This window comes from Salvia splendens, chromosome 10 (genome assembly GCF_004379255.2).
Source record: "Salvia splendens isolate huo1 chromosome 10, SspV2, whole genome shotgun sequence".
Lineage (NCBI taxonomy): Eukaryota > Viridiplantae > Streptophyta > Magnoliopsida > Lamiales > Lamiaceae > Salvia > Salvia splendens.
In genome coordinates, this window is record NC_056041.1 from 11,772,673 (window position 1) to 11,833,620 (window position 60,948).

The 60,948-nt window shown below is 36.7% G+C and overlaps 7 protein-coding genes and 1 pseudogene across 13 annotated transcripts; 4 read left to right on the forward strand and 4 right to left on the reverse strand.

The window, feature by feature from the left end:
• Positions 1-11,149: 11,149 nt before the first annotated feature.
• LOC121752469 (ATP synthase subunit gamma, mitochondrial-like) lies at positions 11,150-16,236 on the forward strand. Of its 3 annotated transcripts, none has more exons than XM_042147559.1 (9): positions 11,150-11,355; positions 12,541-12,584; positions 12,693-12,845; positions 14,641-14,754; positions 14,838-14,965; positions 15,132-15,254; positions 15,354-15,473; positions 15,590-15,711; positions 15,890-16,236. In XM_042147559.1, exons 1-9 carry the CDS (start codon positions 11,255-11,257, stop codon positions 15,957-15,959), a joined length of 975 nt encoding a protein of 324 aa, XP_042003493.1. In that variant the 5' UTR covers positions 11,150-11,254; the 3' UTR covers positions 15,960-16,236. The 3 variants fall into 3 exon arrangements, with proteins under 3 accessions (XP_042003493.1, XP_042003495.1, XP_042003494.1); XM_042147561.1 differs by lacking the exon at positions 11,150-11,355 and adding an exon at positions 11,421-11,527 and having other exon boundaries at positions 12,674-12,845; XM_042147560.1 differs by lacking the exon at positions 11,150-11,355 and adding an exon at positions 11,422-11,527.
• A 682-nt stretch (positions 16,237-16,918) lies between these two features.
• On the forward strand, positions 16,919-16,993 carry LOC121753456 (annotated as a pseudogene).
• Positions 16,994-19,810: 2,817 nt separating this feature from the next.
• On the forward strand, positions 19,811-34,696 carry LOC121751280 (stromal processing peptidase, chloroplastic-like). 5 transcript variants are annotated; one of them, XM_042145996.1, is made up of 25 exons: positions 19,811-20,173; positions 21,051-21,239; positions 21,844-22,085; positions 22,808-23,006; positions 23,452-23,499; positions 23,664-23,771; positions 23,892-24,080; positions 24,191-24,490; positions 25,144-25,245; positions 25,940-26,074; positions 26,374-26,598; positions 26,842-27,045; positions 27,225-27,395; positions 28,842-28,991; positions 29,335-29,472; positions 29,858-30,085; positions 30,232-30,384; positions 30,583-30,706; positions 31,675-31,792; positions 32,864-32,984; positions 33,062-33,142; positions 33,501-33,602; positions 33,814-33,964; positions 34,069-34,188; positions 34,337-34,696. In XM_042145996.1, the coding sequence occupies exons 1-24, from the start codon at positions 19,982-19,984 to the stop codon at positions 34,158-34,160; spliced, it is 3,762 nt and encodes a 1,253-aa protein (XP_042001930.1). In that variant the 5' UTR covers positions 19,811-19,981; the 3' UTR covers positions 34,161-34,188; positions 34,337-34,696. The 5 variants fall into 5 exon arrangements, 1 of the variants encoding a protein (XP_042001930.1); XR_006040046.1 differs by lacking the exons at positions 34,069-34,188; positions 34,337-34,696 and adding an exon at positions 33,249-33,370 and having other exon boundaries at positions 33,814-33,853; XR_006040047.1 differs by lacking the exons at positions 34,069-34,188; positions 34,337-34,696 and adding an exon at positions 33,249-33,404 and having other exon boundaries at positions 33,814-33,829.
• A 351-nt stretch (positions 34,697-35,047) lies between these two features.
• Positions 35,048-36,114, forward strand: LOC121751281 (acyl carrier protein 1, chloroplastic-like). The gene is made up of 4 exons (XM_042145997.1): positions 35,048-35,202; positions 35,424-35,522; positions 35,593-35,715; positions 35,833-36,114. Exons 1-4 carry the CDS (start codon positions 35,143-35,145, stop codon positions 35,956-35,958), a joined length of 408 nt encoding a protein of 135 aa, XP_042001931.1. The 5' UTR covers positions 35,048-35,142; the 3' UTR covers positions 35,959-36,114.
• Positions 36,115-36,442: 328 nt separating this feature from the next.
• LOC121750581 lies at positions 36,443-38,694 on the reverse strand. Its single transcript, XM_042145139.1, has 5 exons — positions 38,140-38,694; positions 37,480-37,805; positions 37,245-37,400; positions 36,927-37,169; positions 36,443-36,827 (listed from the first exon to the last, which is right to left on the reverse strand). The coding sequence occupies exons 1-5, from the start codon at positions 38,594-38,596 to the stop codon at positions 36,699-36,701; spliced, it is 1,311 nt and encodes a 436-aa protein (XP_042001073.1). The 5' UTR covers positions 38,597-38,694; the 3' UTR covers positions 36,443-36,698.
• A 965-nt stretch (positions 38,695-39,659) lies between these two features.
• Positions 39,660-44,794, reverse strand: LOC121750673 (ATP-dependent Clp protease ATP-binding subunit ClpA homolog CD4B, chloroplastic-like). Its single transcript, XM_042145253.1, has 10 exons — positions 44,563-44,794; positions 43,464-44,046; positions 43,126-43,241; positions 42,924-43,046; positions 42,656-42,841; positions 42,140-42,355; positions 41,718-41,935; positions 41,454-41,529; positions 41,274-41,363; positions 39,660-41,146 (listed from the first exon to the last, which is right to left on the reverse strand). The coding sequence occupies exons 2-10, from the start codon at positions 44,029-44,031 to the stop codon at positions 39,962-39,964; spliced, it is 2,778 nt and encodes a 925-aa protein (XP_042001187.1). The 5' UTR covers positions 44,032-44,046; positions 44,563-44,794; the 3' UTR covers positions 39,660-39,961.
• A 1,729-nt stretch (positions 44,795-46,523) lies between these two features.
• LOC121750675 (auxin response factor 2B-like) lies at positions 46,524-50,146 on the reverse strand. The gene is made up of 12 exons (XM_042145255.1): positions 49,768-50,146; positions 49,563-49,681; positions 49,160-49,255; positions 48,987-49,043; positions 48,730-48,885; positions 48,555-48,639; positions 48,305-48,395; positions 48,069-48,233; positions 47,679-47,798; positions 47,519-47,594; positions 47,240-47,411; positions 46,524-47,135 (listed from the first exon to the last, which is right to left on the reverse strand). The coding sequence occupies exons 1-12, from the start codon at positions 49,856-49,858 to the stop codon at positions 46,597-46,599; spliced, it is 1,767 nt and encodes a 588-aa protein (XP_042001189.1). The 5' UTR covers positions 49,859-50,146; the 3' UTR covers positions 46,524-46,596.
• A 1,947-nt stretch (positions 50,147-52,093) lies between these two features.
• LOC121750674 (auxin response factor 2B-like) lies at positions 52,094-57,338 on the reverse strand. The gene is made up of 15 exons (XM_042145254.1): positions 56,954-57,338; positions 56,749-56,867; positions 56,346-56,441; positions 56,173-56,229; positions 55,916-56,071; positions 55,741-55,825; positions 55,491-55,581; positions 55,255-55,419; positions 54,865-54,984; positions 54,705-54,780; positions 54,426-54,597; positions 53,381-54,321; positions 53,108-53,298; positions 52,799-52,979; positions 52,094-52,538 (listed from the first exon to the last, which is right to left on the reverse strand). The coding sequence occupies exons 1-14, from the start codon at positions 57,042-57,044 to the stop codon at positions 52,814-52,816; spliced, it is 2,526 nt and encodes an 841-aa protein (XP_042001188.1). The 5' UTR covers positions 57,045-57,338; the 3' UTR covers positions 52,094-52,538; positions 52,799-52,813.
• Positions 57,339-60,948: the final 3,610 nt, after the last annotated feature.

Sequence of the window (60,948 nt, forward strand, 5' to 3'; positions counted from 1 at the left end):
GAATCACTCAAAAAATTGTTACTAGTTCCGATTTTGTTCGTCTTTATATTATTCTTTAAGAAATTATTTCATTTACTTTAATACCTCAATGCCGATAGGCGATACAAAAGTGTTTTACTATAGGAAGAAGAAGAAAGGTAAGTGAAATTTTGTGATAAAACACCATTTACTATCCTAGATCTTGAATGTTATTTTAAAAAATCATATATTCATTTTATGTGATTATAAAATTAGCACATTCCTAAACCTAATTGTTGGTTAGAGCCGAAATAATCATTGCAGAGAGAATCCGTGTAACAGGCACATATATCATCTGCACTCTTATTTAGAATAATAGAGCAGAGTCAACTAATTTGCACAAACAACCAATATTTTGTAACTAGGGGAATCAAATTAAGAATACTTTGACTATAACTGGGTTTTGATTATGAAACCACGATTCCACCACTACTATTTTTTTTTTCTAATTTCACACCAAAGCTTGAATATTTTCTTTAAATCATGATCTATAGTCGGTTGTGTTTCAAATTATTATGTACAGATTATATTGTTCATACTTGGTTTGTTAAGTACTTCACGCAATTAACAGAAATAATTGTTTGCTATAATGATTGGGTGATCTAATTAATTATTATGCTTCTTAATTTATTTGTTATAGTATATATTGTTATAGAGATTTACTCAAACATGAACAACTGAATATACTGAAAGGCGTGAACAACACTTTCATATCAAATCAATTTGGTGGTTCTATCAATATTTGATCGGATACAAGGTTTAGAAGTTCCGTATGTTGATTCTGGGATACCTCTTTGAACCGAAAAAGATCAATAAGAAGATGCCTGAAATTAAAACATCGCGTCTCTTCACGAAGCATTGCGTCTCTTCCATTTCTTAACTGATGTTAACAGTTTTTTAAGGAGTTTCGAAAATTGCAAATCACTCATTCGACTATCAAAAATTATATTTCCGGATGAATTTTCTACATGGCAACTTTAATGGACCCCAGCCAGGGGCTTTGCCCCTTGGACCCCGCAACTCAGGGGCGCTGCCCCGAACCCCGTCTAATCATAATGAATTCAAACAAGTGTGTACTCCACACTTCCAAACTTATATGATGTCTCATTATGATAATATTGATCAATCAAGTTAATCCAATTACACTAAAATAACCAATATATAATATTGGAGGATTTTCAGTGGGTGACTAGGTCATTACGAGACGCCTAATATCATCCTGATTCCTGCATGTGAATAAAATAAATAAAAAAGAAGTTAGATCTGTGAATTATTGCAACAAAATAGAATCCCGAGACTTTGGTAAAGCTCGCATATAGAAAAATAAGATTGTGTATTGCTTTAAACTTTGTAATCTTGTCTACATAAAGAGAAAGACAGGTACATGTGCATCACTTGCAAATTAACAGAAAACAAACCACATGCCAATCTATTTCTCAACTTTGCACCTGAATTTTATTGTAGTATATACATAGTTTGGTCAATAGAATCAATACACTATGTTTTCTAGTTTTTAGTATATTGAAATATACTGCATTATGTGATCCACGTCTAAAAAGTATTGTGGAGTACTATTTTTTTTCAATTATACAAAAAATCTCATACCGCTGAGGTGGTGAGGAAGAGTCCAAAACAAGAAGCAAAATAATGAAACGACAACAAAAACACCAACAAATCTCATGCAAGGCTAACAAAAACATAAGGTCCAAAGCTTACAACTAGGCTAATCAAAACATACTGAAGAAAATAAACAACTCGCATCACTAAAGAAGAGTCGTCCACCAACCAAAAATCATAAGAACGACAAGCAGATAATAAAAGCAGAGCAAGATCGGACAAGAGGAAAGACATCACCAGTTCAGCATCAACCAAAACAAGAGTCGGTAGGAGATGGGATCAACTTGCTCCTCATATTTATTGTACTCATTGTCGCTAAACTTGGTTTCAACCCTCTCAATCTCTGATGGCACTCCAATTCTCTAAGATTTGTTTGGAGAGTAAGGGAAGTGTGGGTATCATGTCATCCTCGAATCCAAGTACCAAGAGTACTCAAACTCCCAATTAATTACTCCATATCTAAATGGAACTCCCAATTAATCTGATTATAAACTTCATATAATATGGAGTACATCAATTTACAATCAGTTTTCATTAATTGATCAATATATTCTGAATGGAGGGAACGTCGAGAAATATTACATTTTGACGCATTGCATTTCCATGCAAACGTAATATAGTAGTGAAATGTTGTTTAACTATAGATGACAAAAAAAATTAACCACTGAAGTTTTGTAAAATACTATATAGGCCATATTCCATCCGATATAGGGAAGTGTGTCATGTTAAATAAATATACTTTTAATAATAAAATTAAAACACGCATGCTAATTGCGTGTGTTTAGCACTATAAAAGTCCCTACATCTAGATCCAATTATAAATGAAAAATGTTCGCAAAGTGTCGTTTTGGAATAATTAAGGGACCATTTTACAATTATAACATTTCAATTTTATAGTACTAATAAAATAATTAAATTTGAGTAGACCAAGTAGAACTAGTTGTTGGTTGGGGGTTAAAATTCAAAGTCAGGCCACGCGCGTGGGACTCGGTGCAACGGATGCTTTTGAAAACGTTTTTATTAGTAATTTTTTTGGGACCGTGGCTACGTCGCGTTTGCCACTCATTTCTTTATTTCTAGTATCTTGAATTATCTCACTTTCCGATTTTTTTGTTTTTCTTCTCTTTTGGCATTTATTCCAAAATGGATGATTAGAGATTAGAATAATTCCTTTGCCACAGAAAGGTTTAGAATATTACCCACTTCCGCAACAAATTGTTTACTAAAATTCGTTTGTTTGATAGTGATATAACACTTGGTGTGTAAGGTGGTTGATGCTTTTACCTTATAAGTAATCGATTGCTTAATTTGTTATATGCGGATTATATCAATTGGTGAAAGTATGGTTATTTAATCTAATAATAAATCAAAATATAAATTCATTATTATGTAGGGCTTGAATTTTGAAAAAACAATGTAGTGAGTATCCGTTACTTTTTTCTCCCTTTTGCGATTAAATACACAATACGACATGTATATCGGTATATATAATAAACAAAACATTAGGTAATATTGATACCAATACATGAACTCAAAGAGTTAAAGTGATCACGAATTAGAATATATATTTTCCAATGGTAGAAAATGATGTTGCTATGATCTGGATCACATAATAATGTGATATTATTCGAGATTTGACAATTTTAGAGGTGTTTGCTTATTTCCCTTATTTATTTTTTCTCGTGGATATGAAATTAAAGGACTATATGTATGCTTTTGTATCAAGAATATGCTATTTTTTAAACCGTGCATATATATTCTAGGATATAGATAATGATATACAGCTACAAGTCGTGTCTTCTTATTCAGACGTTTAACAGATCACTAATAATCATATTAAGGTAATTTAATGGTTTAAATGTAAGGCCATCCACAATGGCGTGTCCTAAAGCCCGCCCTATGCACCGCCACGTCAGCATTTTATTCTCATGCCCTTCCACCTGCAGTGGGGCACCCTAAGCATTTTACTATTGTTTTGTTATTTAATTTAAATGTTTTCAAATATATAAATACAAACTTATTAAAAAAACACAACGATTAACTAAAAGAACGGCAAAAAAATCATTGATTAAAAAAAAGAACGGAATCCATTTTATAGCGTAATTTGAGAGTTGAAATGTGAATCGAAAAGTTACAAATGAGAAGTGAAGCCATAGGTATATATATATAACAAAATTTTTGAATTTTAAAATTAAAAAAAAACTAAAACGCGTTGCATCGTCCGCGACATCGTCCGCGTCGTCCACAGTGGGCGGACGATGACGTGGACGATGTCCTATCGTCCACGCTTCGTCCGCGGACTAAGCGTCGGGCGCGGACGACGCATCGTCCGTCGTCCGCGGTGCCACAGTGGCAGACGATAGCGCGTCCGATGCATCAGACGCGCTATCGTCTACCCCATCGTGGATGGCCTAACAAAATCCCAATGGTTTTGAGCTAGTTCTAAGTCTCTTAAACTAGCAGAACACAACACAGTGCTTGCAAACAATGAATCTACTAATCTTTTATGATAATCATACTCCTAATTTTGTGCATTTTACTTCGTTGGTCACATCCGTGAGAGTATTACAAAGATTTTGAAATGTCATGTATAAATTTGTTTTATTTAACTAGTAGTACAACATTATTGCAAAAAATGGACAAATATTATGAATATACATTTTGTACTTATTTAGTCTCTCGCCTTAAAAGGGGGTTATATTGTCTAATTAATTGAGGACAACGGATAATTAAGTCATTGATTCACATTAAATTGTCACCAATTAGTAACATACAGAGACGTCTACGTAAGATGCAATAGGATTCTTCCAAATCGTTTAATATCTATATTATTTATTTATTACTTCTAAAATACTACTCCATAAATTAGGACGAGATTACGTTGACAAACTTTCATCATATTATCTACAACATATCGTTAAAAAATTATAGTTTATTTCGTTTGATCCAATACTATTTATCGACACGGATAGACATGTGCCTTAATAGTTATTTTGACAAACACATAATGATAACAATAAATTGAACCGTTTTATCCAAATATATGTAACAAAACCATTAAAATATGAGAAATGTTTATGGTTAAATTTATTTCAGAATACAAGAAATATACGTTTCTAATCACTTTGGACTAAGCGATATGTTTTTTAAATATTTGTATATAATATTTTTTTAGTTATACTTAAAGTATGAAATGTCATGGTATTTTCTCTCAAACTAGATTTTTGTTTGAATCTGATATATATCTCATTTTGTATTCCGACCATATATTCGTTACATATTCTAATTAAGTATTAATATATAGTAGGCTTTGTAACTTTTTGGCCATGTTTGATTGCAAGGATTCTGTCTAGGAAAGTAATCTAATTCCTTAAATTTAAAATTTCTATGTTTGTTTTGATTTTTAATCAAACTAGGAAAGTAATCAGAATCCCGAGAACAAGGAAAGTTAGTACAACTTTATAGGATTATGAATCCTAACTTTTCTTTGGTATTCTTTTTCCTAGTTTTAGAATTCTTAAATCTTTAATGCAATATATTATTATTATTTCAATGTTTTAAAAATAATTTAAAATTATAAATCATACTTTATTTCAATATAATAAATAACTATAATTAAAATTATCATAATTATAACTATGTTATTATAATATTTATATATAATTGTTATTATCATAATAATAATTAATAATTTATTAAATAATTAAAAGATAATTATATAATATAAATTATATAATAATAAATATTAATTATTATTTTATAAATTACTAATTAATCAATAAAATCGTAGAGATATTTTAAAAATTATAAAATTTATTTATTTATAATATCCGTAAATACTATAATAATAATAGTATCTATTATTGTAATATTTCATGTAACTATAATTATAATTGTGTTAATATATATTGTAATGGATGATCCATATTTAAACTATCCACCGTAATAATAAATATAATTATATACTTATTATTATTTGTAATTAATAATTGATTCAAAAATTTATTATTATTCTTCTTTATAAATAAAATAGTTACAAGTATATTTTTAGTATGATGTTTAAATCAGATATAAATTTAAAATCTTGATATTTTCTAAATGCAAGAAAGTAAAGTTATTGGGAATCATATTTCGGAGATTCATTTTCCCAGGAATCATTTTCCTTGTCAACTTTACTTTCCTGCCAATCAAACATGGCCTTGGTGACATTCGTGGAAAATTTTACACTACGCACTACTTCAGTCTGACAGCTGAAATATAATACGTAACGTTTTTTTTTGTAGTATAGTGATATTTGTTTATCGCAAAGTACAAAAAACTTTGAAAATTATAAGAGAGACTTTACACAATTATTAAGATTATCACTTAAGACTTTAACCATTATGATATGAATCTAACACGTCACATTTTAAATCAATTTAATTAAAATGACTCGATAACAGCTCATCCGATTCAATTTTAAATTTGCTTGCCATAAATACTGCATTGAGTTTAGCCTCTACCCTCACTATAGTGTATACCAATTCACCAAAACTAGTTTCCTATCTTTTTTATTACTATTATTATGAGTTGAATGACAATTATGAGAAAACATCCAAAAATCTAAATGTTAAATGAAGAAAAAGCAATCCTGTAATGTGTTAAACTTAGCCAATTATTTTCATAATAAGTAAAACATGAAGTGCTTTTCTTAGAGGAAAGGACATAAAAAAAACTTCCTAATTTAAAGTTGTTAGAGCATCCAAATCGGCGAGCTGCAGGCACCGATGTCCGCCGCTGCGCTCTTGCTGTTGGCACGGTGCTGCTCGATGCATCGAGCATGTCCGTGCCAGCGAGCAGCATACGTGGCAGGCGGTGATTGGCCAACGGCATAGCCGTTGGCAATTTGATTTTTTAAAATCGGATTTTAATTAAAAAATCTAATTAAAAATAAAAAAATATTTTCCCACTTCCCAAAAAGTTATATCAACCACTTTTAATTTATTTTCAATTTTCCCCCAAAAATACACATTTTCATCTATAAATACCCCCACTCTCACACCCAAAAATTCACACCACACAACACAATTCTCATCTACATCCTCTCATTTCCATTCTCAATTCTCAATCTTTCTTCCACTCCTACAACATAACAATGTCCGGCCACGGCGATCACCGCCTCCGGCTCCCATGGTTGGAACCCCGAGTGGTTCGGTTCACAACCATTTCCTAGTCCGGAAACGGAATATTCGGCCCCTTCTCAAACCCAAGGTTCGGAAGTTCCGGGTGGCTACCGGCTTTACCCGATCGACGACCAAGATGCCCCCGAAGGGCAATACGGGTGGACACCCGAGCCTAGAGCGAGGTCGAGCGGCCCCTCCCAAACTCCAACTCCTCTTACTCGCGGTGTCCGCACACCGTACACTCCGGCGGAGATGTAGCAATTGTTCAAAGCGTTATTGTCAATCTCCGAAGATCCGGAGGTTGGCACGAACCAATCCGACGATCATTATTGGTGGCGCATCTGTCGTCGGTACAAAGAAAACCGGCCGGCTGGAACAATCGAGCGCAACGAGAGTATGGTTCGCAACGCCATATACAGAGGCAAAGAAGAAATCCAAAAGTTCCAGGGGTATTACCTCCAGGAAGAGCGGTCGGCGAGGAGCGGCCGGAGCGAGGTTGACATTAGGGGTGGGTCGGTACGGTATACCATACCGACCGTGCCATACCGCATACATACCGGAAAGTACGGTATGACAAATTCAATACCGGTACCATACCGAAACACGGTACAGTACACCGTAAAAAAACCGAAAAGAAATATTTAAAATAACAATTCAAGTGTTCAACTATTTAAAAAAGCCCAAAATAAAAAACTTCATCACAATCAAATCTTGTTCATAGCATTCAAATTAATAAAACTTCAACATTCAAATCTAAAACAATTTATGAAGTCATGATCAACAACATTATCTTCATTTCTTACAACCACGTTGTCTTCATTTCTCAAAATTCCACAAAAAATCGTTGAAGATGACCCTGCATTTGATAACCTTTATTAATAGTCGAGCATAATCACAATACACAAACAACCAAACCAAAAGAAATGTATGGAGTGTAACATCCATATATCAAAACACCTAATTATTGCAACGTAAACTTGCTCCTGCAGTTATAACTCAACGGTTAATTCATATTTTCACAGATTTAAAATGCTTTTTAATTTTAAGTCTGATATTTAAATGTCAAAACAATTTATTAAAATGTCAACACAAATATGTGTTGAAATTTTAATGTAATCGTATTGACATTTTTAAGAAAATGTGGCATTTAAACGCACTCTTGTGGCTATGTGGGGTTAATGTGATTGAAAAAGTATAATCCAAAGTAAGAGAATGTCGAATATTCTTTTGTTTATCATTTCACAACTTTTATTTCGCATAATGAAATAAATATGAAGAAATTAAAATGACCCGTGCATCACACGGGAGTGACACTAGTTAGTAATTTAAATTGGACATTTATTTCTCTTTAAGAATTAAGAATGACTGATCAGTATCATATTTATTCATCATTCAATTTAAGTAGTATATAAAATAAGATAGCATACAATGAATTAAACACTAATTAAACGATTTGATTCATTTTCAGCTGCACATATTTTTAATTGACATTTTATGAAGTGGGACGAAGAATAAAACAAAAATTTTAATTACTTTGTATATTTGGAATATGACATTACACAAAGAATCATATACTAAATGGTGTGAGTTAATACAAATTCTTTCAAATGTGCTCTGTTGAAACATATTCCCGATATCGTATTTCCAATCTTCTTTCGGTGTTATGTGCTATTGTGTTTATTATTTTTGATAGGATGAGTTGATAAAAAAATAATTCAGGTTAATTTTGAATTTGTTTGAATAAATTATCATTTGAATGTTTAATTTTATTGTATTAATTGATGTATTAATTTTTTTAATGTAATATATATAAATGTAATATATATATTACAACACATTTAATATTAATATATATATAATAATCTATCGGTATACCGGGTATACCGGTATACCGCAGTATAGAAAAATTGATACCGTTACCGTACCGAAACACTGCGGTACGGTATCATACCGTACCGGAAACTGCGGTATACCGAAAAATCGGTATTGTCGGTATTTTTTCGGTACGGTAAGTCCGGCATTACGGTATTTCGGTATAATTTCCCACCCCTAGTTGACATCATCAGTTCCGCCTAGTCGACCTACCAATCCATGAATTACAAGCCGTTCAAATACCTCAACATTTGGCAGGAGACGCGGTCGCATCTGATGTATAGGGGAGGCGTAACATCCTCCTCTAGCGGCTCCTCCAAACGGTCAAGGTCGGTATCCCTATCCGACGCCGGCTCCGAAGACGTGGCTAGCCAACTTGCCGGAGCTAACTTGAGTAGCCCCGCCGCCGGCCCGAGCGGTTCCCAACGCCGATCGCAAGGAAGGAAGAAGGCGGCGGCCAACCCCCGTCGCGCCGCGACTCCATCCGCCCCCGATCCCGCTCCCGCTCCCTATGTGCCACCTCAACCCCCCACCAACTCGTTGTGGGGGGCGGGGGTTTGGCCCAACTCAATTTGGCCGGTAAGTCTAATAATATGACCCCCGAGCAACTTCGATCGCATGTAGCGATGATACGGGGTCTCCAAAGAACGTTGGGGGTATTGCCTCATGATGACTAGTCTTCCCCGGATGTAATTTTTACTCTTAAATTGTGTAATTTTTATTTTTTAGTAGTTTAATTATGTAATTTTTATTTTTTAGGATTTTAATTATGTAATTTTTATTTTTTAGGATTTTAATTATGTAATTTTTAGTTTTATTGTAATTTGTAATATTATTTCGGGTATTTTTAATGAATTTTAATTTTGTGGAAATGTTTTTATTTAAATTGAATAATAGAATGATGAGACCCTTGTGCTCGTCCTTGCGGAAGAGCACGGATGTGGGTGTTGTGCTCTTGACTAAGAGCACGCAGAAAAAGTGGGGCCGGACCCACATCCGTGCTCCGTGGCAACAACACGCATGTGGATGCTCTTATTCCTTTTGAAATACTTGAAAGGGGTAATAATTGAGATTGTGACATCAAATTATATGATGGGCTATTTGGCATCAAATTCTTTGTCCACTGTCCTATACTATACCACTTGGAATTATTAGGATTGACTTGGGAGTCTTCGCTAAATATTTTCTTAGTCTTTATTAATTTATTGAGAATATAATTAATTAATTATTCTTTAAAATTTAATTATTGAAATGTTAAAATGAATTAGAATCGTAGAACTTTTGAGATGCTAGGAGGAAATTGGACACAAGCATAATACTTATGCTTTATCTCTATGTACAATTTTATTCTTTCTAAGGAAATTTGAACATATGCATATATTCGAAACAAATAGTATTTTGTAATTGAGATCTATTATGAATCACTATTAGTATTGGACTATTGTCTAACACATCACGATATAATGCCTCTTAATGAAGAAACCTATGTGTTTGACTGAACACGTTAGCAAAGAGGTATCAGTGTATCACACGTACCAATGTTGAATCATGCTGTCTACTGAGACCACGATACACCCTAACTAGATCTCACCAATGTCCTTCAAGTCAAAATCGTGTGCACATTTACTCTGCTAAAAATGGTTGTGTTTAGACCTCCAAATTCACATCTTAAATATTTGGCTTTGGAAATTGATGATTTAGAGTGATTCATAGTATGATCGTTCTTACAACTTATAAATTCAACGGACTCTATCTTCATCAAGGTCAAGAGTCAAGTGTAGGCCAATGAATTATGAAGCCCATATTTTGAGAGCCCAATTAAATTAATCCACACATAACACCTTACACATTCGATGGGTCCGTTTTGTCATATCCCATTGATTTTCATTACCAGTTCGACAGCTCTATTTCTTTTTATCATCAACATGGGTGTTGAATTTTTCACAAAGTGTGAGTTGACGAAGGTTAGCTCCCATGTCCCATTACAAGTGAGGCGTTTCTTTTTGGCAGTTGTTTTGCGAAGATAATAATAAATAGTTAAAATGAAGAGAAAATAAAGTACGAGAGAAAATAGTATAGAAGAAAGTTGTATATACATTATTATCTTACTTACTTTACTTTATCTCTACTCTAACTATTTATTATTATTTTTGTAAAACAACGTTCGATTTGGAGAGCCTCACTACTTCCTCCTTTTTCCCCTTACTTTATTAAGGTATATAAAATTTTGTTTGATCCTTAATTCTCTACTTTTAAATAATAGATGGTATTTATTAAAACTCAGTGCAACAATAGATAATACGGAGTATGTATTATTTCAAACTAATTATCCATCCCATATTCACATGCGACGGCCGATTATTACTGTATATGACAATATTTTAACTATAAAAATTAAATTAAATATTAGTATTAGATAAATTATAGTACTAAATTATTTAAAGATTCCCTTAATTAGCATTTTGCGTCCGGAGTCAAACGACGTCGTGCAAGATAGAACTAGTCATTATCAGTCTTCACCTCTTCCATTTTCAACAGAAACCCTAGAGCTCGCATTTCTCCGATCTAATTTTGAAGAGTTACAAATGGCGATGGCTGCTTTGAGACGCGAGGGCAGGCGGATCGCCGCCCCTATCATTTCTCCCCATCCTATCAATCCCCTCCGCTCGTCTATCGTTCCTTCGGAGTACGATGCGATCTGTTTTGCTTTCACTTTTTCTTCTGTATGTGGTGGTGTTGTTGTCGATGATAATAAATATGCACGCGCGCGCGTTTGGTTGATTCCGTTTTAGCATCAGTTTTGGCTGTAGCTTCATTTGGATTTGTGCCATTCCTCGCCGTTTCAAACAATGTTAGGGGTATAGGATTTGTTCTTTATCGCGTTATTAAGTGTGAATTTGTGTTAATTTTACTGTTATGTTTGTAAAGCAGAAGACTTGGTGTCAATGCGGCACCTTTGCAGCTAATGTACAACATGTTGGTTTTACAAATCACTCAATGCGGCATCTCTTGCAGCTTAATTGCCTCCCTTCATTGTGTCTGATTGCTAGTGTTTTACGAAGCTCGTAGTTGCATTAGCTTATCTTTTGTCATCTCTGGTTTGTGTTTGTAGTTATGGGTAGTGGACATATAATCTTTTTTCCTGTTTTGGCGGGTTACAAAGTTGTGAAATGTGCAGATTTAATTGGGTTCCTCACGTTTGTCCCTTTGGCCTCGTCTATTGTGTTGGACCAGTGGCGTGTCATGTGTGTCTAAGATGAAAATCATTCTCTTGATGTTATTTATAACTTTGACTGAAGCATATCTTATATTCTAAATAATCAGTCACGACTCAAATATATCTATGTGTATTCAAATCTTCTTGATGTTACTTGTTAGCCCGAGAAACATTACATCTAAGGATATTTTTGAAAAATGTTTAGTTAAAAGCAAAAGGTATCATGCTTAAAATATGGGATATGTTGTTTCTGATTATATTATTGAAGGGTAATGCGCTACACCATCATGGACTAAGGGCTTTGGTGGAAAGGTGAAACCAGGATTTAACTGATACTAATAAGAAATAGATAGGTTCAAAGAAAATATTAGTAGCTGGTTACATTGATTAGGTAAATATTACCCCTATAACAATTTTGGACCTATGGACCTCATGCGAGTCATGTGACTGAACTTGCAGTGAATACTTTATAAAGAACATGTTACTCTTAAGGTGACACATAGAAGAATTGTTACTGTATATACAATCCCGTGTATGTTATTTTTGGGTTATCAATATTTTCACTTTGTTTGCATTTTAAAAGTTGCATGTAATATTCATAATCAATTTTCACATCTTTGCTTCTAACTGAATACGCAAATTTCATGCCAACAGGGATCAATCTTTCTTGGGAGTTCGATCTGTGTCAACTCAAATTGGTATGATGACTCTTGAACCACTGATGATATCATCAGTCAGTTACCAAATTATTATGACTCTTTTATGTTTGACTGAACTATTGTGATAGAAAACCCACATATCTACAGTCCGCAATCGTATGAAGAGTGTGAAAAATATTCAAAAAATCACAAAGGCTATGAAGATGGTTGCAGCTTCAAAGCTCCGAGCTATTCAGTCAAAAACTGAAAACTCGCGTGGTCTGTGGCAACCATTCACTGCTCTTCTTGGTGACCTTCCAAGTAAGTTTGTGTATAAATATTTTGGTCCCTCATTGGGTTCAGTGTATCATGCTGTCTACAAAATACACTCTTTATATTACAATCAGTGTTGTTAGGGTCGCGGGTCGGTCTGGGGCGATGAGGCTGGAATCCGGGGCAATGGGGCGCCGGGGCGAGGGACCCACGAATCGGGGCGCAAAATTATTTATTATTTATATATTAGTAATAATATTGATTAAAAAGAATTTTCGCTAATATATAAATACTTGTACTCCCATAATATATTCCGTTAGGAAATATATTTAAAGTTCAAGCTTGACATTTGGGTAGAAATGAATTATTGAAGGAGTTATAGTCAATTACTTATTTTGATATTTAATTAATGAATTTTATAATTGAGTATTTTGGGGAAAGATGAAAGGTGGGTAGAAATAGTAAATTAATTAGTATAGAAAGAGGAAAGTAAAAAGTTGAAATGATTTAAAGGCAAAAAAGAGGCGGTGGGTGTGCCTAGATTTTATCAAAAGATGACTTCATATTAAAATACTACTCCCTCCATCTCTGAAAATTGTCACATTTCATTGTTTCACTCGTTTTAGAAAAATGATAATAAATAGTTAAAGTGAAGAGAGGGTAAAGTAAGAGAGAGAATAACATAGATGAGAGTCTTCTCTACATTATTCTCTCTCTTATTTTACCCTCTCTCCAGTTTAACTATTTATTATCATTTTTCCAAAACGAGTGCAAAAAATGAAATGGGACAATTTTTTAGGGACGGAGGGAGTAATAAAAAGGAAAAAAAATCAGCTTTCGTTTTCCTTAACAACAAAACGGAACAGTCGCCCAGGGCGCGCCCCGACTGCGCCACACGTATCTCGCAGGGCTCACCCATGTTGGGGCGAAGCCGGCCTCGACCCTGGCGCCCCGCGCCCCAGGCGTGTTTTTAACAGCACTGATTACAATGTCCTTGTTAACTTAAAGTCCATGGTGGCTTCTGCACATGAATTTGTCATTAGAGGAAACTGGGAAAATATGATATTTCAAAAAATCTGAAAATTGTGTGGCTGAATATTAATACGAGTAGTTCAGTACAATTCTGTATCATCATATGTTTTCTATGTTTTGATAGCAATTGGGTTCATCTCAAGACCATCACATTATCGTTTTTCTCATGGCTTAACTTACCTATGACATTGAGCTAAAACATACCTTAGCCATCCTAAAAAATATGTTTACAATCATTAGATGTCATTAAGGTTACTTCCATCAGATCTTATGGTTTACTCATCTGGACTTGGGATCCGTTCCTGCCAAGCTCTTATATTTTATTTAATTTTAGGCTTATTGACTCACATCAGTTGCATGATGTGTTTTGGTTTTACAATAAGCTCATCAAGAAACTCGCAAAAATAGCTTTGGTGCGGATGACAAAGAGTTTGTTAAATCATTAACTGTTGTGATCACCGTTTGTCTTTGTCTGAAATATATCCTCTATTTATCTATTTAACAATGCCCTTATCAAAATACAGTTTATTGGCCTGATATATTTCCTGCATAGATTAACTCACCTGGCTGCTAGCATGCTCCTATTGAGTGCTTAATGTTTATCTTACATCCTTTGATCATAAAAAGACCACAATACTGTTTTGTTTCTATAAATGGTATGCTCAAATCTCAATTGAAATTGTTATGCCTTTATCTCCTCTGCTGGTAAGCCCTTAAATAGCTCCTACAAATAAATTCTAACTTGTACCTATTTCCTTAAAGACATGACCTCATTCTGTATTCTGCTTGTCCACGTGTTTGAATGCATTAGGTGTTGATGTGAAGAAGACTGTTGTTGTTACAATTTCCTCCGACAAAGGTCTGTGTGGTGGTATCAATTCTACTTCAGTGAAAGTTAGCAGGGGCCTCAAGAAATTAAATTCTGGTATCTTCTGTCTCTCCTTATCTTCCTTCTTCCCGATTCTTATATAGAAAAAAAATCTAGTAACCATAAGTTACGTGGTTTAGGTCCTGACAAGGAATGCAAGTATGTTATTGTGGGAGAGAAAGCCAAGGCCCAACTTGTTCGAGACTCCAAGAATGATATTGAGCTAGCCCTAACCGAGTTGCAGAAGAATCCTCTGAACTATACTCAGGTTGTCTTTTCTCTGTGCTTTTTTTTTGTTTTACCCCTCTTGTAGATGCCTCTCCATCATATTATTCTTCCAGATTAGAGACTTCCAATTAATCTAATGCTGGAATCTGGTTCATGTTTTCTCATCACTTCTTGACTGAATTTTCTAATCCTTCTGGTCTGTACAGGTTGCTGTGCTTGCTGATGACATCTTAAAGAATGTAGAATATGATGCATTAAGGATTGTGTACAATAAGTTCCAATCAGTGGTCTCATTTATTTCATCAGTATCCACTATTTTATCACCTGAGGTAAGTTATTGCATCGACTGAAGTCACTGAATTTTATGATAACTCATTTCGTGAAAGTATTTACATGCTGCATGCTAATTCCTTCCAATGATGATATAGATTGTTGAGAGAGAATCTGAAGCTGGGGGTCAACTTGGGGAATTGGATTCTTATGAAGTTGAAGGTGCTGAAACGAAGTCAGAAGTGCTTCAGAATCTGACAGAGTTCCAATTCTCATGTGTATGTTTTACCTTTTCGACTGATGATTCCATATCTTATTAGATCTGGGTTCGATAAATAAGACTAGGACAGATTTCTACTTTCGACCAGATTTTAAAACTCTTAATGTCCTTCAGGTTATGTTCAATGCTGTCTTAGAAAATGCTTGCAGTGAGCAGGGAGCTAGAATGTCTGCAATGGACAGCTCAAGTAGAAATGCTGGAGAGATGCTTGACCGCCTCACCCTCACTTATAACAGGTTTCATGCCTATCTCATTGCATTATTATAAATACAAAGTACATGCGGGCGTTTGCTGACTGGTTTATTCATGCACCAAAACGATGCTAGCCAAACTTTCTGTTTCAGTCATTCTATTGATAAAAAGTAATCAGATCTTTGCCAACCAATCTAATTGCTCCTTTTTGTCTACAACCAGAACTCGTCAAGCGACTATCACTACAGAATTGATAGAGATTATATCTGGAGCATCAGCATTGGAGGGATAATTGCTTCTCTAGTGAGACGTTGACGAAATAATATTTCTTGAATGGCACTTTTAGCGATACCTCCATTTGAGGTTTTTCGGGTACTTAAATAACCCCCTGGCTACCTTCATGCAAGGGATACTGGTTTGTGCTTTTGACTGTGAGATCTACTATTTGTAATCTAATGTTCTTGAGAAGTGTTACTGAATTTTGATGATCTCTACTGAGTTCCCAGTTAAATTTATGGAACGAGCTCTTATTTCTTTCAATGATAATTTAAATTTCTTCTTGTTGTGAAGCTTTATGGCTTGTTTTCGAATATCCGCTTTCTTTGTAGTCGCGCGTGTGAGTGGTTTATTTTCTCGCTCTTTTCCATTCGACTTGGTTTGTTTCTTTTCGATACGGTTATTTTAGTAGAGCAGGAGGTTTTTGTAATTATAGTTGAATAAATATGTACCTAAGAGCGCGTTTGGTTGTTAGGTTTCGGACAGATTATAATTTTTAACTGCAATATACATAGTGTTTGGTTAATATATCTTTCTTTTCCGTGGCCCGTGTTTAAAGTGGTAGGCCCGCACTATTCATTTATTATTCGACGTGGTAGAATCGTGATTTTTTTGGGTGTTTATAACCCGGCATTGATCTGCGTGCCGGATTAACACCCCTTTTCCCCAATTGCCCATTCTCTATCAGCTCAAAGCTTCTGTGATGGTTCTTTCTTCTCTAATTTAATTCGAATTTGATTTTGCGACGTTTTATTGAAAATTGGGGCGAATAACTCTCCATGTTCGTATAACTCGGTATGATTCGGCTTGTGTTTACAAGCTTGGACTCTGTCGAGATTTCCGGCCTCGACGGAGATTTCCGGAGCTGAGTGTTGTCATATCATGTCGCCTTGTGGAGCGGGTTGCCGCCATTACCTCTTGGGACTGGCCATGAGAAAAACATTCATTTTTGTTATCTTAAATTTGATTTATTGATTGCCTCAGTTTTCAAAGAACACCATCTTTCGGGACTGAGATTTCCCTTGATGATATTCTGTAATTCTGAGGCTATTTTAAAAATATATTTTGATTATATTCTATATGAGTAAAGGCTAAATTTAATCCTGAACATATGCCCATTTTACGATTTTGGTCATAAACTTTATCTTTTGAATTTTTGCATCCTGAACATTTCAACTCGGATCACAATTGGTCCTGAACATTTCAATTTGGATCACAATTGGTCCTACACTAACAATTCCGTCAATTTTTAAACGGTTTTAACCTGATTTTGACCGATTTTTAAACGGCTTTAACCCGATTGAGACTATTAAAACCATCAAAATCGGTCAAAATCGGGTTAAAACCGTTTAAAAATTGACGGAATTGTTAGTGTAGGATCAATTGTGATCCGAGTTGAAATGTTCAGGATGCAAAAATTCAAAAGATTAAGTATATGACCAAAATCGTAAAATGGGCATATGTTTAGGACCAATTTTGGCTTTTACTCTATATTTAATTTTCTGGTTACTTTGCTTCGGATTGTTAACTGGTAAACCAAACGATAAGATTGGCCTTGTGTTTAATTTGGCCTCTATTCAACCAAACAACCAATGGTAATTAGTCACGACGTGCACAGATTATACACCAAAGGTAACCAGGTTTATAAACTTTACCCACCTTGATAACCAAACGACCCCTAAGAATCATCTATAAATAAAAGGTTGTGCTTTTTGAAAAATAATAGTACTGTATTACGAAAATAGAGAGATTTAAGGGATATTTAGTTAAAAATTGTTAATGACTTGAATATGTATATTGAAAATGTCGTATATTTGAGTAAGTTTTTGGTGTTCTTTTGAAGCAAGTTTTTGCGACACCGAGTGACGAAGCATAGTGGCTCCCCCCCCCCCCTCCATTCAGTCTAATACTAGTTGTAGAGAATTCAAATTTAAGGAACTAGGTATGCAGTGACGAAGCATAGTAACACATTTTATTGATATTCTGAATGGGCTGGACCATAAGAAGAGTAATTGGGCTTCAAACAATTTGCTTTTGCTTCCAATTCCCTTTTCGTGCATTTTGCCTGAATAAATTTTAATTTATCATATACAAATTTAAAAATTGGTTGTAAAACCAAGAATACTAGTATCATTTTTCTCACAAAATTCTAATTTCAATGACATTATATTTTAAAAAATTATAAAGTTGTGGACGTTGTGAAATGGCACAGCCAGACAAATTGGCATGGCCGTGATATTTTTCATCAATAGCCATGTTTCCCTCAAAAATGATATTTTTGTAAATTAGTTAATACTATTTTAGTCCTAAATATATGGTCGATTTATGATTTTGGTTCAGAATATTCACTTTTTGAAATTCAAATCCAAAACATACAAAAACGTTGTCGAATATGTCCTTTTTTTACGGTTTCCGTCATTTCTCGACGGTCAACCATCAATTTTGACCCGATTAGACTTAATTTGTGATTATTAATAGGTTAATATTAAGCTAATTATTTTGCTAAATAACTAAATTTTTAATATTTGAATATGAATAGCAAATCTTCTAAATTCACTTAAAATATCTCTTAACTTTTCATTTGAGATAAAAACGAAATGTCAAACTCTCTTCTCTCTCGCCACTTTCCTAAGAAACCCTAGTTCCGATTCCGACCAAGAACCAACCTGATTTTGACTGGTTATTGTGTTGGTTGCCATGAGTTGGAAGGTGTCGTACCCAAACTTCCATTCCAACGACGGTCTCGTCGACATGAAAGCCGCATATGCGAGGAAGGGGAAGTCCATACATCCGCCTAAAAATGAAGCCGAAGAAGGTCCGTTAGCTACTGGTAGTTCTGAAAATAACGATTCTTTGAAGCAAAACGAACAAGGTAGTCGGCAACGTCGAGATTTCTAGGTTCTTCTAAGTTCTAATCCTAGTTCTCAAGCGGAAGTCTATTATTCTCCGACTCCAGAAGTTGAAGACGACATTGAATACTTGGTTTCGCTGATTTTTGGGTTTTGATGGTGTTAGGGTTGATGCAGTGCCTATGACAACATATTTTTTTTAAGTAATTCGACAGTGGGTGTGGTTAAATATTCATGACCAATTCGGAGTAGAATATGAAGGACTACTTTGTCTTGTAATTTACTATCCATTTATTGCATCAATTTGATGTCAGTTTATTGACATAAATTATTGCCTCATTGTGAAGAAGCAATCACATAATTATTAACTTGTCAAAACTACGCATAATGCATCAAACCAACAACCGCTAGAAAATTTAAATATTACACGTAAAACTGGCTAATCGGGTCAAATTTTTAAATATTACATGTAATTCCAAAAATATAAATATCACATAATTATATTTTTGGAATTACATGTAAATTTTAAATATTACATGTAATTCCAAAAATAAAAAAAAATAAAATTAGCTTAAATAATGAAAATCGGCTAATCGGGTTAAATTTTTTGCTAATTGGCAATTGACCGTCAAGAATTGACGGAACCGTAAAAAAAGACCTAAACAATAGCATTTTCATATATTTTGGATTCGATTTTCAAAAAGTGAATGTTCTTAACCAAAATCGTAAATCGGCCATATTTTACTTTACTCATTTGTAAATAGTCATAAAACTGTCTGTTTATATTACTCACATAGCATAAATTTGTATTTCCATTTTAAAAAAAAATTAAAAAATTGAATTAAAGTTTGGTAATCATTCATATAATTAACCCTTACTAAAACAAACTGACCTTTTTTTTCCTTATCAAATCATACTTGTTAAAAGATAATAATACTACTGCTGTAAATATATTGCTTTAATTAGAATATTTATTAAACCAACCACCTGCGATTGGTAGTTATTTCTGATTTTTTGATTGGTAAAGAAAAAAAAATCTGAGTTAAGCTGGATAAACAGCCACCACTTACACCGCCGACTCCGCCCCACCCGATTCAACTCTTCAAATCATCTCATTTACGTTCAACCAATTCCGTCTCCCCCACAAATTCAATTCCACAAATCTCTGATTCTCCCTAAATTTTCTATTATGCAGACCTCTGCTATCGTATTCAACACAAAACCTATTTTAGCCTCCATCAATTCCACCAACCATACTAAACAAAGCTCTACCTCTGCTCTCTCTACACCCAAATTTAATCGGACACTGTTAAATAAGGCCATTACTTACCACCCGCCCAAGAATGGTTGTCGCAGACGCTTGTGTTCCGTTACCAGTCAGGTTTGTTGGGGAAATTTTTTGACTTCTGCTGAAATTTGTTCATATTCATGTCTAATTTTTGGATTATGCTGGTTTATAGCGTGGAGTAGGAAATTGAATATCCTGGCTAACTAATTAATGAAACCTTGGTTAATTGCTGCAGCAGCTTCATGGTGTAATAGCAGCTGTGAAATAGTTTTTCCTATAGCGAAGTATGGTTAGGGCCCGTGGTTGAATAAGGATGTGAAATTGAAGCTTGGAAGTAGTATATGTTTTTAGTGGGTTCATAATTAGAGTGCATTTCGGAGTGTTATTTGTTGGTCAGTCCCGTTCTGTAATTAATAAAATGATAGAAACCAATTGATTGCATTTTGCATCACTCTTGTTGGGCTTAAAATGTGTTTCATAAACCAGTAGAATGCACTTCACTTGTTGTAAACATTTTCTTATGGTCATTTATATTGGAACGTGTAAGGATTTTAAACTGCTCAATGAAATATAATTGTAGTTTGATGGTCATGAGCCTTGATGCTCTTGGCAGTTTCTTTAAGTCATTAAGTCATTGATTCAAGATTTAGCAACAATGTTAAATATTACTGTTACCACTTCATACAGTGTATCAATCTCTGTGAGATGACATCTATCCTTATGTCTCAAAGCCATTCTAGGCTTCAAAAAAGGTGCATTTCTTGAATGATTAGTATAGATTATGTAAAATCCACTATATTGTATCTAAAAGTTCTACGGGTTGCCTGTTATCTGGTCCGCACACTCCTTAAAAATCATTTCATTTTGTTTGAAAGGAAATTTACATTTTAAGTCACTTGTGTAAGGTTACTCTCTACTGTGCTCACCTGACCATCTGTAATATCTCTCTTGCTGTTGTCCGTTGTTGCAGACAAGTAGAAGACTTTCTTCCGAGTTCAAAGAACTAGCACCTCATTCACATTTGCTAGCTAATTCACAACAAGTATCTTGCTTCCATTCTTACAATAGAAAGAAAATTGGAGTGAAGAGATTCACCTCTGGATTCTTTGGTGACAAGTCAACCTTTCCTCTTGCAAAGAACCTACCAAATAATTCTGAAGTAAGGCATTAGTGAAACTAGTTTAAATTTTGAAAGAACTGTTTGATGGTGAATATATAAAAGCTTCTCTCACTAGCATGTTATTTACTTGAAAATTGGATTTGTTATCTTGCACCATTTTCTTCTATTGTTCATTTCAACAAAATATATTCTGTTTTCATTTGGGCTGGGTCAAAGTCAAATGTCCATGTTTCTCACTAGTAATAGATAATTGCTGTATTTGATCAATAATTCTGTCACTCTTGGTTTACCTGCTATGTTTTCAATCCTTTCCCAACCACTTGAGGATCAATCTGCATTCTGAATTCAATGTAAAGCAAATATTACATTTTTGGGCGCTGCTTTTATGGAAGATTTATCTATCTTTTACTGTTGTTTGAGGGAATAATAACAGCAAGGAGAAATGAAGAAAAGTTTAATGCAAGTATATATCTTGCTATTCACATAATTGTTCTTCCACATATTCAGTAGTTGAAGATTTTATATCGGCCCCTTTTGGCATTTCCCTTGACATGCATGCACTACTTTGATGAAGTTCCACTGTTTTTCCATCGATTGTCTGAATGATAACTATCTGGGTTTCTCCTATCAATTTGACATTCAGGTAAGAGAACTTCAAATTCCACATGCCTCTGTGGGCCCTGAAGAGCCACATGCCGCAAGTACCACCTGGCCTGATGGTGTTACAGAGAAATCTGGTTTGAGTATAGTAGACACTGAAGCAGAGAGAATAGAATTTGAAAATTTCCTAAGGTTTGAGATTCCTTCTCACCCAAAATTGCACAGAGGACAACTGAAAAATGGACTCCGCTATCTTATTCTGCCAAACAAAGTCCCTCCTAATAGGTATTTTTTCTTTTACGATAACTTTTATGGACATGAAAAATGCATTTTTACGTGATTCAAGAGTATATTGTCAAAATATAGAAGAATGCTTGAAAAATGTAAAAAACAAGTATGATATTTAACAGTTTGCACGCCTCAAGGATATTTAAAAAGAAGAATTCAAACTTTGCTAATAGAGTTAAAACCTGCGTTAGTGAAATGGGAGTTCTGCTGTATTTTCGGGAACATTAGGGAACAAGTTGGGGAAAACATAACATTGGGGATTTACATAGTTTTCCCCTGTAAACATGAGGGTGTATTTGCTACTTTGCCATTCAAACTTTGAAGCTTTCCTTCAACACAGGTAGAGGGTACTGAAATACTTTGCTATATCATGTTCACAAAAGCTAAAGAAGCTTCATTTGTTTTGTTATGTACTTTGGACAGGTTGGGTATCTGTAAGCTCCAAGTGTACACATGATTTTATTGCGGAACTATAAGCAGTGATTATTAAATCATCTGATAGTTTAAGACATGTGTTAGCTGAAAGAAATTCTCACATCCTCTAGTGGAATTTATATTTATACTAGAAAGTTTCTAGAAGAAACTCATGACAGCTCATTAAACAAAGTTATTAAAAGGAACTAGGTATGCAGTGTGGAGTCTATTACTATGATCCAAAAACGAGTAGAGCTTTTGTTTCTCCGTTCTGTTCTTAATATTGTCCTACCTATGAATTATAGGTTTGAAGCTCACATGGAAGTCCATGTTGGGTCAATCGACGAGGAAGATGATGAGCAAGGAATTGCTCATATGATTGAACATGTTGCATTCCTCGGAAGTAAGAAGCGTGAGAAACTTCTTGGAACTGGGGCAAGATCTAACGCTTACACCGACTTCCATCACACGGTGTTTCACATTCACTCACCAACTAGTACACAGGTTTGTGGGGTTTTAATCCCTTCCTTACAAGATACTCTGAATATTATGTTTTGGTGGGTCTATTAACTACTTCGTAGTATGCCTTATTTTGTTTTGCTCTTACTCATTTTTTATATGCTTGGAAAACATTATCAAACTAAATGAAGTAGGGTCCAGGGGAGAAACTCAGGAGAAATCAAGGAAACAAAGCCAATTTTATGTTTCCCCTCTGGATGATGAAGAAAAGGAAGGGCAAGAAAGAAAATAAGTAGCTGTATGATCACGTGAAGACAATTGTATGAAAATAAACAGAGTAATCGATAGTAGTAGTGCAATTGGTGTATATGCTGATATATAGACGTGTCTAAATTAGTGTGACCATTTGTGCCTTTTCTTTTCTGGTTTTCCTCCAGCATTTCTTGTCTCTAGACTCTCTACTTAGTCTAATGGAAGTTTTGATATATAGGACTCTGAAGGTGATTTGCTGCCAGTTGTCCTGGATGCTCTTAATGAGGTATATCAATTCCTTTCGTTTAATGCTTCAAATATAATACACTTAATCCATCCTATGTTGCTCAATAGTTTTGCACTCTCAGTTTTCTTGAGCCTTTTTGTACTTCTCTCTGTTCTTCTCATTATATGCTGTTTAAAACACAACACATTCTTGAATGACTGTAGATTGCGTTTCACCCCAAGTTTCTTTCTTCTCGAGTTGAGAAAGAAAGACGAGCAATTTTGTCAGAACTACAAATGATGAACACCATAGAGTACCGTGTCGATTGCCAGGTATTTAGAACAAGTGACCAGTTTTGATGACTTTTTGTTGTCATGTCATTTTTACTGAAATTCTCTCTTCAATTTTCTTCCCCCCTTTTTACCATTTGTTCCTTTCTTTTGTTGGTACAGTTGTTGCAATACTTGCACTCTGAGAATAAGCTGAGCAAAAGGTTCCCTATAGGATTGGAGGAACAGATTAAGAAATGGGATGCTGATAAAATCAGGAGGTTCCATGAGCGTTGGTATTTTCCAGCAAATGCTACATTGTATATTGTTGGGGACATTGATGACATTCCAAAGACAGTGAACCACATTGAAGTAGGTGACAGCTCCTTTATTAATGATAGGGGGATGATATAGACATAGGATATTTGCATCTCTTTATATTGTCTGGTTGAAATAACAAATAATTTCCTAAACCTTTTCAGGCAGTTTTTGGCAAGATTGGCATGGAAAATGAGGCACCTGTCCCACCTACACCAAGTGCTTTTGGTGCGATGGCCAGTTTCCTTGTTCCTAAGCTGACTGGTGGACTGTCTGGTGGTTTATCTCAGGAAAGGTCTTCTGTTTCCCTGGAGCAAACAAAAAATATCAGGAGGGAGAGGCATGCTGTTCGCCCTCCAGTTCAGCATAACTGGTCTATTCCTGGGAGCTACACAGAAGCTAACCCTCCCCAGATATTTCAGCATGAATTGCTTCAGAATTTCTCAGTCAATATGTTCTGTAAGGTAATTGTCATGTTTTATGCTGCTTTCTGTCCTAACGCGGTGTAGTTGGATAGTGGTGCTGTTTTCTATAAAAAATCATCAATTTCTCTCTATCGCCTTTATATTAGAACAGTTTTAATACTCATGATATGTATATTATATGTCTACTTGAAAAGTTATTTAACCACGGCTGGTATTGCAAGATTCAATGCAAACTAAAAAAAAAATCTAACTGACAAATTCTGATACGATGTCCACAATAAAATTATTCTGCTGCCTCCCTAATTTTTAATTCGGAGCAATGTAAGTTGGTGTAAATGGGTTATATTTATATGCATCCAGAAACATTATATTCATGTCCAATTAACTGTTGATCACACAACTCAAAATGTAGAAGTAGTGATGTACCAAGTGTGGCCATATTTTATCTTAATTCTTTAGTCTAATTACCTTTTGGCTTCTAGAAACTTTTCAGTTTAGAGTCATAAAAGACACGGGGCTGATATTAGTTGATTTAGTTTTTTGTTGAACTGTGAATCATTCGATGTTGTCAGTTTATTCACATCATATCCATAATATTTTGGCTAAAAGGTCATTTCTTGGAGGAATCAATTTCCCTTGGAGGCTTTAAGAATTGTTTTTTCTTGACAGACATTATTGTTGTTTCTCATCAGATCCCAGTCAACAAGGTCCGTACATTTGGTGATTTGCGGAATGTGCTGATGAAGAGAATATTTCTTTCTGCTTTGCATTTCCGCATTAATACAAGATACCAGGTGCCTTGACTGCTCCCCTCTAATATGCTTTTTTGTAAGAAGTCAATCCATGGGTATATCTCCATGCCTGGAGTATACTGTATATCATGATGTACCATTATGGTATTGGTACATGTGCTCAAGCTTAACCCTATTGTCTGCTTTTAAATTTAATTTTGAAAACGACAACACTAATCATTTTGCCTTATTCCAAAATCTGAGCAAAGGCTATGATTTCATGATGGATTGAACTAAGATTCAACCAAATATTCCGTAGAGTTAAAGAGCTATGTTATCTCTTGTTACGGTGCAAACATGATCACTTGTATGCTATTGCAATTTGCTATGCATTTCCCAATTCATTGATCGAATGTGGCTGCTTATAATAAGATATTAAAACATGGATATATTTAAATGTTTCTGGTAAAACTTTGTTGAAGAAATGGAGGTTGATAGGGCCTTACTGGTTTCATGATTTTTATACTCGCTTCGCGGAACTTTAAATGCTAAGTGTTTAATTTTATGCCTTTTTGTTCTCTGAGGTTCTGACAGTACATTATTCATAGTTAGATACATTTGTCATAAATGATTGCAACTACATTATGTTATTTCATGAATTACAAGCTCTAATGTATTATGTTATTTCATGACCATTTTTATCTTGTAATTTGCATCTCAATTAGTGGCATTTGGGCTAATTTAAAGAATTTCTCAGAGTTCCAATCCCCCATTTACTGCGGTCGAATTGGACCACAGTGACTCAGGAAGAGAAGGCTGTACTGTTACAACACTTACTGTGACTGCAGAACCTCGGAATTGGCAAAATGCAATTAAAGTTGCTGTGCAGGAGGTTTGTTTTTCCTCATTTCCTGTATGATCTGTTATTCTCTCTGTGCACCTAGTACCTACATGAGTGTGTACATGTATGCATATGATATGAATGGTATATGCTCTTATTGTTACACACCGGCTTTCATTCTGTGATACATATATTCAAATTCCCTGCATATTGTCATCAAATTTATGGAAAGAACCGATATTTATTTTCCTTCAGTTTGCATGCTAGTTGTTAGCTTATAACAGATAATTTGTTAAAGTTTTCCCAGTTTTATTTCTGAGATATGCTTCTTTATTTTTCTGCTTCTTCAGGTTAGAAGGCTCAAAGAATTTGGTGTGACCAATGGTGAATTAGCCCGGTACCTAGATGCCCTATTAAAAGACAGCGAGCAGTTGGCTGCTATGATTGATAATGTGTCATCGGTGGATAATTTAGACTTCATTATGGAAAGTGATGCACTTGGTCATACTGTAATGGATCAGAGACAAGGACATGAGAGTTTGGTTGCTGTTGCTAGCACAGTTACCCTTGAGGAGGTAATTACTGCCTTGTGGCGGAAGCATAATTGTTTCTTATTGGAGATGGCTGTACATTTTACGTTAGACATGTATATAAAGGTGTTTCAGGACTTGGGACATACTTGTATACATTTTCAATCTATTGGTTTGTCGATATATATAGAAAATTATGTGCAGAGAAAATGTGTGACAAAATAGTGAATATTTGTGCCACCATATATGCAGACTGATGTTTACCTGAGATTTTTTGATACCTCTTAGGTCAACTCTGTTGGTGCAGAGGTATTGGAGTTCATATCTGATTTTGGTAAAAAATCCGCACCGGGCCCTGCAGCTATTGTTGCATGTGTTCCAAAGAAAGTGCATGTTGATGGAATTGGTGAAACTGAATTCAAGATAGAACCGGAAGAGATCTTGGCTGCGATTGAAACTGGTTTAAAGGAACCCATAGAAGCTGAGCCCGAGGTCTTTACCTAAAAAACCTTTTGTGTTTTAATAATCTCAGTTGTGAGGGGGATAACAGCATGACCTAGTGCGCTGCCTCCACTCGGAGAAATATTCCATGTTTCCCTATTTAGAAATTGTGTTTCAAGAAGTGTTGTCAAAGCGATATATCTCTAACTTCTGACTGTTCATTACCGCAGCTTGAAATACCCAAGGAGTTGGTATCATCAGAAAATCTGCAGGAATTGATTTTGCAGCGGCGCCCATCATTTGTTCCTCTTGACCAAGAAAAGAAAATGACAAAGGTTTATGATCAAGATACAGGAATAGTTCAGAGACGTCTTTCGAATGGAATTCCTGTGAATTACAAGGTAACTCATTATGATTTTCATGGTTGATTGAATATTTGCAGTGTTTTGGAGTCCTTGTGATTATTTTGTTTGGAGCATAATTTATGGCTGCCATTTTTTAAGTTGTTTATGAGTAAACATTTACTTACGTAAATAATCAATTGATAATCTTGTTTTCTCATTTTAGTTTCCGAAACTATTTATGTCTGTTTATATAAAAATGTTTTTATAGGGTGTGGGAAAGGTTTAATGAACCTTCTTAAAGCGAGATTACTGGAATCAAAGCTGCAATTTACATAGATTTTTTGGGCACTTAACTTTATATGGTTTTTCGTTCTTATCTTTGAAAAATTAGTGCTTGTTTTTCAATATAAAGCCAGAATGAAATTGCTACTCATGTTCATCAAACCTAGAACTCGTTTGTACAGGGAGCTGTTTGCATCAATATTAATTGGGTATTTTTACTTAATAGTATTAGGGTGGATGGTCAGAATTCCAGACATAATAAAAATATTTTCTTCTCTCTGTCTTGAGTGGGATGATAAGTAAGGCCGTTGATTTTTTTTGGGGTTGGTAATATGTATCCCCCCTATAGAGGCGGGGATATGATTTATCAATCCTCTTGTTAGTAAATCAAAGTTTACATAGAAATAATTTTATCATTTACAACATTGAATCTAGTAAATATTCAATATAACAAATTTTTAATCCACTAAAAAAACCATAGGAAGCCCTTTTTTGTTATTCAAACAAAGGCACTATGAATAGTAACAAATGATGAGCTAGTCACTTCGTCTTGTGCTGCAGTTTTAAGCCACCTACATGCTGCTTAGTAGGGGTGTGCATTCGGGTTTCGGTTCGGTTTTTTGCCAAAACCGAACCAAAACCGAAAAACCGAATTTAGTTCAAAATCCAAACCGAACCGAACCCGAAAAACCGAAACCGAAAAACCGAAAACCGAACTTAAAAAACCGAAAAAACCGAAAAAACCCGAACAAAACCGAAAAACCCGAAAAAAACCGAAAAACTTGAAAAAAAAATATAATATAAATATATATTTATATATGTGTATTTTATTTTAATTTATATATACTAATAGAATATTTATATATAATATAAAATTAATAATACATATAATATATTATATAGTAGAATATATTAAAAGAATATATATATATATTATATATAATATAATATATTAAATTAATAGAATATATATATAATTCGGTTTTTCGGTTTTTCAGTTTTTCTTTGCCCGAACCGAACCGAAAAACCGAAATGTTTTTATTTTTAAAACCGAACCGAACCGAAAAACCGAAAAAACCGAACCGAATTTCAAAATTTCGGTTTGGTTCGGTTCGGATATTCGGTTTCCGGTTTTTTTGCTCACCCCTACTGCTTAGTTATTTGATGTATACTCCTGAGGTCAAACAATCTTTCATGCAACTCCTGTTATTATACTAATAGATTTCCAAAAACGAAGCCAATTGTGGTGTCATGCGACTCATTGTCGGTGGTGGACGCGCAGCTGAAACCGCTGAAGCTAAGGGAGCGGTTATTGTGGGTGTTCGTACTCTGAGTGAAGGAGGTCGTGTGGGAAACTTCTCCCGTGAACAGGTGAGGTAGCAAAAATTTGATTCTCTCATTACCTCATATTTGAGGTAAGTTGATTCCTTCATTTGATACAATATTTACCTGGGTTTCTCTACTACATTTGATAACAATAAAGGATCAATTGATCATAACTTGGAATCAGTTCCAGTACCGCTGTTTCTGACCTTAAGCATACGAGTTATTATTTTTCTTACTTTTGACTTTGGATGATTTGGTTGTTTGCGTCATTACATTGATATACATTCAAAATGATAAACACAAAATAGTATTGTTCCTGTCAAATACTGAACACTTTTCACTCTACATTGTTCCTTGGAATAGTTATAATTACAATAACCATCTGCAGGTAGAACTTTTCTGTGTGAATCATCTGATCAATTGCTCCCTTGAGTCAACCGAGGAATTTATAAGCATGGAATTCCGCTTTACTTTAAGAGATAATGGAATGCGTGCTGCTTTCCAGTTACTTCATATGGTGCTTGAGGTATCGTGAAACCTTCAATCATGTCTAGATTATAATTGAAGTCTGCCTATCTACTGAGTCATTCCTCATGTCATGTCATTTTGATGAGCCACACATGCATTTTCGTCAATTAAGTTTGCTACTACTTTTACCATTCCCCTTTGTGGAGTTAGGAGGTTGATGTGTTGGGAATGAGGCTTATTTCAGATCAGTATCGTTGATAATGCAAAAATTTGTAATCATCCTTGAGAGGATACAAAAGATATTTAGAGATCATATGTTTGGTTTATCTGTGGAACAGGAACTTGATTTATTCACTTCATTAGTTGGAATAATTAAGCTGACAACAGTTGTAGTGAAAATATACTACTATATTTTTCTCAATCTCACTCCTGCCTTGTTGCAGCAAAGTGTTTGGTTGGAAGATGCATTCGACAGAGCAAAGCAGTTATACCTGTCTTACTACCGTTCTATCCCTAAAAGTTTAGAGCGTTCTACTGCCCACAAGCTCATGCTTGCCATGCTGGGTAGAGATGAACGATTTGTTGAGCCCACTCCAAACTCGTTACAACACTTGACACTTGAGCAAGTTAAAGATGCGGTGATGCGTCAATTTGTTAGTGACAACATGGAGGTTAGCATCTATCCACTTCTAGTCATTTCTTTTAAGATGATTTGTGTGACTTTCTTATAATTTTTACATATGGAATGTCTTCACATCTCACAGTGAGGGGTTTCTTTTGCTTGGTTTCTCATTGCCCCCTATCTTCTGTTTGGCAGGTGAGTATTGTTGGGGATTTCGCAGAAGAGGATATCGAGTCTTGTATCTTGGACTATTTGGGTACAGTGGGAGAAAGAAGGGGTTCTGAGGGACCACAAAAGTACAGCCCAATTATATTTCGACCATACACTGCTGATCTGCAGCATCAACAAGTAAGAAATGATCTATACCAATGGTGAATGTATTTTTTCCGTTGAAAGTTGACTATCACCTTCAGTTCTTAAGTTTTGCATGTTTGATCAGTAAACATGTGAATCTGATTGCTTGTTATGGGTGTTATATTTCTTATGTTTATCATTATTTGTGCTTATCCTCGTCCTTAGATTTTCTGTTCAATGGCTTCTTCACAGGTATTCTTGAAGGACACAGATGAGCGAGCATGTGCATATATTGCTGGCCCTGCTCCCAATCGCTGGGGATTTACTTTTGAGGGAAAGAATCTTCTTGAGTCAGTTATCAATGCCTCTGCATTTGGTAAGTTTCTTGTGTCAAAAATAGTAAAACTATCTCAGTTTACCCGAAGCCTCTGCAAGAATGAAAATTACATGTGCTCTTGCTCACGTAATATGAACTGCATATTGGTAATTAATTGTTCTGTACTGTAACGCTGTATTTTTCCAACATGCATATCATATCCACATGCATGAGATTTGAAGAGTGACTTCCTATTAATCTACATCCACTACAATTTCCAAAAGGTAGAAAAGTAGAAACTTACAAGTCTCCCTGTCTATCATGTCAAACAAAAAATTGGACTGGGGAAATAGAGAAAATGGGAACTATGTCAAAGCCAATTGGACCTCAGTTCATTCTGATTCACTTTGTTGCTGATTAATTTTTCTTTGGGGGAAAGGAATAAGTGCTAACCAGAGCTCTACTTTTTTCTTCCCTAATGACAACGACTGATATCAAAGAACCAATCAGCTAGATTATCTTTCTCACTAATGGATAATATGTTGCTTTTGAGTTTTCAAAGTTGATTTTGCTGAAAACATTGTCACTGTTGAAGATATGTAAGTTGAATCGGGAATTTAAGGAATGTTTGTTGTTGAAATATGCTTTTTAATGTGAAAAATATAAATGATAAGTTGATAACAGAGTTTCACATATACTTTGCCTTTTCATGGTCTATAGACCAAATCTGATCCAGAGTTTTTTATATTTAATCAAGCTCTGAGATTTGAATTCAAATTAAAATAAAAATGCACGCTAAGTGAAACTGTCACTGCACTTTAATGTAAACGCACGTTAAGAATGGTGTCTTGGTAGCTGATTGATCTGTGTATTCCCGCTGCCAATGGTGAAATGGATGGCTCTTCTACTTTGCTATAGCTATCATGGTAAAAATGTAATCTGCCTGAAGACGCTTTTATGAAGTTTTTCTTATTAAATAGATTTTTAGATAAAACATGATCTCTAAAGAATACAGCTATTGTTTCCAGGTGAACATCTGAAAGACCAACACAGTAAGTTGGAAAATGCTGTCCAAGGAAAATTACGTGCTCACCCACTATTTTTTGCCATCACAATGGGCTTGTTGCAAGAGATCATAAATTCCAGGTAATATATAGCACTGGATCAACTGTAGCTATTGGTTGTTATGTATATACTATGCTCTCTTTTCTTGGTAATCTGGTGTTTTTTTTAATTAAACTTGAACTCTATCTTTATAAGCACAGTATTACCTAATAGTTAAACACGGAGTGGATTACTAGATGTGACGTTCATATCGTTTAACATTAAGGTTTAATATAAGCACGCTGAATAGAGTGGACATGTTGTACTCGTGTTACTTATCCTGATATACAGTGGCGAAGCCACGTTAGGGCCAAGGGGGCCCATGGTCCCCCCACCAATTTTAGTATGAAATATATATTATATATGGATATTATAAATATATAATGAAGAGGTAGGGCAGCTGGTCACCGTGTGCGTATAAGGCCCTCTTTTCTTGGACAACCCGAGTTCGAGGTCACTCGACTGCATAATTCTTGTTTTTACTTGTTACTATAATTTTTGTTTCTTCATGAAATTACCGTATGCAATGCAGTTTAATTGTAAAAAGTAATTTTCAGATTTGTAAATGACTAAATATAGCATATAATTAAATCGTATTTTAGAATTCTGCTCCTTATTTAAAAATAAATAAATTCTTTAATTTCTTTTGTTATCATTTATATTGAATTTTATGAGTTATTTAATGAATGATAACTAAAAAAATAGTGAAATGATAAGATTTCGTAGTTATGGATAGATGAAATAGTCGACGATTCATCATATGTATCATTAGTTTCTATTGATCATGCTCTAGCTATTTCACTTATATAATCATGCAACTTCTGGCGACGGCACTATTGAAAATACCAATTACCGTTAACATTAATTTGAGCCCCTCAGTATTAATTTCCTGGCTTCGCCACTGCTGATATATGAACTTTAGGCAGGAAATTCTTGTTTGTTTGAAATTTTGAATCATGTTACTTTACCCGCATCACTTTTCTTAAGAGGTTCCCGTTGGTTTGCATGAATCAGATCTCTGAGTGGGTCTTGCTCCCATCACTTTCCCCTTTCCCCAGTATTTTGTTGCACTTATAATTTTTATCTAATTTAATTTTTTTGGTGTCTGTGTAGGCTCTTTACAACAGTCAGGGATTCTCTTGGACTGACATATGATGTGTCATTTGAACTAAACCTGTTTGATCGGTTGAAACTTGGGTGGTATGTAATTTCAGTGACATCAACCCCTGAAAAGGTGCGTGTTTATCCTGTGATGATTTTCCATGTTAACCGTGATCGTTGTATTATTGAATTCAAACAATAAATATGCAGGTACATAAAGCTGTTGATGCTTGCAAGAATGTCCTAAGAGGTCTTCACAGTAACCAGATTGCCCCAAGGGAGTTGGACAGGGTAAGTTGTGTAGTTTTATACTTGCACTGATGATTATTTCCTTGAACTTCCTTTTCCTCTTATTTCTCCTAGAATAATGGATGAGAAGTTGGTAATGGTTTAATAGGTGACCATTTATGTTCCTTTGGTAGTTCTGGGAGTTGGTTTGATGATATTAATCCCAGAACTTGGGTGGACTGCTTTACTATCTCTCTCAGAAAATTCACAAAAAATCAAAGATATATAAGTGTAAGAAACCACTTGTGTGCCTTCATTGCCAGGTGTATGTGCCAATTTTGCTGAAGTGAATTTAGTTTTGGTGGTTCTTTTTGTTTTTCGTCTTCCCAGACTTGTTTAAACTTTTTCTCCGTTCATGCAGGCAAGACGAACTCTGCTTATGCGTCATGAAGCTGAAATCAAGTCAAATGCATATTGGCTAGGATTGATGGCACACTTGCAAGCAACATCTGTCCCAAGAAAGGTAAAGCTTTCTTACTTAATCTTGTAAAAGAAATCTATGATAGATAATTGGTATGCACGACGAGGCATCTCAACAGTGCAATGTTTGTGCTGGGTTGGGTGTCGTGCGACTTGTGGCCAAAAAAAGAAAACTCCAGCATCTTTGGCAGTTTCTCTTTTTCCCTCTCACTTCGGGGGAGAGAATTTAAACTTGTATTTGCTCTTTTATTCAGGATATATCTTGCATCAAAGAACTGATATCTCTATACGAAGCTGCTACTGTTGAAGATGTATACATTGCATACGAGCAGTTGAAGATAGACGAGAATAGCTTGTTCTCTTGCATCGGAATTGCTGGGTCTCAGGCTGGTGAACCTGTCACAGGTGAAGTCAGATGCGTTATGATGAAAAAGTTATTTGTAAACTACTGCTTATATAGCTATTGCATAGCTAGGTACTAACCCTCGTTACACAAATTTCTTTTGCAGCTTCCCCTGAAGAGATTGAATTGCCCGGGGGCCTCCACAACGTAATTCCCGTTGGACGGGGTTCATCAACTATGACACGTCCAACAACATGATGTTTTTATTGAGACAGGTAAAAAAAAGGTATTTCTCTTGCATATGGATAACTTCTGCACTTTTCAAATTTGTGTAACGAACAATTCCGTTGAAACATAATTATTTTCAACATGTACCATTTTTTTTTCTGATGTCTGTAAGTACATGTGCATCATGAAACACGTCAACTCGACAGGTTGAAATTTCATACGAAGGGTTGCTCAGACTGGAGCCTGATGTGCAACAACGGAGATAAAGAAGCTGAGGAACTGCCTTAGATCTCCCAATTCAGGCAGAGCAGCTGCTGATGTGTCTTTGAACTTTGATTTAATGGATGCAAACAAAACATACTTTCTTAAGAAAGCTCACTAAAGTAGAGGATCATAGTGGTTATACACATCTCTTTCGAGATGGTTAGATGGCTGGAATTTTTTCCTTTTAGGATATGTAACATTGTGAATAGTGTAAGAGATCAAACCCTTTCTTATACTTGATAGTGTACTCGAATAATATAGTATCCATACCTATTGAAATGGAAGCTATCTCTTATTTCTTAGTTTGAAGACATTTTTTATATATTTAAATTTTGTTCGACAGTAATCTAAGCAACTATTTTTCAGTACAAGACAACCAAAGAAGGAAATGAACTAATATTCGGAAAATGGGAATTCAGTTGCTAATTTTGCAGACTGATGATGAACTAACTTTTTTCTTTCATTTATATATCATATCACTTAAGTTATATAGACGAGAGTGGGAGTGTAGGACCATCGGTTGATAAGCATTTGATTTTGTGAAAAGCCAAGTTTGTTTAATAGTTAGTGCAAGAGGCAAGCCAGGTTGTAATAAGGGGGCCCAACTAATCCAAATGTGATTGCAAGAAACAACAAATATAGGGATAGGACTTGCAGTTGATAAGGCTGAATATTCACCAGTCCTTCACACCTCAGTTGCTAAATCAGAGTTCTCACTTCCTGCTTGCTTCATCATCTCAGCTCAACCATGGCCTCTGTTTCTGCCAATTTTGTTTGCTCAAGAACTTCAGTTCGATTGCTCAACCAGGTGAAAAAGTTGATATATTCTTGAAAACTTCCAGTAGGTAGATTCTGTTTTTGCATTTTTGGACTAAAAACAAGAAACTGAGAAGCAAAAACGAAATGTAGGTTTACTAATGTACATAAATGTGATGTAATAACGTTATGACCTAAACTGTGTGTTCTTATTATGTTTTGTTGAATTATCTTCCCTACCAAACTGCCCCGTAATGTAATAAGTTGTGGCAGATGATGACGAGCAAGAGTTTAAGGTTGGCAACAGTTGGTTGGGGTAGGACACCTGGTTTCCCTCGTCTCACTTCTTCCCGCTTCCAAATTTCTTGTGCTGTAAGAACTCGGACATCTCTCTCTTCCCTCTTTCTTTCATGTTGAGATACAAATATATGTGTGTGTGCAGGCAAAGAAAGAAACAGTGGACAAAGTGTGTGAGATAGTGAGGAAGCAGCTTGCATTGCCTGCTGACAAGGAAATCACCCCTCAGACTACTTTCACGGATCTTGGAGCCGACTCCCTTGACACTGTAATGTCCCATACTTTCGATAATGACATGATGAAGCAACTTTTGATAATGTCCAAATCTACCTGCCTTTTCTGGTACTGAAAAATCATGAGTTGTATGTTTGTTGTTGACGTGCAGGTGGAGATTGTAATGGGGCTGGAAGAAGAGTTTGACATAACGGTGCAAGAGGATAACCAAGACAACATAAGCTGCATCCAAGAAGCTGCTGATCTCATTGAACAGCTCGTTGCCAGCAAATCTTGATACCTTCTTTCGTGTCAATTTAGGATTATTTTCGTTTACATTTTTGCTATCACAAAACTCAAATATTGTAGTTGGGGACATGAAAGCTCTATTCAAATTTGCCTGTTTGGTAGAATCTTTCATTCAGAGGTATATCACTATCTTGATTTGGTTCTAGCATGGACTTTGGGTGATTTGTACAGCCTCTTCTACTATTGGTGTGCATTATTTCATTACACAAAAATGCAAATTCTTAGTATTAAAAGGACAAGTTTATAGTTCTCTACGTATAAAATAACTACTTATAAAATTATAGAATGAACTGAATTAAGTTGGAAAATAAGATGAAAAGTTAGTGCAGTTATAGGGAACGGAAGGAGCACATTGGAATTCATGAAGAGAATTCTATCCCCATAGATATATCAAGTACATATATTGTACATTTGATTACACTAAAGGTTGTGGTCACTCATACAACTTTTTTTTCAGAAAATACACTACGCGATTCATACAAACATTACTACTATTATTTTATTGATTTTTTGGCACAATTATATGAACAATATTCATATAATTATCTTGTTTTAAACATCATTACAAGTATGCGTACCCCATACAAGAACTAGAACATCTACTCCGTATTAAAATATTTGTTACAAGAGAAGCTAAGCCCACACTAGATACATCCATTTATGCAAAATTAAACATAACTCTACATTAGGTCCACAAAATTAATGAGGCACCGTAGATAGTAAGCATGCTCATGGTATAGCTTCATAACCTTCTGAATTTCCATTTCTACCATTCCACGCGACAACGATGACAATAACAACAAGCCCCAAAAGGGCGACTGGCCAAACGAATTCGGGCACCATCGTAAATTTAGACGCCTGTAAGTTGTAACCCAAATTCAAAAATAAATGATACTACAAATTATTAATAGTAAGTAATTATTTGTTGGTGTAGGGAAGGCATGTAAAAATACTCACCAGGGTTGGAAGAGGCTTAGGATCAGTGTGAGCAAGTAAGAGGTAAAACAAGGCCATGACTCCAGTATGGCTTTCAAGGCTGCTATAGTTTGATACAAGAGTGAGCGTCTCTCCCACCGAAATCTTGACTGGTGCATCCGGTGTCGGGTAACACGTGGACATCCCCACGATAAAACCAACCTCGTTTCCAGCTTCATTTCCTTCCCCATATATTGGCTTCGATGAGCATATGGGTCTTCCTCCCTGTTTCAAATACACGTGTCAACTGTTGCGTTCAAAGTAGCATCTCACATCGGAGAATTAGAAAAAGTTAATTACCTGGCCATATAGTGTGGTGCCTACACCCCCGGCATGTTGGTGTCCAACCCCATACACTACTTCTCCACCAACCGGAAAACTAAAACTCACACTTTCCGTATCAACGCAGCCATCTTTCTCGACTCCACCACCACAAGATTCAACTCCATATTCAACCTACACAACAACTCATCAATCTAATTAGAATAACAATATTCTAACACAAATCAAGTTTGTGAAGTTTAAAATCAATTACCTTACAATGGTGAGTAGCTCTGATTCCTTTGGATTGATCAGCTTTTGTCCAAACATCAGTGACGTCGAGAATGTAGATATCAACGGGTAGAATTGAAGATGAATCCCATTCCACATATTTCACAGTATACCTCAAATAAATTCTCTTATTTTCGCCATGAAACCCTTGTTTGAGTCTGCATCTACCATCATCAGGACAGCAGTGTAATCCACCTCCGGCTTCAGAAAAACCGTAGAGATCACACCTGCACTCCGTGCATCCCATTTTATCATCTGCTCCACGCGTGTCAATGGCGTGCACATTCAGCACCCACCCTTCCTCATACCCTGTATAAATGGTACATATATATTTATTGATCTTGAAATTTTACACTACAAATTAAGTTAATTTATCTATTTTCGTACTCACTCTCTCCACAAAAAGTATTCTATCATAGCCTACTTTTGTCATTTTAGTGTGTCCCGCAAAATCAGTCCACTTTCTATTTTTAGAAACATTTTCACTACACATTAAACTACTAATAAGGTTGATGATCCTAGTATACACTAATACTATTTCAATTGCTTTCCTTTTTCTCTTTCATATTTTATGAATTTCACATTAAGTCAATCCAAAAGCATCTATTTTTAGGGGACGAAGAGAGTATTATTAGTGAAGTACCTTCCGGGATAGTGGCCGGATCTCCGACCTGGATTGCATAGGGATGAGGAATATAAGTCGATGTTCTGCGCGTTTCAGCTCCCACACCAAAATACTGAGACAATCCATTCTCGCAAATCCCACTGTTTCTCACGATGCTCAGATCATTATCTCCACTACTGTTTCTCCGAGCAAAGTATCGGTTGAGAACCCAGTGATGGAGATAAACTTGATGGAGAGGCACCGGATCTCCTCTCTCATCAACTAACTCCGCGTTGAAGCTCTTCAGCCCGATGTGTCCGCCTGGGAAATCGACCTTGAAGTAGTTCTTGTTGGACACTAATCCGGGCTCCATCACTATCTCCGGCGACCGGAAAACCTCGGTTTTTACGACGTTTGTAGCTGCCATGGTAGTGGTTTGATGATGAATGACTAGGAATAGGATTGTTATCATGATTATTGCAAGGTTTGCTGCCATTTTTGGTGGTGGGAGAATCAAGAAGAGTGTTTGGATTTGTGTTGTGTATAACTAGTAAATAATGCTCTTTTCGACGATTAGGTGATTAATGGACATACACAAAATCTAAGAACACGTATATTATAATATGATTTGACGCAAATCACAAGACTTTTATGGCATGTTCCAGAATATGGATACAAACAACGTTTAAAATAATTGAGATAAAAAAGAGAGAGAGAATAGTATAATACTATTATAGAGTAGTTGTAGTTGTATACGAAACTAAACATGGGCTAGATGTGGACATTCTGTATGATTTTATTTACACTAATGAAAGTTACCACAAGAAAAATAGCCAAATGGAAAAAATCGAGGGTTGAAATTGACAATTAATTAAGTGATTGGAAGTATATGCAATGACGCATAATCAAGTAGGCTGTTATGTGTATCAATATATGCCATGTATTAACACTATTGATTAATATAATTTTGTTTTATACTCCAAATTTCGTAAAACTAATGTATCTCGTGACATGTTATTTGTTTAGAAGATAGATACAATCCCATACCTCTTCATTTGCATTTTCTTTAATACGCCAAATCGAGGGTGGAATATCTTGTTATAAAGCACAATACGAAGTCATTATACAAATAAAATTATTATTTGAGACATGTTTGTAACAAAAGAAGCTTATGCGAAATGTCTATCAAATTCGGAAAATGATTCTAAGTAACTTCTTCAATTAACTCTTAGATAAGAGTAATATTTACTTGCCAGAAACAAATGTTTGGAATATGTAATTACTTAAAAACTATCGCGTGACTTTGGAGATTAAATGGCAAAAACAATAATAACGCCTCCGGGGATCGAACCCCGCGTGACAGGCAGGAATACTTACTAATAATATACTACGACGACTTGGTGATGATCTCATGAATAATATCATACTTCACTTTCTTTCTCGAATTTTATGTTCCATTTTCATGGATTTCTAAATTAAAAAATGGCTCATTTACAATAATGATGACATACTACCCAATAAAATGAATTGATATTAGTACTACTTTTAGACACTGCAAATGAAAATAGAAAAGTATTATGCTTCTAGTGGATCAACAGTTTAATACAGCCACCCTGAAACAAACATTGAAAACCAATGTCTTAAGCGGATCGCCATTTTCAAACAACATAACCTCCTAGTGAAAAGCTACAAATTTCATACAGTTCATCAGTGTAATGGATATAATGAGCTGGTATTGCCCACGGCACGGCCGTTGGCAGACCAAGTCCGGCCACCATCACAGTCGACGGCGTCACCTGATAAACATTTCACGGACAAACATCGAACACAGTGCCGACAACACCAGCGGTCCGAGTTAAGCCTAAACTACCACAGGCTCGGGTGCTGCCGGCTCGGGAGGGGTGCCGCTGCTCCCGTTGAGGACGATCACATTTCCATCGGAATCCACATCGACAATAACAGAGTCGCCTTCCTTGATCTCGCGCGCGAGCATCTTCTCTGCCATGCTATCCTCTAAGAGTCTCATGATGGCTCTCCGGAGAGGCCTAGCTCCGTAGCTCGGGTTGTAACCTTCGTCAACCACCCTATCTCTGAATCTCTCAGTCACCTGAAGCTCAATTTCCTTGGTTTTGAGCCTCTCAAAGACCTCCTTGAGCATTATATCAGCAATCTCCTTCACCTCGAGTTTGGTGAGCTGCCGGAATACTATCATTTCGTCCAATCTGTTCAAGAACTCCGGCCGGAAGTACTGTTTCAGCTCTTCCGTTACCAAACTCTTGATACGGTTGTAACTGCTGTCCTTCTCGTCGTAGTCCAGATCAAAACCTATACGACGGCCTCCCTTCTCGATCACACTGCTTCCAACGTTTGATGTCATGATGAGCAGTGTGTTTTTGAAGTCGACGGTTCTACCTTTGCTGTCGGTCAACCTTCCATCTTCAAGAATTTGAAGCATCATGTTGAAGACATCAGGGTGAGCCTTCTCAATCTCATCAAAGAGCACAACGGTGTACGGGCGGCGGCGAACGGCCTCTGTTAGCTGCCCACCTTCAGTGTAACCAACATAACCAGGAGGGGAACCAATGAGCTTCGATACAGTGTGTCTCTCCATGAACTCACTCATATCGAGCCGGATCATGGCCTCTTCAGATCCAAAGTAGTAGGCTGCGAGTGCTTTAGCCAATTCTGATTTCCCCACACCAGTTGGACCAGAGAAGATGAAGCTAGCGATAGGGCGGTTCGGATTCTTGAGACCAACACGGGCGCGGCGAATAGCACGACTGATGGCTTTGACAGCTTCGTCTTGCCCAATGACCCTTGTGTGAAGGGTCTCCTCCATCTTGAGGAGTCTGTCGGATTCGTCAGTGGACACCTTCTCTACAGGAATGCCAGTCCAAGAAGAAACAATGTGTTGAATGTCAACCTCTGTGACTACTGGACCTCCATCACCAGCCTCACTCTCTGCCTTTGACATCTCCTTGTTTTTGTCTACGAGAGCCGATATCTGTGCCTTAAGATCCATTTCTCTATCACGTAGCTCTCCAGCCTAACAATTTGATTGACATCAGTTAGTTCGGGAACCGAGCATGTATAATCACCAGAGAGATGAAACATTCTAACTACCTTATAACTACAACGAGAACATATACTATACATCATAATTTAAAATTTACCTTCTCAAAATCTTGACCTCGGACAGCCTCGTTCTTCTCCTTCGTTATCTGCCTGAGTTCTCTCTCAAGCTCTCTAGCTTCCTCAGGTAGCTGCAGAGGATAAAATGATAAATCACCTTCATATAATACCACCACTTCATATAACACCGATAAACGGTAAGTGAACTTCTAAGGGCCTACCTGTGCATGACGAAGTCGGACTCGCGAGCCAGCTTCATCGACCAAGTCAATTGCCTTATCAGGCAAAAAGCGATCGCTATAACAGGCGAAATGATAGTTAGTACAGAGCTAATTGGAAATAAAAAACTTATACAAACATTTTGAAAAGGGAAAATAATAGCACTTGAAGTGGCAAACAAAATCAAAGATGATAAACCCTCTATCCACTTAATAAGCAATTAGCAATGAATGCAAACTAACCATTAGAGGTTGAAAACTCTATACCTGATATACTGATATGACAATTGTGCTGCAGCAACTAAAGATTCATCAGTGTAACGAAGCTTGTGGTGAATCTCGTAGCGCTCACGAAGCCCTTTAAGAATCTGAATGGTTTCATCCACTGTTGGTTCAGGGACCTTGACAGGTTGAAACCTCCTTTCGAGTGCAGGATCCTTCTCGATGTGTTTCCGGTACTCATCAAGTGTAGTGGCACCTATACACTGCAAGTAGATCTAAGTCAGCATTGATAAACAAATATTTATTTCTCGAAAAAAAAAACTCACAGTGAAGTGCATATCACAAACATAACAAATAATGGATTATTTGGAACGCATACTGCATCTTTTCCTAGAAACTTTCATTGCATATGATGCAAAAGTAGCTGGCTAGTACGGAGTACAACAATAACATACATCCCTGCTTACCTGTAATTCACCACGAGCCAAAGCAGGCTTCAATATGTTTGCAGCATCAATTGCCCCCTCGGCAGCTCCTGCACCAATCAATGTGTGCACCTCATCGATGAAGAGAATAATTTCATCACTTTGTTTAATTTCCTCCATAAGCTTCTTCAATCTTTCTTCAAATTCACCACGATACTTCGTCCCAGCAACAAGAAGCCCCATATCTAGAGTGATAACCTGATATAGGCCAAAATAAACATTCAATGGTTATAGAAAAAAACATGGAAATGAACAAATGAGGACTTCCTTCTCAAAATTGTGGTTCCAGTATAGCAGCATCAATAATCAGAACACAGAAGGAGAAAAAATGTGAAGAAATATCTATTTTCCATCATTATCACTAAATACTATATTTCATACATCCAAATTTAAGTCCGTGCATCTTCTCATAGTTTGTCCCCCAGGTTAACCATTCAGCCAAACAGCATATATGCTTTTTAGTTTTCATCATCATCATAATGCCATCAACTAACTAACCTTTTTCCCCTCAATGGTCTCTGGAACATCCCCAGTGGCAATTCTCTGAGCGAGGCCCTCAGCAATGGCTGTCTTCCCAACTCCTGGTTCTCCAATGAGACATGGGTTATTTTTAGTGCGACGTCCCAGAATTTGAGTCACACGCTCAATTTGATCCTGCCTTCCGACAACTGGGTCCAGCTTACCCTGAAATAATCAAGAGGGTTCGATTAAGAAGAGCCTTCATAAAAAATTTTAAATAAGATATAGAACCCAAGAAGAATATTACCTCCTCTGCTAGCTTGGTCAAATTGGTACCATACTCCTCCAGTGTGGGCATCTTATTGCCAGAGCTGCCACCTCCAACACCAGCTCCAACAGCCTCAGCACTTTCACCCACCATTCTAATAACCTAACCACCCGTAACAGTTTGTTAAATTTAAAAGTTACAAAAAAAAGTGCAATAAAGAAAAAGAGAAAGAAACACTTGCCTGAGTTCTAATGTTGCTGGGGTCAGCACCTATATTCTCAAGGACACGAGCTGCCACACCTTCACCCTCACGGAGCAATCCCAACAACAAGTGCTCCGAGCCAATGTAATTGTGACCTGAATCAACAGTAAGTGCCAACATGAAAACTTAGATGACAAACAGGTCCAATACAAAAATCATTTTGAAAATCAAAAGGCTAAAGCTTAACAAAATAACATAGTCAACGCTGCAAGATAGTTATATCCATTCAGAGATGAAAACAAAAGGCATGCACTAACAATCAATAAGGTACTGAATTAGAACATGATAAGAAAAAAAAAAGTGCAAAACAAATTTACCGAGCTGACGAGCTTCCTCTAAAGAGAGTTCTAAAACGCGCTTTGCACGGGGCGTAAAAGGGATCTCCACGGCCACAAACCCACTCCCTCGTCCAATGATTTTCTCAACCTCTACACGTGCATCCTTGAGATTTATCCCCATGGACTTAAGGACCTTAGCAGCAATACCAGTGCCCTCACCAATAAGCCCAAGCAAGATCTGTTCGGTTCCAACAAAGTTATGGCCAAGCCGTCTTGCCTCTTCCTGCGCAAGCATAATGACTTTAATAGCTTTTTCTGTGAAGCGCTCAAACATTGCTCGTGGCCCCATTCTTTGTTTCTTCCCTCGCTTGCCAAAGGTGACTGACGCAACCTTTGATTGAAGTGTCTGGCCACTTCTCCTCACCAACATGTCCAAGGCATTAGCTCCTCGGAGTCCTGAGTAACTCCTCACTGTCACATGAGACGACTTTGTAGAGCAGAGCATTGTGGATGCCTTTTTGTTTTTGATCGATCCCTCAAACTGGCCATTATTTACAAAACCAACCGAAGATGGCAAATTGGTCGATTGAACTAAAACACGTGCCATGTCTACCTCAAAGGACTGCATAAAGAATCAAAATTAATTAGTTAGATAGCTCGCTCAAGCAGAGCAAAAATCACTAGACCAACAATTGGTTGATCATCAATATACACAAAATATGCATCCCTACAACCAACGAGTTCCACGATATTAATTAACAAGAAATCAACTTTTTTCCACAAGCAAAGAATATACGTGGAGTCTTCCCGCAGCTGAAATAAGATCAAGATGTTGATTGCTGTCCGAATTCAGATACAAGTAGAAAGCTCAAATCTTAGCAAAAAACAATACTTTGCACAATATAATTACAGACTCATACTGATAGTAGGAAATACTACCAAAATCCCAAAATAAACCTGGACTTATCCAAACAGCAATTCTGATTGCATACAATCAATTAACAAAAACAACACTAATTTCCAATCACAAAGACCAGGTTTTTTCAACGAAGCATCGAATTAATTGAAGGACACAAAAAACCCATAACAGAGCCGGAACCCACGTCGATAAATCAGGTGAAGAAGAATAATAGCTCACCTAAATGAACGAAAAAGGCAATCGCAGTCGCCGATACACTAATCCGACAATAAAAGATGAATAAATTTATAAATAAGGAGTAAAAGGGTCCCTTCCGTTTTCTAGAGAGAGGAAGAAGAGGCACCCCTAAATTTAGTCGGCCGGATTTTCACGTGCTCAATTGCCGATATGCCAGCAAGAGATATATAGATAAATGTGGATGATAAATCGATAATAGCCTCTCTCTCTCTCCTCTTTGATTTTTTTTCTATTTTATTTTACAGACTTTTAACGTTTTTGCCATTTTTCGATGCAGCGACGAAATTATCTCGAAATGTTGGATTCGAGAGTCAGATGATCTGACGGTTCCAGTTCATTTATCTTGCGCTGCAAACTATCTGGATAACAGTCTTATGCGTGCATAGAATAGTTGTACACGTTAACAATGGGTATTGTTGTAAACAAGGTACAATATTTTAATGCGTGGCCACAGCTATTTCCAGATTATTATTGTGGTAGGTTGGAGTTTCTGGATTTACCTATTTTACCCCTGTGCCAATATTTTATTGGTTGCTTTTATCTGTTTTTTTCAATGAAACAATAATATTAACAATTTCTCATTTATTCGATTGTGATCCCAACCTCCTATTTATTGGTAATAGTTTAAAAATATTTAAGTTGTGTTTGTTGTCTTTGATTTGTATTTTTTTATGTTGAAAAGTAAGACATCGAACCTATACAATTTTGTGATCCTAACCTCCTATTTATTGGTAATTTCTCGAAATGATTATTTTAAAATTTTCATGTCATAAAAATTTCTCATTAGACCTTGAAATAGAAATATAGAAAGAATTGACCAAGTACATTAGAAAACAAAAAAAAAACAAAAAAAACAACAGTTTCACCGACTATGAGCATTGGAAATTGGAATTTAAACCCCATTATTGATTACAGAAATAAACGAGCTAACTATATACGTATGATGACCTTAAACATTTGATCAATCAGTCAAATCCACTTTATTTTGGGACAATTATAACATCCAAATCGTGATGGATAAGTTAACCGTTGGTTAATTTTGTCAAGATAATCAATAATAATAACAAAAAACAACTGACAGTAGTATTATTTAATACTATCACCACCCAACATAAACATTTTCGTTTATTGACTTAAGCATGTGTGTGTCTGTAAAAAGAATTTTGACGAGTTTTTTGTTTTATAGATTTATTTTGTGAAATTAAATAAAAAAGAAGCTAGCAAAGGGGTAGAGTGCTGGAGTTGTGGAGTGAGTATCGCCACAAAATAAGATCCCAAGAAATTGGGATGTTTTAAATATCAACATAAAATGGACCTACACTATTTTGTTTTCTTCGGATTAGGAAAAGCCCTACGCCACCACAATTTCTCTACTTCTTTTCATCATCATGCTTTATTTAAACTAATTTCATGTGAATAATATCATCATCGGATATTTTGGCATTGAAAACATTTTCATATTTTTCTAGTGATACATAATTTTTATTATACCTCTAATTTGTCCATTTTGGGACGTGGAGGAGGATCCCACCAAACAAGTTAGCTCAAGAAGATTCCTATTGGTATGATTTTATTTTATCTGAAAATCTGGTTAGGTTCATTCTTTTGTTTCTTCTTCGTTTTTCTCCAATAGATTCTCTCATTTATTCATATCAAAATCGACAACAAAGTCGATTACCGGTAATTCACAAAATAGGAATTTCCTTATTGGGCACTCACAGCTTTTTGTTTAACACATCTACGAGTAGTTTCTTAATTGACATTATGGTAATAATTTGACATTTGCTTATACGGACGGACAAGAAGCATCACGCCACGCCATTCTTTACTTTGTTACCTTCTCTGCACCAGGATCATCCAAAACATTCATGATTGCATGTTTTCATAATCGATAAGATGCATGTACCCTGGTTTAATATTCAAATGCTGGAACAAAGCTAAAATAACGAACTATTAAAACAGCTGACCAATACTTGAAAACATTTAATATTGTGCAGATTAGAACCAGATCACAGACTATTTAGCTCCTTGATTGTCACCTCTAAGATCATTAATCATGGAAAAGTCTCTAAAGGCTCCATGTCTACTATCTCCACGAGCAAGAAAAGAAGTGTCAGTTCCTTGAACATGATTCTTTGTACTAGAATCCATTGGATTAAATGAGAGACCAGAAGGCATTATCGACCAAATATTCCCCATTAAGCTAAACTTTGCATCGCACTCCTGTGTCTGTCGCTTAGGATTTGATTGATTGCCAATAGGCATACTGAAACCACGGTGTGCATTAGTTTTTGAGCCAAATCCTGATAACAGATCTGTAAATGACGACTCTGGGCGCCCTAAAGGTGACCAGTTATCTGCTCCATATCTTCTTGAAGCAGAAACATCAATCTTCTCTTCCTCTAATGTCGGCTTCCACAAATACGACTTTTCAGGGGAGTCCAATTCAATGCTCTCAGAGAAAGGGCTTCTCAAGGTCGATGATTCTTGACCTTGCAAGACCCTTGGGAACCCATGGTTAGCAGGTGCAGGGTCAGCAGTCATCTTTGTAGGACCTGTATTGCACAACAGATGATTAAGATATCCACTCAACAGCTGATAAATCACAAAATATAGCTCTCACAGAAGTTTCTCATGCAGAGAGAACAGAAAAACCGACCTTCCCTAGTAAGCACAGAGGTTTCAGACGATGAGGGTAGGACACTTGATCGAGGCCTTTTAGGTCTGGGCACTGGAACCGGATTTAATACAGGAGGAGAAAGTGTGTGTTCTATTTTCCAGGGTGAAACTCTCTCAGGTCGAACAATTGCTGAAGTTTCATCCCACCGCACCTTAACAAAGAAAAATGCAATAAACTTACCAAAATGATAGGGTAAAAAATTAATAATGTGATAGCTAGTCTTGAATCCTAGTCGTTATTAGAGGGCCAATCATATACCTTAAGGCATCTCCATTTAGAATCTTTCCATCTATTTGGATCTGCATCCTCAGAACCAACAATAGTTCCAGTGAACCTACGTAATCAACATCAGAATAAAATTTTCACTCAAGTTCAATGAATTCTTGTCAATGTCACAAATGCTAACATGCTCCCCTACCTCTGTTCTGGAGCTTCTTCACCTTCAAATCTCATTTTGAATCGCATTCCTATTGAATAATTTTGTTTAATGGACTCCATGTATTGATTATAAGGAACAATAAATTCAGCTGGACTAGTCCTGTAGCAGATAAAAGACATTGTAAGGACATTGAATTAGCATCCTTACTGATCACACGCACAAGAAATCTACGTTTAATCAACACTCAACAAAGGTGACAAGATAAATAATCTCTCTACAAAAAGGAAAACAAGACAGAAATCATAAACACTCGGCTGCTTCTACAGAGTAACACTCAAATGCTTTACTCTAACAAATCAGCAGAAACGTGAATGGGGGAATTCACCAAGACACAAGATAGACAGTTTGATCATAAATTATGTAACGTACCTGGGCTTGTAATAAACAGTGAACATGGTATTGGTCTGAATAGCATGCCAAGCTGTTGCAAGGACACCAAGATGCATGCTGTGGCTAGATATGACAGATGATGGAACATTACCCTGTTGTCTCATGGCACGCCTCACTCCAGCACGCAGTTCTCCATTCTCACCTCTGCAAGTTTGTTACTCATTAGTGATATTATGAATAAACATCATAGATCAATATCTAGAGCAGCATCACACCTCAAAAATATGAAGGCATCCCCAGCAACCAGCCTCTTAGAACTAACAAAGACACTCCAACCACTCTGAAGAAGGTGCCTGCGTGGTTGACCTGGCATTCCACAACTAAAATTAGTGCTATTGCCCCCCACAAGTGAGAATTTTACATTTCAAAATGAAAATTATATCTGTGAACTTATAGCATATGGTTGCATTCAGTTCTATATCTGGTTTTAAACTGTGAACTTAGTTTTGTTGCAAATTTATGTACCACGAAATATGTGCCTGAATCGCCACTCTTGTCCATGCAAATCTTTGGCCACTAACTCCTGGGTTGGAGGTTGCCGTGACATGTCCTATCATAGGAGACAAAACCTTATTATTAACATTAAAAATGAGCCGCAACATATAATAATTTCATATAGTTCAGGAGGATTCATCCTAACCAGTGGTGGCAAACATTCATCAGCATGCCGTCTGAGGACCGAGAATCCACCATGAGTGCTAGTATCTGATGCAGTAAGAGTTTTACAAAAAGAATAGACACGGAGATGTGGTGGAGAAGAAGGAGGTGGTTCTTTCCTCTCTGCATTTTCATCTTGCTGCATCAGAAAATTAATTACTACTACAAAATAACCCAAGTAAATTATAACAAAATACGGAAATTCATAAAATGTAGATTATGCAACACAGATAAACTTGCATTTGCTTCAGGCATCAAGGTAATCTGAGCAAACACTTCATCAGTATCCGCTTCAGCCTAATCACCAGAAAAGCACATTATCCCGGTCAGAAAACCATTAAACATATTGTATACGAACCCGAAATTCCAATAGCTCAATTTATAAGTATTCACGAATACTAACTACGGAGTACCTTCAAAAGGACATTAACCACTCGGCAAAGGATCTTCGGAGGAAGATTGTACACTGGCATCTGCTGGTCCGAGCTCTGATTTGTCGATGCCTCGACCTACAACCATGAATCCACAAACTATAAGCAGAGAGCTAAATAAATACCTTCCCAGTTAGGAAAAACTAACAAATGTTTAAGATAAAAAAGGAAACCCTTATTCAAACAACCCCTAAAAGATGTTTCAACCAGACCAAAATTTCAGTTCCAAACCCGCCGGAATATAACTAAATTTCACATGTGAGTGTCATAAATCTCAAAATCAAAATTAAACAAACTAAAATCATGAGTTAATTAGATCAACTAAAGCCCTCGATACCAGCCAATTTCCCCCTAATAAACTAAAACAGAATAAAAGGGAGAAAACCTGTTCGATGTGCCCCTGTGGGAAGTAGAATACAAGTTCATTTTCGCGCGGCACCGTCACCAGCGGCCCCGCACACGCCTTCCACAGCTCTGTGTACAACGCTCTCTCAGCATCCACCGCTACCAAAGCGAAAAAAGCAAATTCAGAAAGCCGAGAAACACGAGCAACGCAAAATCAAAACCGTGAATAATACATCAGGAATTACCTCTCCCGGCGTCGGAATTCATGTTCCCCGGCGCGGGATCGGCACCGCCGACGTCGTTACACCCTTTGATCAAAACCTCGGGAGAATCCATTGGTTCAGGCGCCTTAATTCATGACAGCCAGATCTCTCATCTCACAGCAAAATACCACCGGGAAACAAGCGGAATAGGGCAAAATTCGGGACAATTATGCGCTAGCAGTGAGGGTTATAAACGGCAAGTGTAACAAAAATTGAGAGGAATTGTTATGAGATATTTTCAGTGGAGTTCGTGTGGAGGTGTAGTGAGGATATGTTGAAGCATGGGGAGCTTAAAAGGTGTGGAATTCACTGTAAACTAATAGTAGTAGTTGATGAGAGAGGAACTGTAGAGAGAGAGGAAGAGCTTAAAAGGTGTGGGATTCACTGTTTGCTAAGGCATCCACAATAGGAATATCCCAGCAACCCAGTCATAGCCCAGCCACTGCCACATTATCAGCACTAAAAATCCTCCTGCCACATCATCAAAACAAGCAAATAGCCCAGCAATAGCCCAGCTATAGCCCAGCCACATACTATCCACATCATTATTAACAAATATATTTTTTCGCGCTAGGCGGTGCGCTGGGCGATCCGGGCGCTGCAATAGCGCCGAACGGACTGTTCAGCGCACCGCCCAGCGCTGCGCGGTTTCTCTCTCCAATCGCCCGCTGGGCGGCTGCAATAGATCGCCCAGCGCCGGCGCTCGGCTGGGCGGTCGCTGGGCGCCTATTGTGGATGGCCTAATAGTTGATGAGAGAGGAACTGTAGAATGATGGGTCATGGGCTTCAGGACAACCACACCGATTTAAACGGGTTATGTTTCCAGCCTTAGTTTATTCATTTTTTAAACTTTTCAACGCAGGACTAGTCGGATTCTGCGGATTCGGTATTAAATCAAAAAAAAATAAGAATAAAATTATTTCATTTTTTATATACTACTTTTTATTCGTTAGTCAAAAACTAGTAAGATTAGTTACTTTAATAATAGACTGCAAATGAAATGAATTGAATTGAATTCAATTCAATTAAATTAAATTAAATTTAGGGCATTTATTGAGTGATGATTCTAACTTCTAACTTTGGATTTCCTGGAAAAATTATGTGCTCCATTTTGTCGTTCAAAATATATAAAAACGATTTTTATTATCATAGTCGACTTCTAGCTTAATAAATTGTACTAATATTAAAAATATGTGTACAAGACAGCTAGCTAGAAAAATAAATATGAAGCCCCAAATTGTTATGTCATTAATGTAGTGTACGTGAGACAAAGACGCATTAACATTTTATAAATATCATTATTAAACGAAGAAAAGAAAATTTTTCATTAGTAGGTTTGGTTGGCTAATTAATAGCTAAATATACATATTCCGATGTGCCTAATTCTTCATAATTTTCAGTCTCCCCCTAAATCGGTAAGGTGGTCCTACGTATAAGTCAATTGTAGTTGTATCTTTAAATACATATGCTACTTATAAACCACTACAAATTAAGTAAAATAATATAAATAGAAATTAAGGTCTAGGGTTTTTTACAATTAGAATGGATTTGTTTAGCAGAAGAAAAACAATACTATAAAACATTTGTAAATTAGCAAGAATACTTTTTGATATTTCAGAAAAAAAGAGGGTAGGAAAAATGTTAACAACAACGAAACATCTAAATATAAAAAATAATTATAAAATCTTGATAGCGAATTACCAATTCTCGCTTAAGCATATGATAACTAATTGCCGAAGGCCAAAAACATTATAATTATAATCCTAACAAATTTGAAGTACCCATTCATAGAAGATACAGAACTATAAATAAAGAAGTCAACAGCATCAAACGATCAAATAATTAAATGTACCGTAGTAATTTACTTTTATCAAATTAAATAATACTCCATAAACTTAAAAATTAAGTAGATGTTGTATAACTATTAAGATTTAAAAAATAAGGGTATTGTTTTCTGATCAACCTCTGTTTGCATCTAATTTCACTCTTATACGCATATTTAACTTGTAGACACAACTTTTTCTTTAAAAATAAAAACGACAATTGCCAAAACTGTCTCTACGGAAAATATAATTAAAAATAACAAATCTTAATGCCTTCCAATATTTTACTTCTACAATTGCCGTTGTATCACATATTTCATTCACTTTCCAATCTACTCAATTCATTCATACGAAGCCATAAAATAATCAAACACCTTTATTTCTAAATTGCTAAAATTGATTTACACATCAACATGACTAACTTAAAAGACACTCAGGGGCATTTAAGTAAAGTATGATTGGGTAAGATTAAAACAGCTGACCAATACTTGAAATAAATTTAACATTGTGCAGATTAAAACCAGATCACAAACTATTTAGCTGTACATGAGTGCAGATATAATATGTACTCACCTCGTAGGCCAACCAGATTTATACTAATGCCGGCAACACACTATATACCCCTACACATTAAACCACCAATTCTGCAGGAACAAACCCTTAACTATTCTTCTGCATTACATCCATGCTGCAGATTTTTCGACTGGCGCCTATTTACAGAGGTTGAACATCTGGTGGCACATACCAATCTAATATAATGTCAAACACATTATGTACCAAGGGATCCAAAATTGAAATTTCTTAGGTGTATCTATATATAAGAGCATCTGGTCGTCATGCTGAAGGGACTCCACTCACATCTCACCATTCAACTTTTCCCAGGATTCAACGGTCAGATGGAATATACAGTCACACCATGATTCAACACACCTGTAAGAGAGCATTATTAGTGGTGATTGAGAAATCAATCATCAATAGACAACAAAGATACGTTGAAGCATCGCCTCCAATTACCAACTCACCCGCATAAACAAGGGGGAAAAAATCAACTTAAGTAAAGGGAAGAAAAATAGAATCATAGGAGTACACACATGCTTTCATGTTCAAGAACACATGTGCACAAAAGGACTGACATGCTAGAATAGGCGGTAATTTGAAAAGGAAGTTCCTGTAGAGGACAAAAAAATTACCAGGACAGAACATAACTAGTAGTCATCTGGGCTCAATGATGGAAAACTCTGGACATTAGCATCTACACCGTCTGCGATTGATGAAGTATCCTCTCCCTTTGAGTTTAAGGACCCTGGGTTCATACGTAGCATTTCCTCTTTTGTAAGGATTAAGAGCTTGCGGACCATGCAACAAAACTCCCTGTTTTCAACCAAGGACCAGATGATATGAGCATACAACAATATATTAGAATGAAATTCAATGAAATCGGCATTCTCAAGACAAACTTAAAACATAAGTTCTATGACATAATCAAGGTAATATCTTACCCCCAAGGATCATCTCCAACAAGCATCATGTCATCCTCATCATCAGTGTACACAACTAGCCAATTCTTGTTCCTAGCCTTGAGTTCACCCCCAAATTCGAAGAGATCATCCAATTCAGATATCAATTCATCATAATTGTTGAATTTGGCCAGATCCACAGACCTACCAAGGGCGGACCCTTGCTTTTGAACCTGAAATCATGAGACTCTCAGAAAAGGAGAAGTGAATATAAAATATTCATGCAAAAAGAAATATCAAGTTTCAGATGAAAACCTTGGTGCAACTCCTGGATGAACCAGAATGACCTTTGGTTTCTCTCTCTGTTCCTGAAGGAGGGAAGGACGGGAATTGATTCTCTTGCTCGCCAGCAGCAACTCCATGATCTCCTGCTTTCAATCCCTTTGATTGATCAGACTTTTGATCCAATTCAAATGCAGGGAATTGATGAGAATGTCCAGAGTTTGGAGTAAAACCAGGTGAGTTTAGCCCATTTCTATTTGAGATTTCTGGTTCTGAAGGTGCAGATTTACTTATGAGGGGAATACCAAAGAGCTTGCAGTTCCCTTCCTTTTGCTTCATGGTATCTTGTTTCTCTGCAAATACAGGCTTCGGCATCAACTCTTTAGGCTCAGAAGTTCTCATTTGAAGGTATGTTGAAACAGGAGGGGGCATAGACCAGTTTGCTCCTTGATTGTCACCTCTAAGATCATTAATCATGGAAAAGTCTCTAAAGGCTCCATGTCTACTATCTCCACGAGCAAGAAAAGAAGTGTCAGTTCCTTGAACATGATTCTTTGTACTAGAATCCATTGGATTAAATGAGAGACCAGAAGGCATTATCGACCAAATATTCCCCATTAAGCTAAACTTTGCATCGCACTCCTGTGTCTGTCGCTTAGGATTTGATTGATTGCCAATAGGCATACTGAAACCACGGTGTGCATTAGTTTTTGAGCCAAATCCTGATAACAGATCTGTAAATGACGACTCTGGGCGCCCTAAAGGTGACCAGTTATCTGCTCCATATCTTCTTGAAGCAGAAACATCAATCTTCTCTTCCTCTAATGTCGGCTTCCACAAATACGACTTTTCAGGGGAGTCCAATTCAATGCTCTCAGAGAAAGGGCTTCTCAAGGTCGATGATTCTTGACCTTGCAAGACCCTTGGGAACCCATGGTTAGCAGGTGCAGGGTCAGCAGTCATCTTTGTAGGACCTGTATTGCACAACAGATGATTAAGATATCCACTCAACAGCTGATAAATCACAAAATATAGCTCTCACAGAAGTTTCTCATGCAGAGAGAACAGAAAAACCGACCTTCCCTAGTAAGCACAGAGGTTTCAGACGATGAGGGTAGGACACTTGATCGAGGCCTTTTAGGTCTGGGCACTGGAACCGGATTTAATACAGGAGGAGAAAGTGTGTGTTCTATTTTCCAGGGTGAAACTCTCTCAGGTCGAACAATTGCTGAAGTTTCATCCCACCGCACCTTAACAAAGAAAAATGCAATAAACTTACCAAAATGATAGGGTAAAAAATTAATAATGTGATAGCTAGTCTTGAATCCTAGTCGTTATTAGAGGGCCAATCATATACCTTAAGGCATCTCCATTTAGAATCTTTCCATCTATTTGGATCTGCATCCTCAGAACCAACAATAGTTCCAGTGAACCTACGTAATCAACATCAGAATAAAATTTTCACTCAAGTTCAATGAATTCTTGTCAATGTCACAAATGCTAACATGCTCCCCTACCTCTGTTCTGGAGCTTCTTCACCTTCAAATCTCATTTTGAATCGCATTCCTATTGAATAATTTTGTTTAATGGACTCCATGTATTGATTATAAGGAACAATAAATTCAGCTGGACTAGTCCTGTAGCAGATAAAAGACATTGTAAGGACATTGAATTAGCATCCTTACTGATCACACGCACAAGAAATCTACGTTTAATCAACACTCAACAAAGGTGACAAGATAAATAATCTCTCTACAAAAAGGAAAACAAGACAGAAATCATAAACACTCGGCTGCTTCTACAGAGTAACACTCAAATGCTTTACTCTAACAAATCAGCAGAAACGTGAATGGGGGAATTCACCAAGACACAAGATAGACAGTTTGATCATAAATTATGTAACGTACCTGGGCTTGTAATAAACAGTGAACATGGTATTGGTCTGAATAGCATGCCAAGCTGTTGCAAGGACACCAAGATGCATGCTGTGGCTAGATATGACAGATGATGGAACATTACCCTGTTGTCTCATGGCACGCCTCACTCCAGCACGCAGTTCTCCATTCTCACCTCTGCAAGTTTGTTACTCATTAGTGATATTATGAATAAACATCATAGATCAATATCTAGAGCAGCATCACACCTCAAAAATATGAAGGCATCCCCAGCAACCAGCCTCTTAGAACTAACAAAGACACTCCAACCACTCTGAAGAAGGTGCCTGCGTGGTTGACCTGGCATTCCACAACTAAAATTAGTGCTATTGCCCCCCACAAGTGAGAATTTTACATTTCAAAATGAAAATTATATCTGTGAACTTATAGCATATGGTTGCATTCAGTTCTATATCTGGTTTTAAACTGTGAACTTAGTTTTGTTGCAAATTTATGTACCACGAAATATGTGCCTGAATCGCCACTCTTGTCCATGCAAATCTTTGGCCACTAACTCCTGGGTTGGAGGTTGCCGTGACATGTCCTATCATAGGAGACAAAACCTTATTATTAACATTAAAAATGAGCCGCAACATATAATAATTTCATATAGTTCAGGAGGATTCATCCTAACCAGTGGTGGCAAACATTCATCAGCATGCCGTCTGAGGACCGAGAATCCACCATGAGTGCTAGTATCTGATGCAGTAAGAGTTTTACAAAAAGAATAGACACGGAGATGTGGTGGAGAAGAAGGAGGTGGTTCTTTCCTCTCTGCATTTTCATCTTGCTGCATCAGAAAATTAATTACTACTACAAAATAACCCAAGTAAATTATAACAAAATACGGAAATTCATAAAATGTAGATTATGCAACACAGATAAACTTGCATTTGCTTCAGGCATCAAGGTAATCTGAGCAAACACTTCATCAGTATCCGCTTCAGCCTAATCACCAGAAAAGCACATTATCCCGGTCAGAAAACCATTAAACATATTGTATACGAACCCGAAATTCCAATAGCTCAATTTATAAGTATTCACGAATACTAACTACGGAGTACCTTCAAAAGGACATTAACCACTCGGCAAAGGATCTTCGGAGGAAGATTGTACACTGGCATCTGCTGGTCCGAGCTCTGATTTGTCGATGCCTCGACCTACAACCATGAATCCACAAACTATAAGCAGAGAGCTAAATAAATACCTTCCCAGTTAGGAAAAACTAACAAATGTTTAAGATAAAAAAGGAAACCCTTATTCAAACAACCCCTAAAAGATGTTTCAACCAGACCAAAATTTCAGTTCCAAACCCGCCGGAATATAACTAAATTTCACATGTGAGTGTCATAAATCTCAAAATCAAAATTAAACAAACTAAAATCATGAGTTAATTAGATCAACTAAAGCCCTCGATACCAGCCAATTTCCCCCTAATAAACTAAAACAGAATAAAAGGGAGAAAACCTGTTCGATGTGCCCCTGTGGGAAGTAGAATACAAGTTCATTTTCGCGCGGCACCGTCACCAGCGGCCCCGCACACGCCTTCCACAGCTCTGTGTACAACGCTCTCTCAGCATCCACCGCTACCAAAGCGAAAAAAGCAAATTCAGAAAGCCGAGAAACACGAGCAACGCAAAATCAAAACCGTGAATAATACATCAGGAATTACCTCTCCCGGCGTCGGAATTCATGTTCCCCGGCGCGGGATCGGCACCGCCGACGTCGTTACACCCTTTGATCAAAACCTCGGGAGAATCCATTGGTTCAGGCGCCTTAATTCATGACAGCCAGATCTCTCATCTCACAGCAAAATACCACCGGGAAACAAGCGGAATAGGGCAAAATTCGGGACAATTATGCGCTAGCAGTGAGGGTTATAAACGGCAAGTGTAACAAAAATTGAGAGGAATTGTTATGAGATATTTTCAGTGGAGTTCGTGTGGAGGTGTAGTGAGGATATGTTGAAGCATGGGGAGCTTAAAAGGTGTGGAATTCACTGTAAACTAATAGTAGTAGTTGATGAGAGAGGAACTGTAGAGAGAGGAAGAGCTTAAAAGGTGTGGAATTCACTGTAAACTAATAGTAGTAGTTGATGAGAGAGGGAACTGTAGAGAGAGGGAGAGCTTAAGGCCATCCACAACGCTGTCTCTATACCGTCTCTTAAACCGTCTCTTAACTACTATTTGAGCACTATTTGAGGGCCCCACTGTCCTTTTTTCCTCCATCTCTTAACTAAGAGACGGAGGCTGCAACGCTCCGTCAATTAACCGTCTCTATACCGTCTCTTAATTACTATTCATTCAATTTAATTTATAATTTTTTTTAAAACCCAATTCAATTTAAACAAACACACTTTATTAAAATTAAAACAATATTACAACTTAACATTAAAAAAGCGAAGACATAATTAAAATTCTAAAAAAATAAAAATGACATAATTTAATATTCTCCGCCAAAGTTTTCCCAAATGTGCTCAATTAGATCCTCTTGGAGTTGGGTGTGGGCGCTAGAGTCGCGTGTCCTTGCCCGAATAGCCAACCGTTCTTGTATAGATGGATGCGCTCCACTTCGCGGCGGACTACTTGCAGTTGAGCTTCCAGGGGATTCGGGGTCGAACCAATTTCCGGCATCGGGTCCTTCGTCTCGGACAATCATGTTGTGCAAGATTATGCACGTATACATGATGTCGACCATGCTCTCCATGAACCACGAACGAGCCGGGGCTTTGATGATGTTGAAGCGCGCTTGGAGAACCCCGAACGCCCTCTCCACATCCTTGCGCGCAGCCTCCTGCTTCTGCGCAAAAAGAGCCTGCTTTGGGTTCGCTGGCCTGCCGCACGTCTTCACGAAGGTCGGCCACTTCGGGTAGATGCCGTCGGCGAGATAGTACCCCATTTTATACCGTCGGTTGTTGGCGACGAAGTTGATGGCCGGCGCTTTACCATCCAAAACTTCGGTAAAGAGGTCGGACTGTTGGAGCACGTTTACGTCGTTGTTCGAGCCAGGGACCCCGAAGTACGCGTGCCAGATCCAAAGTCGGTAGTCGGCAACGGCCTCGAGTACAACGGTTGGGTGGGTGCCTTTGTGGCCGCTCGTGTAGGAACCCCTCCAAGCCACCGGGCAATTCTTCCATTGCCAGTGCATGCAATCGACACTGCCAAGCATCCCGGGGAATCCGTGCACTTGTTCGTGCAGGTTGAGGAGGAACTGACAATCCTCCGTGGTTGGCCTCCGGAGAAATTCGTCACTGAAGGCTGCCCGGACGCCTCTGCAGAAGTTGAGCAAGCACAAGCGCCCAGTACTGTCTCCGATGTGCAGGTATTCGTCGAATATGTCGGCCGTTTGTCCAGTCGCAAGCTGCCGGATGGCTGCAGTACATTTCTGCAGCGTCGTGTGGCTGGGACGACCGACCGCGTCGAACCCTTCTCGGAAGAACTCCTCCCTGGCCGCCAAAGTATTCGCTATGTGGAGAAATAGCGGTTTCCGCATGCGGAAACGGCGACGGAAATAGGTATCTCCCCAAATCGGGTTATCGCAGAAGTAGTCGCGTACTAACCGTGCGGCGGCTTCCTCCCGGTTCCGATTGATGTACTTCCGGGAGCGTCGTGGGGGTGGTGCGGCTTCCTCCGCCTCTCGTCGTCGATCTTCTTCGAGTGATTGTTCCATTAATTGACGCATTTGCTCAAAAGGATCCATTTGTTTGAGTTGATTGAAGATGGAAATTGGAGTGATAGAGAGGATTTGAGAGGAATAGATGTGTGTTTGTGTTTGAAATGAGTATGGAATATAATTATTTATAGAGTAAAAAAATTAAAAATTTAAAAAATGAAAATAAATATTTAACGGTAATATTACCGTTTGAAAAAAAAAAAAAAATTTTTTTATTAAAAATCGATTTTTAAAAAAAAAAAAATGAATTATTGCGTCATCAGTGACGACGCCCACTCGCGGGCCAGCGAGTGGGCGTCACGCACGCATGGGGACGTGCCACGTGTCTCGGGCGCGTGGCGAGACAGCTCGTCTCGTGTCTCTCCGAGACGAGCTACGCGACGAGCCGGTCGCGAGCTGGAGACGAGATGGCCGCTGCAATGCGTCTCGCGGGGGTCTCGTCTCTCCGAGACGAGACGCGAGCCCGGCGCGAGACGCGTTGTGGATGGTCTAAAAGGTCTGGGATTCACTGTTAGCTAATAGTTGATGAGGGAGAAACTATAGAATGATGGGTCATGGGCTTCAGGACAACCACACCGATTTAAACGGGTGATGTTTCCAGTCATAATTTATTCATTTTTTTAAACTTTTTTTATAATAAGAATAAAATTATTTTACTTTTTAGTACTTTGTACTAGTAAAATACGGAGTACTATTTACTTTCATGTTAGGACTGCAATATGTATATTAAATCAAATTGAGGACATTTATGAGTGATGAAACATTTCTAACTTCTAGCTTCGGATTTCTTGGAAAAATTATACTCCATATTGATTAAAGTTGATAATCCCTCCGTCCGTTAGGATTTTTTATTTACCATTTTAATTTATCTATTATTAGGAGACTTAGTTCAATTTTATTACTCCTTCCGTACCATAGAAATAAACTTTTTAGTATCGCACGGGTTTTAATGTATAATTGGTAAAGTATGAGAGTATGAGAAAAAGTAGTTGAAATTGTGTAATGGATTGTGAATAATAAAGGGAAAAGGAGAAAAATGTTTCCATAAATGGATATGGACTATTTCTATGAGACGGACGAAAAAAGAAACATGACTTATTTCTATGAGACGGAAGGAATATAAATTATAGGTATACCTCACTTTCTACTCACTCATTCTACTCACATTCTATTGTAATACTATATAAAAATTGGTTACGCATTCTACTATCTTTCTGAGTTTTCTCACCCACTTTTCTGTATATTTCTTAAAACTGTCGAACTCAAATGTGACTCTCTATGACGGATGGAGAAAGTAATATTTAGTGAAAGTATTTTAAATTATCTTAGTCAGATTTTTTTATTTAAAAATGATCAATAATGATTCCTCATTTACCCTATTGAGGACTCGAACCCCTTCCCTCTCACCAATTATCATAGTCGACTTCTAGCTTTAAAAAATTGTACAGTATTAAAAATATACCAGACAGCTAGCTAGAAAAATAAATAAATACGAAGCCCCAATTGACATGTCATTAATGTAGTGTACGTGTGACAAAGATGCATTAACATTTTATAAATATCATTTAATGAAGGAAATGAAACTTTTTCATTAGTAGGTTTGGTTGCTAATTAAAAGCTAAATATAAATATTATAATATGGGTGTGTGATCAAATGCTAACTTTTTATATTAATAACTAATAACTAAATATCAATTTTATATGTTAAAAATATCAACACAAAGACATAAATTTATCAATCTTTCTTGTGTTGATAAATTATGTTTTTGTGTTGATATTTAAATTTACATGTTGTATTGATATAATTATGTATCTGTGTTGATAATATTAATATACAGTATTAAAATTTATTAATTATTATTATAAATTAGTTAGCACACTAACGTAACTCTTTCCTAATTTTCCATTTACTTCGGTCTCCCCTTAAATTGTCAAGGTGGTCCCACGTAGAAAGAAGTCAATTGTATTTGTATCTCTAAATAAATGTGATACTTG

Coding starts and splice junctions, on each gene's coding strand:
- LOC121752469 (XM_042147559.1), top strand. CDS start 11,255: ATGGCGATGGCTGCTTTGAGACGCGAGGGCAGGCGGATCGCCGCCCCT. Junction 11,356..12,540: donor TCGTCTATCGTTCCTTCGGA/GTACGATGCGAT, acceptor TCATGCCAACAG/GGATCAATCTTTCTTGGGAG. Junction 14,966..15,131: donor ATCCTCTGAACTATACTCAG/GTTGTCTTTTCT, acceptor TGGTCTGTACAG/GTTGCTGTGCTTGCTGATGA.
- LOC121751280 (XM_042145996.1), top strand. CDS start 19,982: ATGCAGACCTCTGCTATCGTATTCAACACAAAACCTATTTTAGCCTCC. Junction 21,240..21,843: donor ACCTACCAAATAATTCTGAA/GTAAGGCATTAG, acceptor TTTGACATTCAG/GTAAGAGAACTTCAAATTCC. Junction 27,046..27,224: donor CCATAGAAGCTGAGCCCGAG/GTCTTTACCTAA, acceptor TCATTACCGCAG/CTTGAAATACCCAAGGAGTT.
- LOC121751281 (XM_042145997.1), top strand. CDS start 35,143: ATGGCCTCTGTTTCTGCCAATTTTGTTTGCTCAAGAACTTCAGTTCGA. Junction 35,203..35,423: donor CAGTTCGATTGCTCAACCAG/GTGAAAAAGTTG, acceptor AAGTTGTGGCAG/ATGATGACGAGCAAGAGTTT. Junction 35,716..35,832: donor GAGCCGACTCCCTTGACACT/GTAATGTCCCAT, acceptor GTTGACGTGCAG/GTGGAGATTGTAATGGGGCT.
- LOC121750581 (XM_042145139.1), bottom strand. CDS start 38,596: ATGGCAGCAAACCTTGCAATAATCATGATAACAATCCTATTCCTAGTC. Junction 37,170..37,244: donor GCACCACACTATATGGCCAG/GTAATTAACTTT, acceptor TATTTGAAACAG/GGAGGAAGACCCATATGCTC. Junction 36,828..36,926: donor CTAAGCCTCTTCCAACCCTG/GTGAGTATTTTT, acceptor TACAACTTACAG/GCGTCTAAATTTACGATGGT.
- LOC121750673 (XM_042145253.1), bottom strand. CDS start 44,031: ATGGCACGTGTTTTAGTTCAATCGACCAATTTGCCATCTTCGGTTGGT. Junction 42,842..42,923: donor TGACCAAGCTAGCAGAGGAG/GTAATATTCTTC, acceptor TGATTATTTCAG/GGTAAGCTGGACCCAGTTGT. Junction 41,936..42,139: donor TGGCTCGTGGTGAATTACAG/GTAAGCAGGGAT, acceptor ATCTACTTGCAG/TGTATAGGTGCCACTACACT.
- LOC121750675 (XM_042145255.1), bottom strand. CDS start 49,858: ATGGATTCTCCCGAGGTTTTGATCAAAGGGTGTAACGACGTCGGCGGT. Junction 47,595..47,678: donor GAAGAAGCTCCAGAACAGAG/GTAGGGGAGCAT, acceptor TTGATTACGTAG/GTTCACTGGAACTATTGTTG. Junction 47,412..47,518: donor CTAAATGGAGATGCCTTAAG/GTATATGATTGG, acceptor TTCTTTGTTAAG/GTGCGGTGGGATGAAACTTC.
- LOC121750674 (XM_042145254.1), bottom strand. CDS start 57,044: ATGGATTCTCCCGAGGTTTTGATCAAAGGGTGTAACGACGTCGGCGGT. Junction 55,582..55,740: donor ATTCAGGCACATATTTCGTG/GTACATAAATTT, acceptor GTGGAATGCCAG/GTCAACCACGCAGGCACCTT. Junction 55,420..55,490: donor GATGCCTTCATATTTTTGAG/GTGTGATGCTGC, acceptor ACAAACTTGCAG/AGGTGAGAATGGAGAACTGC.